Consider the following 72,089-nt stretch of genomic DNA (forward strand, 5'->3'; position numbering starts at 1 on the left):
AGTACTACACACACTGACCCTGGCTCTATACATATACACACTGACACTACAGTACTACACTCACTGACCCCGGCACTATACATATACACACTGACACTACAGTACTACACACACTGACCCTGGCACTATACATATACACACTGGCACTACAGCACTACGCACACTGACCCCGGCACTATACATACACACTGACACTACAGTACTACACACACTGACCCTGGCTCTATACATATACACACTGACTCTACAGTCCTACACACACTGACCCCTGCACTATACATACACACACTGACACTACAGTACTACACACACTGACCCCGGCACTATACATACACACACTGACACTACAGTACTACACACACTGACCCCGGCACTATACATATACACACTGACACTACAGTACTACACACACTGACCCCGGCACTATACATACACACACTGACACTACAGTACTACGCACACTGACCCCGGTACTATACATATACACACTGACCCCGGCACTATACATATACACACTGACACTACAGTACTACACACACTGACCCCGGCACTATACACATACACACTGACACTACAGTACTACACACACTGACTCCGGCTCTATACATATACACACTGACACTACAGTACTACATACATACACACACTGACTACAGTACTATACACACTGACCCCGGCACTATACATATACACACTGACACTACAGTACTACACACACTGACCCCGGCACTATACATACACACACTGACACTACAGTACTACACACACTGACTCCGGCTCTATACATACACACACTGACACTACAGTACTACACACATACACACACTGACCCCTGCACTATACATATACACACTGGCACTACAGTACTACACACACTGACCCTGGCTCTATACATATACACACTGACTCTACAGTCCTACACACACTGACCCCGGCACTATACATATACACACTGACACTACAGTACTACACACACTGACCCCGGCACTATACATACACACACTGACACTACAGTACTACACACACTGACCCTGGCTCTATACATATACACACTGACTCTACAGTCCTACACACACTGACCCCTGCACTATACATACACACACTGACACTACAGTACTACACACACTGACCCCGGCACTCTACATACACACACTGACACTACAGTACTACACACACTGACCCTGGCACTATACATACACACACTGACACTACAGTACTACACACACTGACACCGGCACTATATTTACACACACTAACACTACAGTACTACACACACTGACCCCGGCACTATAGATACACACACTGACACTACAGTACTACACACACTGACCCCGCCACTATACATACACACACTGACCATACAGCACTATACGTACACACACTGACCCCCAGCACTATACGTACACACACTGACCCCCAGCGCTATACGTACACACACCGACCCCCAGCGCTATACGTACACACACCGACCCCCAGCGCTATACGTACACACACCGACCCCCAGCGCTATACGTACACACACTGACCCCCAGCGCTATACGTACACACGCTGACCCCCAGCGCTATACGTACACACGCTGACCCCCAGCGCTATACGTACACACACTGACCCCCAGCGCTATACGTACACACACTGACCCCCAGCGCTATACGTACACACACTGACCCCCTGCGCTATACGTACACACGCTGACCCCCAGCGCTATAAGTACACACGCTGACCCCCAGCGCTATACGTACACACGCTGACCCCAGCGCTATACGTACACACGCTGACCCCCAGCGCTATATACACACACTGACCCCCAGCGCTATACGTACACACACTGACCCCCAGCGCTATACGTACACACGCTGACCCCAGCGCTATACGTACACACGCTGACCCCCAGCGCTATACGTACACACGCTGACCCCAGCGATATACGTACACACACTGACTCCCAGCGCTATACGTACACACACTGACCCCCAGCGCTATAAGTACACACGCTGACCCCCAGCGCTATACGTACACACGCTGACCCCCAGCGCTATACGTACACACGCTGACCCCCAGCGCTATACGTACACACGCTGACCCCCAGCGCTATACGCACACACACTGACCCCCAGCGCTATACGCACACACGCTGACCCCCAGCGCTATACGTACACACGCTGACCCCCAGCGCTATACGTACACACGCTGACCCCCAGCGCTATACGTACACACGCTGACCCCCAGCGCTATACGTACACACACTGACCACACGCTTACACTCCAGCATTACAAACACGCTGGCGCTCCGGTGCTATACGTACACACGCTGACACTCCAGCACTACACACACTCAAAATGACTCCCATTATGTTGCGTTACATTTATTTATAAAGCACCAGTAGATTCCGTAGCGTTGTTAAATAATTTAATGTTACAGATGTACTCTATAGTGTAATATACGCACTCGCATACACTACCCCTCACCTCGTGGAGAGCGGCCACGCCGCTACCTGCCTTCTGCTTCTTCACCCTCAGCTTTCCTGCGGCCGCACGGTGAGGAGAGTGCCGTGTATTACATGACCCCGCTGGCACCCGCAGGAAAGCATAGGGGGTCAGATTGATGATGGCTGCCCTGCAAGAGGCTGGGCGCCAGGAATGGGTTTGTCGAGCCCTGTTGTTATCTATCATTTATTGGTGGAGATCAGAGATATGCCGTCACGCGTCATGGTTGGGATGTCTGTGCTCATGGACACCCCTGCACCGTGTTAAGGTATTTATAATGCCGTTCTCTGTTCCTTCATACGTAGTGTGTACTTAATGATCGCTTTGACAGATGTATCTCAAACTTCTAAGTAGACTAGCTCATTCTTTTAATAGTCGGTTTTATTGAACAATAAAAATAATGGATGATGTCATGAAACCTTTTTTGTTTTATGCACCAATCATTAAGTGTAATCTGGACTCGTTCAACACAGATGCCGCTGCCAGCGAAGGAGTCCTGGCCATAAAAAGACAGGGTCCCCAGGCAGTCCAGGGGGGGCCGCCACGCAGAACGCACAAGGATCAGCCAAAAAAACAGGTATGAAAAGACCTCAATAGAATGTATGGAGCTTGATGCTCATCAGGATTCTTTACTTAAACTCATACTATTCTCAATTTTCAATGCCAAATAGTGTTCCTTGGGTCATGGATGATTATCTGGGTTATCGTATCGGCTGAGCTGTAGATTTCTTTTTAATTTAGCACTTTTGTTTAGAGAATATTTCATTTTCTGCAGCCACAGTATCTATGCCTCTTTATTTGAACTGTTTATTTGAGTTATTGTTTTAAGCATATATTTATTTATGTAGATAAACGAGACTATGAAATAATTGGTGTGATACTGATTTGGTTTTTTTCTTGGCCGCAGGACAGAAACCAACGTCTAGGACGAGCTGGACAGGAGGACCCGCCGACAAGACGCTGTGTTAGCCAACTCTTCTTCTACAGAGAACGAGGTCTGATCTCCTCGGACAGCTTAAAGAAAAAAAGCATGAAAATTTAAAACAATAAGAATAACGACCTGATGTAACCCAGGCGGCTCTGCACACAGTAGATACTGCTTCTGGATCGGACATTCTGTATGTTGGCGGAGAAGTCCCTGCCAAGCGAAGAGTGACTCTAACCTCTCTACCCCCCTAAAAATGAGAGAGGTGCTGCGGCATTGGGCTCTGTCACCCACCGTGTTTATTCCAATGACATTCGGATGGATAGAAGATCAACCGTGTTGTTTTGTAGATTAGCGTTCAGAGGGCTCCCAGGTTCCCTCCATCGAGTTTGAGGGTGTTTTGTTGTTATCAGTATATAATTACCTATTCATTAAAACCATTGATGGACGTATTAACGAATAAAAGAAACGTTGCAGAATTTGGTTAATAAATGCTGCGGCAAATTCAATTTCCAACCACGCATGGCTGCGGTGTCGTTATTGGCGTGGTGTCATTTGGGGGATCTCCTCCAGGAACGGGTAGTGGGGGGGCCATGCCAGCAGAAAAGCTTGGATGTTGGAATAGAGATTGGGGTGAGGCATTTGCCTGTTCCCCCCCCATCCTGCCACACATTTGCTGGTTATTGCGGGAATGAAAGGGTCTTGTATGGGCAATTTATGACTTCTTTTATGTTGATTGTCACGGACGAAAGTAAAAATGCACTACACATAGACTCATCGCCCACAATGTGCCCGCTTTATACCGCTGGCTCCCCCGGCTTCCCCGTTATCCCCAGCGGTCTGAGCGTTACTGGGTTTGCTGCTTCAGTGTCACTTTGCGCTGGTCTCAGATTTGGTTTGCTCTCCCATGTATTACGGTATGTATCTTGTGGTGGAGTTGAGTATTGATTCCTCTAATGTTACTTTGGTTATGTTACGGGGTTAAATAGAAACATAGAAAGTGACGGCAGATAAGAACCAGTAGGCCCATCCAGTCTGCCCAACCTCTGAGTGCTTTCCTTTAGTACTTGCCCTTATCCTATATCTAGCTTGGCCTTATGCCTATCCCATGCTTGCTTAAATGACTTCACTGTATTAACATCTACCACCTCTGCTGGGAGGCTATTCCATGCGTCCACCACCCTATTCCCTACAGTCCTATTGGAGGATGGCAATTCAGAAATGGGTCAAAGTGTTATATTCTATCACCCCTCCAGTGGATTTATCTCCTCCTTCCCAGCCAATCAACACGTCAACAGTGACTCTCCTTGTCCGAACTCGTAACTGCAACTCCCCCAAATAATTTTACTGTCCCTTGAAGATCCGAGAAAATCAACGTGTGTTTCTATAATAAAAACATCCTGTCTGTAAAAACTGCTGTGAATGAGTTTATTTTATGTGATCCAGATTGGAAGACTAGCCGAGCATCACCAAACCACCCAATGTTTCACTGAAAAGCTGCGGTTTATACAAGAAACTCAAAATAAACACAAAAGGAGTTTCATTTTGACGATAAAGTAAAGTTTTTATTTACATAGAATTATAAACGCATCATCTTTGAGATATTTCAGGCATCTAAACTCTTAGAAAAACACAAAGTGACAGAGGGATTCCCACTAGAAATGGGGCATTTTGGGAGACGTTCATCACTCAGGCACGATTCACATCCACAATGGGGAGATTCTCTTGGTTCCTTTCGCGCCGGTGGGCATTTTAGCAGAAGACCTCAGGGACTGTTGTGCGCTCTCAGCCGGTGAGCACCTGGGGGTCAGAGACAGAAGCATATTCAGAATTCATGATTTTGTTAAAAATACATAATTCTTTATTAGCGAGTTGTTCAAGTAGGTGTCTCTGCTGGGTTACAACGTGACTGATACATGAACTATGCCAACTGAGCACCGACAAATAAGGGAGAAGACAAATCCACCCCGCAGCCGCCGGCCGCAACCAATTAACCTTGTGGCGCGGTCCATAGGGAACGATGCCTCTAATGAGAGGTTTGTGGGTTCGATCCCGACCTCAGGCACTTAGGCTGCTCAACAAACTGGAAAATCTAATAATGAATCAATGAACCGCCCGCTCTTCTTACTGCCCCCCTGTCCACTTTATTAACGCAGTGAGAGACCGCTTAGACATTCCAAGGCTGGCACTTTAATCTGGTTTAAAATCCCCGTCCCAGCGGAATCCCCTTCCATCATTCAGAAGCAGCAGCGAGATGAGATCCTGCATTCCATCGTAACATGAAGGGCAGCTTGCCTGTAAATAAAGTGTTACTTATCAGTATAAAACATACAAAATACCCAATTTCTAACTAGAGAGCAACATATTCATTTGCTAATTTATTTGATCTAAACCTACACAGAACTATTATTACACAGATAACTTTTTTAAAGGCTATGAAGCTGTGTGAATGGCAGGGATCACCGAGTGCCGTCAGTATCAGGAATGGATGAAAATCGGCTTAAAAGACAAGTTTTATTTTTTTTTTGCCACGAACTCAAAATTAAAAGTGGCGCACCGTGTACAGAGCAGGACCAGCAACACCGAGGACCAGAGTTCGAATCCACCCAGAGGAAGATGACGGCCGACTAAATCAAGGTAAGAATCGAGTAATAAAACTTCTTTCCGGCAGCTCCTCCTCCAGGGAATGACGACATCAACGGAAACAGCCATCTGAAAAAATAAATAAATAAATAAAATTCATATTTATTCAAGCCGACAATCAATATTTGCATAATCACTTTGTACCGCCCAAATCGGGCACCTGTGTAAAAGGGGCGGGGACATGGTAATTAGTGGGTGGATCCGCACATGACATCATACTGTCTGTCAAATTCCATTGGTCAGATCAACATGTGACATCGTATCACCGCCCCTTTTTTGGGCGGTCTAGAACAATTTATGGGCGTTCCTTAATTTGAATGACAGGAGCTTTGAAATATGTCAATCACCAACTTTGACAGGCAGAGCGACCAATAAGAGAGCAGGAAAGTCAGTAGTTTTCTCTGTTCCAGCCACATCTACGCAAACATGTATTTTTACTCCGTATCTGCCGACTTTTTAGCATTTTTCTATTTATCCCCCCCCTCTATTAACAGCTAGAATCAGACTGTGAAGGAAGCGCGCGGACTGCGCTCACAAAACCGAATCAATGACTCAAAACAGAGCGAATCCTTACCTGATAACTCGAGCCCGGCGCGGAAGGCAGGAACCCAGTGGGCGGAGCAGGGAGAAAACACGACCTTTGGTGTGACGTAGCTGCTAAAGCGAACATTTGATTGGCTGAGGAAAGAAAAGGCAGACCGAGTTACCTGCACAGAGAACTTGGCTGTGGTAGAGAGCGGTTTGCGAAAGCAGAGCTCCCTGTCCGCTCCTGCAATGTTCCAGGGCACGAAGCCGACACCTACCCCGCCTGGGGCTCGCTGCATGCTCCTCAGCCGGCACCTACCCCGCCTGGGGCTCGCTGCATGCTCCTCAGCCGGCACCTACCCCGCCTGGGGCTCGCTGCATTCTCCTCAGCCGGCACCTACCCCGCCTGGGGCTCGCTGCATTCTCCTCAGCCGGCACCTACCCCGCCTGGGGCTCGCTGCGTGCTCCTCAGCCGGCACCTACCCCGCCTGGGGCTCGCTGCATTCTCCTCAGCCGGCACCTACCCCGCCTGGGGCTCGCTGCATGCTCCTCAGCCGGCACCTACCCCGCCTGGGGCTCGCTGCATGCTCCTCAGCCGGCACGAACTCGTGGGTATGCGCGCCAATTGCGAACGGCACTCGGGGGGTCCCTCAGGTTTGAGGGGGCGGCAGAAGACACGGATGGTTTTGAGGAAAAGGCTTCTACGGCTTCCATGGTATCCGGGACCAGCAGCCCTCACCAGCCCGCCACAGAGCCTGCAATGCAGAGACCGGGGATAAGAGGCTTCATCTGCGACCTGGAATACATCTTAAAATGCACACAAGTGGTAAGAGATTGGGGTACATGAGGGTTCGGTATCCGGTGATAAACGGGTTTGTGTTCTGAGTGCTCGTCCGCTCTAATGCTACAGAGGGGGGAAGAGTATCGGGTATAAAGGGGACCGTCCCGCCCTCCAGGTGCAGATGGTCCAGTCCGGGAAATAAACTTGGAACCAACTTATTTTTAAGGCAAAAAAGCGTGTAAAAAGCCAGTTCTTTTTCCCGGGGAGTTTCAATTTAACCCTGCCTGGGACCCGAATTACGGCGCAGGTGTCTGGTGGACCCACCCTGGGGTAATTGATTAATTGATCCGGTGGACCCCACCCTGCCGGGCGGTGGATTAATTGACCTGCGTGCTCCACCCGTTACTTTCCTTGGTTTTCATGAGAAGCGCAGACGCCGTGTGGGATTGTTAACCTGGTTTCACAGAACTTACCCGAGTTTACCCGCCGGGTCATTGCCTTAACGAGTTTGTCTTACCGGTTACCGAGTTGCGCTGTGACCTGGATGCTCGGGACCAGAGGGTTTGGTAAGGATGCTGGCCGGGAACCTGTGTAAAGAAACGCAGTGTCTGGTTTGGCGTTTATGCATCGGGTGAGTGTGCTGTATATATTCTGTGTGTATATATTATATTATATTCTATACATCCCGTCATACAGATATAAGCGTTATCTTACCTGGCTCCCGGGATCTCCCGCGCCGGTATCTGCGCCGTCGGCGGCCCCTGTAAGAGAAAAGCGATAACCCGTAAGCATGGATGTGATCCGGTATATATCGAGCTGCTGATCCGGGCGGAGAGTCGGTGCCGCTCGGGTTACCTGTGAGAAGCCGCTCTATCTGCCGGTCGGGATCTCTCCTCGGGAGGCCGCCGTGCGCTCCGGGTCCACGCGCTCTACTGACCGCCTAAAGGCCGGGTTGGGTTTCTGTAGCCCCTTAAATACGGCCCTGGAAGCCGAACCGCTCAGGTGCCGCTCGGGAGACAATAACGAGGAAATTAACCCCAAAAGTGCCGAGTTACCCGCTGGGATCATACAGCAGCCCACGGAGCCGGGTAACAAAGGGTTAACTCTGATTAAAGACATTTCTTAAACGATCAGTTTTGGGGTTTTCTCCATTTTTTAATAGGGATTTTTTTTCTATCAAACAGCGCCCATTGTGCATAAAGAAGGATTCCGGCGCAAACGGTTAAAGCGGATCAATCGGCAGGAACGTTCCATTGGTTGCTATGGGGATTGCTCCACTTCTGCCGCTGCACCGGAGTTATTCTTTATACACATTGCCCGCTGTGGGTAGAGAAATCAAACCCTGTTTAAACTGGGAGAAAACCAGTAGCCAGAAGTATAGAAAGTACTAAAACCAGATGTGGGGGCTTTCCCTTTAACAATGAGTAGTGTTTGTCATACAGGTGCAGGGGCCTCACCTTTTCACCCCTGCCATTTAGTGTGTAATATAGGAGACGGGGTATTTAATTACTGCTGCCCCCGGGGTTACGCAGTGGAGACCCCGTGGGGATTAAATGCCCCTGTAGGAGTGCATTGGAAGCGACAGAGGGGCTTTTGGATTTGGGATGATCCGGTCGGCTCGAGGTTAACCCCGGAATATGCATTCGGAGGCTCCTTACAGCCGATGCCCGGCTTCCTTCTCTTCTAAACTATGCGTTTATCCCGTTATTACAAACCGCTATAAAATACGCATTGTCAGGGGTTCCATGTTTCTTCCTCGTCTATGAGAGCCGTCAGGCCGTCCGCTCGATATTCCTTCTGTAAGCACTTGGTCGTTGGTCTCGTCTTCTATTCAGGAGCCGTATCCCCGTCCCCTGCATGTTTATATTCCCTCGCTCTATAACCTGTACCACTTCTGCTGGGAAGGTGTTCCACTTATCTACCACCCTATTTCTAAGTAGTTTATACAGTGAGGGAATGTAAATAAGTGGAACAGCCTCCCAGCAGAAGTGGTAGAGGTTATACAGTGAGGGGATGTAAACATGCAGGGGACGGGGATACGGCTCCTGAATATAAGACGAGACCAACGACCGACTGCTTACAGAAGGAATATCGATCAGACGGCTCTCATAGACGAGGAAGAAACTTCACATACACTGCCCTGTCATATGTATTAATAATAGCCTTTGTCTAAAATGAGAGGCTCAGAAGTAATGCAAGAAGTTCTACTTTACTGAGTGGGTGGTAGATAAGTGGAACTACCACCCAGCAGAAGTGGTAGCGGCAAAGAGAGAGAATGTAATACATTTCTGCTGGGAGGCTGTTCCACTTATCTACCACCCACTCAGTAAAGTAGAACTTCTTGCATTACTTCTGAGCCTCTCATTTTAGACAAAGGCTATTATTTATACATATGACAGGGCAGTGTATGCATTATGCTGGGGGTGGAAGATTTTCACTGATTTACTGATATTACTCTGGATTATGAAGGGCCGACTCCAGCGAGCTTCTCCTGCAGAGAGAGCCCCGCAGGCCCTGCATAATGCATAGTTTAATTTAGCAGCGTCTGCCTGGACTGTTAGTGTATATGGGCGTTTTATGCAGTGGGATATTACGTGGGTGTATATGGGCCTTTATGTAGTGTGATATAACGGGGGTGTATATGGGCGTTTTGTAACGTTAGGTATCGTGGGTGTATATGGGCGTTTATGTATCGTGGGTGTATGTGGGCGTTTTATGCGCTTTATGCGATGTGATGTAATGGGGGTGTATATGGGCATTTATGCGCGTTATGTAGTGTGATATAACATGGGTGTATATGCGCGTTATGTAACGTGGGTGTTTATGCGCGTTGTGTAGCGTGAGATAACGTGGGTGTATATGAGCGTTTATGCGCGCTTTGTGTAGCGTGATATAACGTTTGTGTGTGTATATGGGCGTTATGTAATGTGATATAACGTGGGTGTTTATGTAATGGGATATAACGGGGGTGTATATGGGCGTTTATGCAATGGGATATAACGGGGATGTATATGGGCGTTGTGTAGCGTGATATAACGGGGGTGTATATGCGCGTTTATGCAATGGGATATAACGGGGGTGTATGTGGGCGTTATGTAGTATGATATAACGTGGGTGTATATGCGTGTTATGTAGTGGGTGTATATGCGTGTTATGTAGCGTGATATAACGTGGGTGTATATGGGCGTTATGTAGTGTGATATAACGTGGGTGTATATGCGTGTTATGTAGTGTGATATAACGTGGGTGTATATGCGTGTTATGTAGTGTGTTATGTAGTGTGATATAACGTGGGTGTATATGCCTGTTATGTAGTGTTATGTAGTGTGATATAACGTGGGTGTATATGCGTGTTATGTAGTATGATATAACGTGGGTGTATATGCGTGTTATGTAGTATGATATAACGTGGGTGTATATGCGTGTTATGTAGTGTGATATAACGTGGGTGTATATGGGCGTTATGTAGTGTGATATAACGTGGGTGTATATGCGTGTTATGTAGTGTGATATAACGTGGGTGTATATGCGTGTTATGTAGTGTGATATAACGTGGGTGTATATGCGTGTTATGTAGCGTGATATAACGTGGGTGTATGTGGCACCCGCAGTAAAAGCATAGGGTGTCAGATTGATGACCCTTTCCTGTAAACCTCCGCTGTGTAAAATAACCCACGGCTTCTGCGGACAGATTGCTTGAGCGTTGCTGCTGATTTTACTATACATTGTGCAGGGCCCGCTCACAGGGGCGAGCGCTTCATAATACATCGGAACGTAAAGAAACGTCCAAAACCTTACTGGTGGGCTGTATTCACTAAACCTGGCGTCTGCTAACCCCTGATGTCACTCTGTATTCTGAAGGGCAGGCATCCGGGGGTTTAAAGTGTAAGCTCCTGTGCTCGCAAATACACCCCCATGTACAGAATTAAATGAGGACCCGCAGGGCTGTGACCCGCCGGGCGTCTGGGTGCTGGGAGGGTTTGGGGGCTGTGACCCGCCGGGCGTCTGGGTGCTGGGAGGGTGTGGATGATGCGCGACTGCGGCTCCCGGCGATGTCACAGATCTTGTTATCCAATGAAGTCTGTCCCTCAATGGACTTTCATGCGTCTGTCCCCGGCGGGGTTATTAAGACCGAGCCGTTCTATCGTTCAGCGCAGGCTGTATAAGGAGTCTGATCAAACGGCCGCCTGGAGACTCCGTAGAATCCGAGTCGTGGAGCTGTTGGGAATCTCGTTTAATGCGATTTAATGAAATGTGAGAATTTACCCCGTTCTGCAGAAAACGGAAAGAATGATTTCTCGTCTCTGCGCTTTTTCTGGGGATTTCCTCGTTAATACGGAATATTTTCGTGAGAAGCGGCGTATTTCCAGAATCGCTCGGCCCGTTAGTGTCTCGGCGGACGGACACACAGAAGGCCGCGTCTTCGCCCCGTTTAGAAGGTAAATGCCGTTTAAAAGCCATTAACCCTTTCATGCAGAGCCGTTTCCGCTCGGCAGCCGTACAGGGCGATACGCGGTAAGTACTCGAGACTTTACGGACGCTTGGAGGAAAGTCGGCAGGTACACAGAGAAGCCGATCTCCTTGGTGTCGCTTTATTCTAGTCCTGGCCCTCCCGGACGGTGCCGGCAGCCCCACGGGAGCCTTGAGCGCAGTTTAGGTAGCGGCCTCCTAACGGGTCTGGGATAAACGTCACTTCTGTCTCTTCGTCTGTCTGCAGAAGAACCTTATCTGCTGCCCCAGTTTATTAAACCCCGGGGGGGGCAGCAGTCGTATTTAACCCCTGGAAGAACCGCAGAGCCGGAACTCCTAAACCCAACTTCCTCGGCTTGGATCGTCGGGTCCGTCGGAAAGAAATGTTTCCAAAAACTAGAATCCGAAAACCACTAAAAACGAATAAATCCTAGAATATTGGACTCGAGCCGGAAGATAACTGCAGCCGCCGTCCGCCCCGTAAGCGGTTGTTTGCTGAGCGGATTACGGGACGGACGCCGTCTACAGTTATCTGCCACACGTTATATCTAATGCATATCATTTATATCCAGGGGTGTCTAACTCCAGCCCCCGAGGGCCACAAATAGACCAGGATTTTGATGTCGCTGAACACACACATGATGTAATATGTTCCGAACAACTGCATTGAGCTGCTAGTGCCCGTCCTGGATATCCAGAAAGCCTGGCCTGGTTGTGGCCCCCGGGGCCTGGAGTTGGACCCCCCTGTTTCTAGTAAATGCCAGTCTGATCTCCGCTGTCTCCTGTCTGCAGCTCCCGGCTCTTCTCTCCTCCGTCTGTATCGAGAGCATCATGGAGCGCTTCCCCGCGAGGGACTCTATTTCTCGGAGTTCTGATGGTGATGTTCGGCCTCCGCCTGCGCGCCAAGGTGCCGCACGTCAACTGGGACCCCGCGGTGAGTTCAATAAATCTCTCTGCACTCGGCTTTTACTGTAACGTGCTGTTTGGTGTAGGTTGGGTTAATGCAATAACTGATGTTTCCTATTCTGTGCAGCTCTGTAACCCAACATTTATTACGAGCCGTAATGTATGATTGGCGGCAGAAAATGCCCCGAGAAGGGAGCCGCTGCCTGATTCAGGGGCTCGTCGCTCACTTTGTCGACTGCGTGTGAAGCTGGAGCGCGCAAAACATTATCCTGCAGCCTCATGAGTAGAGAGGAAAGGGAACTTTTCGATGCTGTGCAGTGACTCGGCGCTGGCTTCGGTCCGACTGCCGACGGCTTCCTGCTCAACTCCGGCGACTGCTTGGGGCCCCTCGACAGAAGAGACCTGAACAGGTAAGAGACGCGTTCCTCTCTATTTCACGTTTAATAGAAATGAATACAAAGAATAACGCGATCTGAGGATGTGGCATTTATTACGACTAAAGATGGGGCTGGAGAGAATATTTGTTGGGTCGGAACCCCAAGAATCTCGAGCCGTTCCTGTCCGGCTACCTGCTTTACATACGGCTCCGAGCTCCTGATTCGCATTTTATCTGCTTGCTGCGTCTCTTGTTATATTTATTATTAGTATTATATTGGTGCTCCTCGTGAAAATGCATATTCCTGCATCTGTACACAAAATATACGGAAATATGCGCGTTATGTAAGGTTATTTTACGTGGGTGTATATGCGCGTCATGTAGTGTGGGTGTATATGCGCGTCATGTAGTGTGTGTGTATATGTGCGTCGTGTAATATAATTCCAAAATAAAGAAGCAGGAATCGGCACTTAAATGGTAAGGTGAGTTTATTGCACGCGGCCTGAATGAAATAAACTCGCCTTACCATTTGTGTGCGGATTCCTGCTTCTTTATTTTGGATTTATTGAAGGACTTGGTGGTATCCTGGCTCCTGCGCCATCTCACAACTGAGTGCTGTTCAATGTTGTCTAACATGGTGTATATGTGCGTTGTGATATTACGTGGGTGTATATGTGCGTTTTGTAATGTAGTGTGATATAACGTGGGTGTATATGGGCGTTATGTACTGTGATATTAGGTGGGTGTATATGCGCGTTATGTGATATAACGTGGGTGTGTATATATATATATATATATATATATATATATATATATATATATGTATATGTATATGTATATATATGGTGTTATGTAATGTGATATTACATGGGTGTATATGGGCGTTATGGAGTGTGATATTACGTGGGTGTACATGCATGTTACGTAGTGTGATATAACGTGGGTGTATATGCGCTTTATGTATAGTGATATTATGTGGGTTTATATGCGCGTTATGTAATGTGATATAACGGGGTGTATATGCGCGTTATGTAATGTGATATAACGGGGGTATATATGTAATGTGATATAACGGGGGTGTATATGCGCGTTATGTAATGTGATATAACGGGGGTATATATATATATATGTGTGTTATGTAATGTGATATAACGGGGGTGTATATGCACGTTATGTAATGTGATATAACGGGGGTGTATATGCGCGTTATGTAATGTGATATAACGGGGGTATATATATATATGTGTGTTATGTAATGTGATATAACGGGGGTGTATATGCGTGTTGTGACATAACGGGGCTGTATATATATATGTGTGTTATGTAATGTGATATAACAGGGGTGTATATATATATATATATAAATATGGGTGTTATGTTATGTAACGGAGATCGCATTTCTGGCTGAAACAATGACTGCTCTTCCCGCTGAGCCGATGCTTTGCTGTTTGCATCAGCAGCTTCGGGGTTAATGAAGGGGCAGAAGCTGTAATTTGCCTGTTTTGCTGCCATCTAGAAATCTGCCGACCGTGTCGGGTTTCCATCGTCAGGCGAGGAAATAAAACCCGCCGGCTGCGGCTCCGGGGTGGCTGTTGCTGAGCTGTTTATACAGATGTGGAACTCGTATTCTGCGGGGCCCTTGGAGGAATAGAATGGGTTTGCTTGCTGCTCCCTTATTGCCCGATGATGGTCTGTTAGGAGTTTGTGGCATACAAGGGGTTAATACTGTTATATGGTGTAACACGGTACATCCACACGCCCTCAGGATACGTTACCGGGAAGCTTTACCGTGCTGTCTGTCTCTGGCGCGGTGTCACACGCAGCGGATACCGGCTGGGGAGGAATTATAACGCGGGGTTCCTGTGTGTCCAGGCGGAGTTGAGGGGAGATTTCCTAAAACAAGAGAAATTCCAGTAAGATGGAGAACGATAAAGAATCCCCCCAAATAAAAAGCCGTCTGCGTTACCCAATAATGGGGTTATTTACTCCGGGGGTCCCAGCGGAGGGAGTGTGAAGCTGACGACCGGAGTAGGGGGTCCCATCTAGCATAAGTCCCGTTTTACAGGTGATTTCCTAATTCCTCCCCGTACGCCGTTCTGTATAAGTGATGATTCTGGTGGTAAAAGTGGAGTAATCACCATAGCAACCAATACGCCGTTCCTGCCAATTGCTCCTCTTCTACATTCTGCACCAGAATCGCTCCTTATACAGAAATCCCACAATCTCCAAATCCTTTCCTCCTATTTATTAAAATCTACTCTTCTCCCCCCAAACCTCCATAACCAGCCACAAAATAACGTTCATAGTGCTGGGAGTGATGGGATTGGGGGCTCGGCTTTCCTGTAAACCTCTGTTGTGTCAAATAACCCACGGCTTCCCGGGACGGATCGCTTGAGCGTTGCTGCTGATTTTACTATACATTGTGCAGGGCCCGCTCACAGGGGCGAGCGCTTCATAATACATCAGAACGTAAAGAAACGTCCAAAAACCTTACTGGTGGGCTGTATTCACTAAACCTGGCGTCTGTTAACCCCTGATGTCACTCTGTATTCTGAAGGCATCGGGGGATTGAAGCGTAAGCTCCTGTGCTCGCAGATACACCCCCATGTACAGAATGCAATGAGGACCCGCAGGAAGGCCCTAAACCTGTATAAATCATATCTGTGCATTAAGCACGGGACTGGAAGCTTTTATTGTATTCCGCCGGATTAACCGGCTGGGTGAGAGTCTCCTCTGTAGCTTGTCCTTCACCGGCGGGTGGTTAGTCGCCGTCCCCTCTATTCATGCGCGGGGCGGTAATAGGAGAGGGAGAGGAGAGCGTTAAGCAGAAGGCTGAGGTGAGTTTTCCTGCCCTGATTAGGTGCCCAAAACGGCCAATGACTGAACAGTCGCCCGTGATTCCTGCTGTAACCACTCTGAAATTAATCAATCAGATTCGGGCCCCGTATTCCCGTCCCCTGCGTGTTTTATATAACCTCTACTGAGAAATCAGGTAGTAGATAAGTGGAACAGCCTGCCAGTAGAAGTGTATTACATTCTCTCGCTGTATTTGCCGCTACCACTTCTTCTGTGAGGCAGTTCCGTTTATCAACCACCTTCTCGGTAAAGTGAAACTTCCTGATATTCCTTCTAAGCCTCTGACTCTCTGGTTTCAAATGACGGTCTCTTATTCTAATGTTTCTCCTCCTTTGTACTTTAACGCAGTTCCTCCCCGTACGCTCCGGGTTACATGAGGCCGTCGGGCGTTCTGTGTAAGTGATAATTCTGGTGGTAAAAGTGGAGTAATCACCATAGCAACTAATGCACCGTTCCTGCCAATTACTCCACTTCATTCTGCGCCAGAATCGCTCCTTATACAGAACGCCCGTTCCTTCCCTGCACGGAGATCTGCAGCTTCTACATTATTTACATTTCTATTCCCCCCCTCAAACCCCCACTAATGGTATAATCCACCCCCCAACTCCCCCAATACTTGGGTTTAATTCCCTCCATACCCAGGAAGCCTCTAATCACTGAAACAAGTGAATTCACCCAAAAAAAGTAAAAATATTTCCTGAGCATCCCTTTTCCAGCCTCCTTCTGATAGAGCTCATCAGAAACGGGGAATTAAAAAAAACACACTCGCTGGTTAAAGGGAACCAAGTGGAGTAATCCCCATAGCAACCGACGCACCGTCCCTGCCAATTGCTCCACTTCTGCTCCTTATACAGAACGTCTGTTACTTAAATCTGTCAGTATTAGTAGTTGGTGGCATTAGTAGTGTTGCTGGTATTAGTGGTGTTAGTAGTGTTAGTGTTGGTGATATTAGTTGTGTTGGTGGTATTAGTATTGTTTGTGGTATTATTAGTGGTGGACGGCAGCGATACTCTTGATAATTTCTTCTTTAGAAGTCTTAGCAACGATGTTCTCCTCCGTCTGTGACGGCCAAGACCTGACAGCTCTGCCCACCGAAGCAGAGGAGATTCCTGGTTTGGAAGCCGAGGTGGAGGCTTCTCGATGGCCGCTCCGTCTGATCAGAAAAACGAGAACCATCTTCTAGCGGCAAGGGGGTCTTATTTTGAAACTTCCATGACTGCCGGATCCACTTCAGGTGCATCACAAACCTGATTAAAGCCAGTGTTGGTGGTATTAGTGGTGTTAGTGGTTGGTGGTATTGTTAGCGTTGGTGGTATTAGTAGTGTTGGTGGTATTAGTAGTGTTAGTGGTTGGTGGTATTAGTAGTAGTGTTGGTGGTATTAGTAGTATTGGTATTAGTGTTAGTAGTATTACTGTCTGGCTGACACGGATCCTGCGGGGAAAGGGATTTATGGAGCTGGGAGATGCATCAGAGGGGAAAGCTCTTTGGTTTTTTCTGCACTATGCATGTTTATGAAGATGTCGCTCCAAAGTGTGACCCCCCCTTAGTGAGTGAGGTCAACCTGAAAGGCGGATGAACCTGTCCCGACGGGCCAGGTGTTTGTTTCCCTTTGATGGCTTTAATCAGGTTTGTGATGCACCTGAAGTGGATCCGGCAGTCATGGAAGCTTCAGAATAAGACCCCCTTGCCGCTAGAAGATGGTTCTTGTTTTTCTAATCAGATGGAGCGGCCATCGAGAAGCCTCCATCTCGGCTTTCAAACCAGGAATCTCCTCTGCTTTGGTGGGCAAAGCTGTCAGGTCTTGGCTGTCACAGACGGAGGATAACATCGTTGCTAAGACTTCTAAAGAAGAAATTATCAAGAGTATCGCTGCCATCAAATTTGCCGTGGACTTCTTGTGTGATCCTTCTATCAAATCCATGAGTATGTCGGCCAGCGCTTCTGCTTTCTGTTGCTGTCAGAAGAGCTGTATGGTTGAATAGGCTACTTAATATCCCTTTCAGGGGCAGATCCATGTTTGGGGAAGATCTTGAATCCCAGTTAGAAAGAACTACAGGTGATTTTCTTTGAGGTATTCACAGTGGTGAAAAGATTTCAGCTTTTCCGTCCGCACCTTCCTGGTCAGCACCAGGGATATGGCTCCAGCCACCCAAAGACTCACAGGGAGCGGGGACACAGAGGCCATTCCCTTGGCAAAAAAAGATTGTACGGATTCCTTTCCCAAACAGCCCCAGGATCCTAAGGGTTCGGCATAAGGGTGGGACGCCACCTGTATTCCAGTAGGAGGAAGGCTGGGGTTCTTCAGAAGGCTACCTGTTAGTATCAGACCAGACTGGCTTCTGATGTCTCCTTCCCCAAGATCAGACCAGACGTGCCTTTCTTCTATGCTCTATCAATCCGTTCCAAGACTTTCCGGCTATTATTATACCATCCCTGAGCTAGAAAATAATTTTGGAATCTACTCTCCGGTTTTCCTGGTGCCAACAGCGGTTTCAGTCATATTAGAGCTCCATTTTTTCAGATTAAGGATGGAGACTATAAAATCTGTTCTGGACACTTTATGCATCAACGACTTCTTGGTCTCCATAGACCTTAAAGATGCTTATCTTGTTCCTATCCTCTTGTCTCATCAAAAGGTTCTTGGTATAGCGATTCCTTGGGAGGCAGAGACTTATTTCTAGTTTCAGGCTCATCCATTTGGTCTTTGGCTGGCAAAATGGCTTCTGCAAGGTACGCAGTTCCCTGGGCTCTGGCCCACTTAAGAACGCTTTAGAATTATGTTTTGCATTGTTGGGACAGAAGCCTCGACTATCTCATTGTCTTATCCCAGACCTGGGATTTCCGGGGTTCTGCAAAATATCAAACAAATAAGCTTCAGTTATCCTCATAGCTCCTGACTGCCAAACAGGATCTTCTTCAGCAGATTTTGGATGCTGAAACTTTTTTTTGGGCTGAAGGGATTTCCGCTTCAGTTAGAGACCCTTCTTTTAAACCGCAAGCACATCGGCTCTCTGAGGTTACAATCTGGAAGAGGTTCCATTCTTGGTGCAGCTCTAAAGGTTTGTCCGCTACTCCATGTCTTCCTAACTTGATTTAAGCTTCTACCATTAAGGTCCGTATTTCAGCCATCGGCACTTTTTGGGATATGAACCGGTCTCCCTGTCCGCAGTCAGGTGTATTTTCTAAAGCTCTAGTCTGGATTAGACCTCGTCCTATTTCCAAGATGGTTCCTTGGGACCTTAATCTGGTGCTTTACAGTCTCGTGTTCCTCTTTAATCGTTGTCTCCATCTTCTGTCCCTGAAGTCAGCATTTCTGGAATCCCTCGCCTCCGCCAGATGCCTGAGTGAGCGACAGACTGTCCATTAGGAACCCTTTCTGTGATTATTCGTGGATAAAGCGGGGCTTTCGTTACGTCCTGGGTTGTCACCCAAAGTCCTTTCAGCTTTCCCCAAGAATCCGGACGTTGGTTGACCGACATTCTTTCCATCTCCTGTCTTCGTTTATGTAGAGCGAGCCCGGTCCTTCCGGAAGTCTCTGCGGCTGTCTCTGGAATTTCCGAACGCTCTATCGCCAATTGGATTAACAGCCTGGCATTTTGAGCCGCGGGGAAGTCTCCGCCATCCGGGTCACTCAACTTGTGCAGATTCTGCCTCATTTCCGGTAAATCTGCTGCCCGGGGTAATTACTCCTATTACCCCGCATCGTACGCTCGTTTCTGTATCCGTGGAAGACGTTTCTGGTTCCCGACCCTTCGATGGTTTGTATATTTATCTATCGGGTCGCCGGGGGATGCAGGTCGGTTCCTACCGACAGCTTCTTTTCCCTGCTGGTGGCTGGTGATGCTTCTTCCCTCCCTTCTTTCTAATATTTTTACATCAAATATCCTTGTTTTGGGTTATTTTGTTACTAACCGGGGTTGTTCTAGAGGTGAGGGCTTAGTAGATAGGACCAGACTCTAAACTATCCATCATGTGGATACCGCATCACTTTAAGAAACCAGAGACTTGTTACAATCTTTTCCAGCGTCTCGGCCGCAGATTATCGCTCTGGTCTTTGGGTCACATCGTGAATCGGCAACAAACTTCATTCCATGACTGATGTATCAGAGGGCTGGAGGACAGTCGGGGAACGTCTCCAGCAGATTGTCAGCTCTTGTGCCTTTACACACAGCATGGCCTTTGGCGGTAATGCTAAGAAAATGTATATAATAAAGTATAATATATATAAATGTACATTACAGGAGCAGGGATGGAAAGGAGTCTCGTGAAGCAGACATGCGCCAGAATCTCACGTGTCGTCTTCTTTTCTCGTAGGATTTGGTGAATTCGGGGTCAGCGCCCTGTTTTTCTTCATCGCTGCGGTAACTTTGGCCGCCATCAACCACAAGTCTGGGTCGGCAATCGCAGCAGCGGTAAGAGAATCTCTTTACTAACCTTTCCCAATCAAACCCAAACTGTACTTTTAACCCTTTTGTTGCTGCGGGCCGGGTTGGTGAACCGGAGTGTCTGTATTATGGTTAAATCTCGTAGCCACTAACATTCTGCTTGTAGCCCGAGAGCCACGTTACTCCAGCTGTGCAAAAAAGAAAATGGCGACTTCTGCAGCAGAATAATCTCTGTTTTATTAGACTAACGATCCCGAGAATCAACCTCCTTTATCAAATCAGAAGCAGCGATGACCACGGAGCGTGTGAGTGAGACGCGGGCGGCAGTGCGGGGGTTAAGAGGAATGATAGACGGGTAAGGTGCGGGTCACAGCGGTTTAGGGGGTCGGAGATTAGGGGGGTGGGGAGCGGGAGAGAGAACGGCATTCTTAGAAACCTCGTCTATATCTTTAGGCAGACAGTGAAGTCTGTTACATGCAGAGAATCCAGACATTAGAATCAAATCACGGAAACGTCATATGAAGCTGCGGTAACGCGACTCGAACCCGCTGCACATGTTTAGTCTGTGTCCTCAGTGCTGAAATGGTTAAACGTCTTTATTTCACACGGTTTTGTGGTTTGTGTGTTTTGTTTTTTTTATAGCTCCCCGTCAGTGCTTTTATTCTGAGATCCTGGGGGGCAGTTGTTGTTGTTCTCATGGTCCGTCTGGGTGACTTGGTGGCCGTCGGGGGGGCAGCTGTTGTTCTCATGGTCCGTCTGGGTGACTTGGTTGCCGTCGGGGTGCAGTTGTTGTTGTTCTCGTGCTCCGTCTGGGTTTCTGGCTGTCTGTCCGTTGATCGCACGGGATCGTATACACGCCATTTGCCGGTGTACCCGTGTGTGATGCGGTTCGGACCGGTCCTGGTTTACCGGTCGATAGTCTGTCCGGGATCGGTGGTTCGGATCTTATATTTTCCGGTTCCCTCTAGTGTAGCATTGACATCAATTAACCATTTCAGCACTGAGGACACGGACTAAACATGCGCACCGGATTCGTGCCGCGTTACCGGAGCATCGTATGAAGTTTCCGTGATCCATTCTGGATGTCGCAGAACTCGCTATTTTTACAAAAAATTCTACGTTTCTTGTGGGATTAAAGCCCCGGAGGACAACAGCCCCTAAAGCTGTAACAATCATAATGTCCTCAGCAGCACAAAAACCGCTGGTGTTACGAGACAAGGCGACCCGCTATTAGGGGTTAATGGGTTAATCCCTACAGAAGCAGCAGAAGTTTAACAAAATGCTTTAAATGGTAAAGTAAATGTGGGTTTGAGGATGTGACGTGTGCTGCTGCAGAACATTTTACATACATGTAGCATGTTTACACACGGTACTCACCTCTGGCACCCGATGTGTTAAACGAGCAGAACGAGTCACGGGATTTCCCCGAGGGCCACAACTAGACCAGGATTTTGATCTCGCTGAACACACACACATGATGTAATATGTTCAGAGCAACTGCATTGAGCTGCTAGTGCCCGTCCTGGATATCCAGAAAGCCTGGCCTGGTTGTGGCCCCCGGGGCCTGGAGTTGGACCCCCCCTGTTTCTAGTACATGCCAGTCTGATCTCCGCTGTCTCCTGTCTGCAGCTCCTAGCTCTTCTCTCCTCCGTCTGTATCGAGAGCATCATGGAGCGCTTCCCCCGCGGGGGACTCTATTTCTCGGAGTTCTGATGGTGATGTTCGGCCTCCGCCTGCGCGCCAAGGTGCCGCACGTCAACTGGGACCCCGCGGTGAGTTTCATAAATCTCTCTGCACTCTGCTTTTACTGTAACGTGCTGTTTGGTGTAGGTTGGGTTAATGCAATAACTGATGTCTCCTATTCTGTGCAGCTCCGTAATCCAACATTTTTTACGAGCCGTAATGTATGAACGGCGGCAGAAAATGCCCCGAGAAGGGAGCCGCTGCCTGATTCAGAGACTCGTCGCTCACTTTGCCGACTGTGTGTGAAGCTGGAGTGCGCAAAACATTATCCTGCAGCCTCATGAGTAGAGAAGAAAGGGAACTTTTCGAGGCTGTACAGTGACTTGGCGCTGGCTTCGGTCCGACTGCCGACGGCTTCCTGCTCAACTCCGGCAACTGCTTGGGGCCCCTCGACAGAAGAGACCTGAACAGGTAAGAGACGCGTTCCTCTCTATTTTACATCTAATAGAAATGAATACAAAGAATAATGCGATCTGAGGATGTGGCATTTATTACGACTAAAGATGGGGCTGGAGAGAATATTTGTTGGGTCGGAACCCCAGAAATCTCGAGCCGTTCCTGTCCGGCTACCTGCTTTACATACGGCTCCGAGCTCCTTATTCGCATTTTATCTGCTTGCTGCGTCTCTTGTTATATTTATTATATTAGTGCCCCTCATGAAAATGCATATTCCTGCATCTGTACACAAAAGAACCGGGGGCAGAATTCCAACAGATTACCCCCCAGGGCATTTTCCCAATTCCTACTCTGCAGACCCCATGTCGTTGAACCCCTGGAGCTTCCCAGACAAAATATCTTCCCAGCAGAAATGTGTCATGTGACCCAAACGCCGGCACTGACAGCTTCACCAAAGAAGACAAACATTAGGTGCTTGCTTGCGTTTTGTGTCGCTCTTGCGTTGCGGGTTTGACCCTGCTCTTGCGTTGCGGGTTTGACCCTGCTCTTGCGTTGCGGGTTTGACCCTGCTCTTGCGTTGCGGGTTTGACGCCGCTCTTGCGTTGCGGGTTTGACCCTGCTCTTGCGTTGCGGGTTTGACGCCGCTCTTGCGCAGCGGTTTGTGCCGTGCGGGTTTTTGCGGTTTGTTGCATTTTTAGTGGAAGGGTCATTACCTTCACATTCTAGAGAATAAAGTTTCTTCACATTCTCGCCTCCCGCGGACGCTTCGAATATCCAAACCGTTTTATTTATATTTACAAAATGTCATTTAAAACCAGAAACTGCAACTTTTGGCATCTTAATTACAATTTACAGATTTTTGGGCCGGATATTCAGTCCATAAAATGTGGTTCAGATTCTAAATCGTCGCTTATGTTTTGAAAGGGAAGGAATAAGTAAATAGAAAACGTCTTTGCTGTCAGGAGCTGCAGAGGCTCGACGTCTGATAGCTTTTAGTGGCCAGCATGTCCCAAACAGCATGTATATAATATATATGTATATTCGCTCGCTATATCTATATAAATTAAGATATATAGTGTATGCAATGTGATATCATGTGGGTGTACATGTGCGTTGTTATGTAATGTGACATAACATGGGTGTATATGGGCGTTATGTAAGGTGGAATAACGGGGGTGTATATGCGCGTTATGTAATGTGGAATAACGTGGGTGTATATGCGCGTGATGTGATATAGCGTGGGTGTATATGCGCGTTATGGGATATTACGTGGGTGTATATGCGCGTTAGGATATGTAATGTGGAATAACGTGGGTGTATATGCGCGTTAGGATATGTAATGTGGAATAACGTGGGTGTATATGGGCACTGTTATGTAATGGGGTATAACGTTGGTGTTTATGCGCATAATGTAATGTGATGTAGCGTGGGTATAGCGTCACTCACATTACCCTTCCAGGATAACTTCATCACAGTTACCCCCTGTACGCTCCGGGGCCGTCGGACGTTCTGTATAAGTGACAATTCTGGTGGTAAAATTGGAGCAATCACCATAGCAACCAATTCACCGTTCCTGCCAATTACTCCACTTCTACCTTCTGCGCCAGAATCGCTCCTTATACAGAACATCCGTTCCTTCTCTGCACGCAAATCTGCTGGTTTTACATTATTTACATTTCTATACCTGCCCCCCAATGACTCCTACCTTTGGTTGTTATGTAATGTGGTATAACGTGGGGGTATATGCGCTTTATGTAATGTGACGTAACGTGGGGGTATATGTGCGTTCTTCACGTTCTAGAGAATAACGTTGTGGTTTCTTTGCATTCTCGCCTCCCGCAGACGCTTCGAATATCCAAACCGGTTTGCTTATATTTACAAAATGTCATTTAAAACCAGAAACGGCAGCTTTTGGCATCTTAATAACATTTTAGAGACTTTTGGGCCGGATATTCAGTCCATAAAATGTCATTCAGATTGTAAAAGTCGTCGCTTCTGTTTTGAAACGGGACGGAATACAGTAAACAGCCGGAGAGGCTCGATGTCTCATACCTTTTAGTGACCAACATGCCCCAAACTGCGTGTATATTCTCTATATATTATATAATATGTATATTCGCTCGATCTCTCTAGAGATATATAGTTTGTGTGTATATGCGCGTTGTGTATTGTGATATAACGTTGGTGTACATGTGTGTTATGTAATATGATATAATGTGTGTGTGTGTATATGTGCATTATGTTGTGTGATATGCGTGTTAATATGTGATGTGATATAACATGGGTGTATATGCACGTTATGTAATTGGAGATAACGTGGGTGTATTTGTACGTTCGGATATGTAATGTGATATAACGTGTGTATTTGTGCGTTGTTGTGTAATAGGATATAACGTGGGTGTATATGCACATTATGCGATTGGAGATAATGTGGGTGATTATGCGCGTTATGTAGTGTGATATAACGTTGGTGTATATGCACGTTGATATGTAATGGGATATAACATGAGTGTATATGCGCGTTATGTAAATCTGAAGAAGGGACTTCTGAGGATTTGTGACTATGCTTCTCAGTCCCTTCGGGAGGAATCGAATGTGTTTGTTGGCTGCTCCCTTATTGCCTGATGATGGTTTGTGTGGAGTTTGTGGCATATGAGGGGTTAATACTGATAAATGGTGTAACACGGTACATGCATACGCCCTCGGGAAGCTTTACCGTCTGTGTAACGGGTTCACCAAGAGAGCTGTAGTAACTCCCAGAGATCACCCACATGTATCCTCCTGTTGTCCCCGGAATCACTTCCACCACCAGTCAGCATGCGCACCTTGGAACCCTGCTATGTGTACCCAATAAGTAGACACACAACTACCTTGAACTGAGTACAGCAGGAATGAACAGTTTATTGTAGTAAAACATAGACTGATATAGCCACAGAACTTCATTAACATAAATTAACAGATACATGTATTCCACCCAACCTTTAATCCCCAATCAGCAATCCTATTGATGGGATTAATTAAACAATGGAGTTCCTGCCTGTTTGGCAGCCAGGCTGGAGCCATCTCTGAGTACCTTGGGCCCCTGTATGACAGGTCATTCTGTCACATATCTCCCCTTTTAAAAATAAGACTGAACTGGGGCCAGACCCAAACCGGGTCTGCATCCAGTTCAGTCCGACAGCACAGCTCCGTCGCTCCTGGAGTTGTGGATGCAGGGGGCTGGCAAAAGGCAGGGAGACAGGGTCCATAATCTGCGGGTAGCAGGCTTGCTTTCAGTCCTCTCCAGGGGCCCCAGTGATGGACAGTTCCGTCACACACTCCATCACATATCTCCTTTTTCTGGGGGAGACTGACGTCTGATAAGACCCCACACTGTTTGACTCTGAAGTCAGTCTGTATATCTGGACCATCACTGCCAGCCACAAATTGGTACTCCCCAACACAATGTAACAAAACAGCAGTACTCACCCACCTGCCCTCTGCCTCTCCCGAAAAATATAACTGCCGCTGGAGAGAATTGCCAACTGCACCTTCTCTCTGGAGTCTTCTCAGCCGCTGGGGAGATGACAGGGTGGCGGGGGCCCCTTCAATCCAGGGTTGGAGATCCGAGCCAGCTGCCCAGCAATTCTGGGGACCACAGGTGGCAACCACAGTCTCATCCACCTGCATGGGATACGTGTCCCCAAGTGCTGGTTTCGTACCATCCTCTAGTGGAGGGACGTCTGATGTGGGAAGGCAGAGGTCAGCTGCACTCTGACCTGGAGAAATCTCTTTTATAGGGTTTGCGGGCACCTCCAGTGCTGGTAGAGAGGGGCCGTCCTGCCTCTCTCCTGTTGCCAGTATTTCGGCTGGGGTGGTCTGAGCGAGCACTGCGGGAGCGTCATGGTCAGACTCAGGAACAAGGGGGAGCGGTGGGCAGAGAACAGCAGCACTCTGCCCTGTTGCCAGCTCTTCTGCTGGGGAGCGGGGATCTGGGCCAACTGCCAAACATTCCGGGGACCCAGGTGTGGAAACCGCAGCCCCATCAACTACCACAGTCTCTGGGGCTGCCTGACTGGACCTTACAAGGTTGCTGTGGTCAGGCTCGGGAAACAGGGAAAGGAGCAGGCAGATGCCAGCGGTACTCTGCCCCGATGGCAGCTCTTCTGCTGGGTGGGTGCTTGTGGAGACCGCAGTGCCAGCTACTACACCCACAAAACCTTCTTCCTTTTGCTGGGAAGGGAAGCCAATTGCAAGCCCTCCCGGACCAATATCCTCAGATGTAAAATCAATTAAATCCACAATCTCTGGATCCGGTTGTGGTGTACAATCACATAGTTCCGCTATCGGATCTGGGTTAGCTGTCCAGTAACCCTGTGACTCAGTCCCATCCACCCCTTCTGGGTCAACATCCTCAGGTGACCACGCAGTAAAATCAATGAAATCCATGGTCACTGGGGCATACTGTTGCACATGGTCAAATAACTCTTGATATGCCTGTTCCAGTTCCCATTCTTGTGTGACCAAATAATCCAGGTCAGCCCACAGCTTAGGCACATATGGGATATCCTCCTCCCTTCGCTCCTGGATGTCTTCCTCCCGACACTCCGATGCACTACCGAAGTCGGGATCCTTTTCTATAATTTCCAATAATAATCCCGGGCCGCCGAAGCCATAGCCCTCTGTGGGACCTTTATCCTCCAGCCCCAGGCACATCTGTGCTGCGTACCACCGCAGAGCCCGATATCCATCGTCCAACCTCAGCTCTGTCTGGACCAGCACCTCCAGCTCAGCCACCCATTCCTCTTTGGGCTGCTTCCCCAAGAACGGCATCCGCAACTTCCGCTGGAGCCAAAACCTTTCCTCAAAGGTTGGGAGGCTTTTCCCCTTGTACTTAATTTCCCAGTGGAGAACCTCCCTCCAGAGCTTCAGGCGTTTACAATTCCTCTTGATCAGCTCTGCGTAGCTGACTTCCATTCTCTTTCCTGGAGATAGATCCCGGTGCAAAGGACGTGTCCCTCAGACTAGGAGGCAATCCCGCCGCTTGCCACCAATGTAACGGGTTCACCAAGAGAGCTGTAGTAACTCCCAGAGATCACCCAGATGTATCCTCCTGTTGTCCCCGGAATCACTTCCAGCACCAGTCAGCATGCGCACCTTGGAACCCTGCTATGTGTACCCAATAAGTAGACACAACTACCTTGAACTGAGTACAGCAGGAATGAACAGTTTATTGTAGTAAAACATAGACTGATATAGCCACAGAACTTCATTAACATAAATTAACAGATACATGTATTCCACCCAACCTTTAATCCCCAATCAGCAATCCTATTGATGGGATTAATTAAACAATGGAGTTCCTGCCTGTTTGGCAGCCAGGCTGGAGCCATCTCTGAGTACCTTGGGCCCCTGTATGACAGGTCATTCTGTCACAGTCTGTCTCTGGCGGTGTCACACGCAGCAGATACCGGCTGGGGAGGAATTTATAACGCGGGGTCCCTGTGTGTCCAGGCGGAGATTTTAGGGATTCTGGCCATCGGCTGGAAAACTCTGCTTCCTAAAACAAAAGAGAATTCGTTAAGATGGGGTAATTTTTCATCGTTCTCCAAGTAAAAACTCGCCCCGCGTTACCCAATAATGGGGCTTACTTACCCCGGGGGTCCCTGCGTAGGGAGTATGAAGCTGACACCCGGAATAGGAGGCCCCATTTAGCATAAGTCATCTGGTTTACAGGTGATTTTAATAATTCCTCCCCATATACTCCGGAAACCTCCGCGTCCCGACAGGAAAGATACTCCAGAAACCTCAGCGTCGCTCCGATGGGTGAGTTACTCCGGAAACCTCTCCCTCCCGACGGGTGAGTTACTCCGGAAACCTCTGCGTCGCCCGGATGGGTGAGTTACTCCGGAAACCTCTGCGTCCCGATGGGTGAGTTACTCCGGAAACCTCCGCGTCCCGATGGGTGAGTTACTCCGGAAACCTCCGCGTCCCGATGGGTGAGTTACTCCGGAAACCTCTGCGTCGCCCGGATGGGTGAGTTACTCCGGAAACCTCTGCGTCCCGATGGGTGAGTTACTCCGGAAACCTCCGCGTCCCGATGGGTGAGTTACTCCGGAAACCTCTGCGTCCCGATGGGTGAGTTACTCCGGAAACCTCCGCGTCCCGATGGGTGAGTTACTCCGGAAACCTCCGCGTCCCGATGGGTGAGTTACTCCGGAAGCCTCCGCGTCGCCCCGATGGGTGAGTTACTCCGGAAACCTCCGCGTCGCCCCGATGGGTGAGTTACTCCGGAAACCTCCGCGTCGCCCCGATGGGTGAGTTACTCCGGAAACCTCCGCGTCGCCCCGATGGGTGAGTTACTCCGGAAACCTCTGCGCCCCGATGGGTGAGTTACTCCGGAAACCTCCGCGTCCCGATGGGTGAGTTACTCCGGAAACCTCCGCGTCCCGATGGGTGAGTTACTCCGGAAGCCTCCGCGTCGCCCCGATGGGTGAGTTACTCCGGAAACCTCCGCGTCGCCCCGATGGGTGAGTTACTCCGGAAACCTCCACGTCGCCCCGATGGGTGAGTTACTCCGGAAACCTCCGCGTCGCCCCGATGGGTGAGTTACTCCGGAAACCTCAGCGCCGCCCCGATGGGTGAGTTACTCCGGAAACCTCTGCGTCCCGACGGGGGAGTTACTCCGGAAACCTCTGCGTCCCGACGGGGGAGTTACTCCGGAAACCTCTGCGTCCCGACGGGGGAGTTACTCCGGAAACCTCTGCGTCCCGACGGGGGAGTTACTCCGGAAACCTCCGCGGCGTCCCGACGGGGGAGTTACTCCGGAAACCTCCGCGTCGTCCCGACGGGGGAGTTACTCCGGAAACCTCTGCGTCCCGACGGGTGAGTTACTCCGGAAACCTCTGCGTCCCGACGGGTGAGTTACTCCGGAAACCTCCGCGTATCGATGGGTGAGTTACTCTGGAAACCTCCTCGTCCCGATGGGTGAGTTACTCCGGAAACCTCCGCGTCCCGACGGGTGAGTTACTCCGGAAACCTCTGCGTCCCGATGGGTGAGTTACTCCGGAAACCTCCGCGTCGCCCGGATGGGTGGGTTACCCCAGAAACCTCCGCGTCAACCCGATGGGTGAGTTACTCCGGGAAACCTCTCATGTGGCGTTAAACTCAGGAGCGGGTGGCTCGTCTGTCCCCCCAATTATTTGAAACACTCGCTTTGTCCATCTGTAGGCAAAAGGCATACAACGGGTTAATGTTTCATGGGAATAGCTTTTTATCGTTTGAACGATGACATCATATTATCTTATATCAGCAATTTCTGTATATTTATCATTTTATTCGCATCTTTTACAAAGTCATAAAATTCATTACTCCTCATGGATCTCAGTAAGCGAGAAACTACCTTATTAATTATTATTATTATTATTATTATTCTTTTACATTCCGTGGCTTTTATACGATTGGCTCTGCGCTCCTATATCCAGTATATCCGCCCATAAAACGTACTTAATATGCTCCATCATAACGGGTTATGAAACGGGGATGTATGTATATGGTGTACGTGGCATATGTATATAAGGATATATATGTTTGTATATGGTGTGGGTATATGATGCACGTGTGTGGTATATGCATGTATATGATGAATGTATAGGTGGATGTGCGTGATATGTGTATATGGGGATGTATATGTTTGTATATGGATTTGTGTGTATGGGCCTATGGATATACATGTATTCGTTTTTCTTGACGTAATAGTAATGAATATTTCTACATATATTATATTTATTACATATATCATATACTATGTAGTGATGTTTGGATATCTGATAATAAATGTGTGTTTTTGCTGCTGTAACAATGCTGTGTATGAAAGCTTTGTTTTTTCCCTTTTTTATTCACTTAACAAGTAATATTAATTGGTTCTCGATAAGGTAGAAGCGAGGCCTGTGATGTCTTTTTGTTATTGTCCGGGGTATTTTCTCTTCATATTGGATCCGGTTAATATATTCTTATTGTAAATTAATTATTTTCATGTACCGGAGACAATTCAATAACCGCAGATCAGTCCAGATTTGCATTTAATTTATAACTCATTTCTAATGTATTTTCTGCGGCTCCAAAGTTTATTGTGAGTTACTATAGTCTGAAATCGCCCCAAGTCCCTACGCATTACCGGCTACAGGGGGGTATTAAGCAGCAAGTGGAATAATCACCATAGCAACCAATACACCGTTCCTACCAATTGCTCCTCTACTACATACTGCGCCGGAATCTCTCCTTATACAGAACCCGGTTTTGCTTCTTTATATTCCACAAACAGCCCGACGTAAACGGCTGCTGGATTTATAGTTTGAGACCAGCTGGCTTTTTGGCCTCCTCTGCAGCTCTCTTTGGGGCCGCATCCGAGATCACTTGTTGTCATTATTGTTGTTATTATTCTGTATAATAAGCGGTTTGTTATATTATTAAGCTGTATATTTTCCCTGCAGTCTCTGGTGACTCTAGTAGATTGGCTCCTCTGTACCCTAGAAACCGCTCTAGAACCATTCTAGGTGGGGAGGACTCCTTGACCTGTTATATTTAGGACTCTCGGTTGAGCTTGGTTCCAGGGCTTAAGCTTCCTTGGTCGGGGGAACCCTCTGCGCCTTTTGCCTCTGTGTGGGTTGGTGCTCTTCTGACCTAGTGAGTTACCCCTGTGGGGGCTGAAAGTCTCTCTCCTGTCGCTCACGGTGGTGGTAATGGGGGGGGGGTCAGATGGGAGGTGAACCGGAGCATCGCGGCTCCCCGTCTGTTGTCTATCCCTCTGTCATGGCAGCAGTCCTGAGTAGCAGGAAGACGGGGCTGAGCCCTAAACGCCCTGTTAATGCGCGATCCGTACGTCTGGTTTGGGTTCGTTTTGGACGCATCATTTCACCGCTGTCGCGTTTTGACATGGATTTAATTGCTGGTCGGATAGGTTGTATTCTCTGCCTGTAATGCTTTTTCTGGGTGCTGCTACATCTTTGTATTATATCCGCTCCTGATATTCCCGAACTGCTCTTTGTGGAGGAGAAGCCTAAAAAAGCTCTTATGAAACCCAAACATGTGCAATTCTCAGGATGTCTCAAGTCCTAGGGGTTCCAGAAGGAAACTTTGCCCGGCCCGTGCGAAGTCTGTGGCTGACACGGATCCTGCGGGGAAAGGGATTTATGGAGCTGGGAGATGCATCAGAGGGGAAAGCTCTTTGCTTTTTCCTGTGCGATGCATGTTTATGAAGATGTCGCTCCAGAGTGTGTGAGTGAGGTCAACCTGAAAGGTGAATGAACCTGTCCCGACGGGCCGGGTGTTTGTTTCCCTTTGATGGCTTTAATCAGGTTTGTGATGCACCTGAAGTGGATACGGCAGTCATGGAAGTTTCACAATAAGACCCCCTTGCTGCTAGAAGATGGTTATCCTTTTTCTGATCAGATGGAGGAGAAGACAGAAGCGGCTACCGAGAAGCCTCCACCTCGGCTTTCAAACCAGGAATATCCTCTACAACGGTGGGCAGAGGTGTCAGACGAGGATAACATCGTTGCTAAGACTTCTGAAGAAGAAATTATCAAGAGTATCGCTGCCTTCAAATTCGCCGTGGACTTCTTGTGTGACGCTTCTATCAAATCCATGAGTATGTCGGCCAGCGCTTCTACTTTGTGTTGCTGCCAGAAGAGCTCTATAGTTGAATAGGCTACTTAATATCCCTTTCAGGGGCAGATCCATGTTTGGGGGAGATCTTGAATCCCAGTTAGAAAGACCTACAGGTGATTTTCTTTGAGGTATTCAGTGGTGAAACGATTTCAGCTTTTCCGTCCGCACCTTCCTGGTCAGCACCAGGGATATGGCTCCAGCCACCCAAAGACTCACAGGGAGCGGGGACACAGAGGCCATTCCCTTGGCAAAAAAAGATTGTATGGATTCCTTTCCCAAAGAGCCCCAGGATCCTAAGGGTTCGGCATAAGGGTGGGACGCCACCTGTATTCCAGTAGGGGGAAGGCCGGGGTTCTTCAGAAGGCTACCTGTTAGTTTCAGACCAGACTGGCTTCTGATGTCTCCTTCCCCAAGATCAGACCAGACGTGCCTTTCTTCTGTGCTCTATCAATCCGTTCCAAGACTTTCCGGCTATTATTGTACCCATCCCTGAGCTAGAAAAGAATTTTGGAATCTACTCACAAAAAAGTAGCCTCACATCAGCCCCCAAGGTTTTCACAAAGCTTTTGGCTGTGGTAGTGGCCCCCATGAGAGAATTTCTGTCATTCCCTACCTAGACGATTGGTTTATCGGGGCCCATTCAGCATTTAGTCGCTGGTGATTCAAGTGCTTTCCTCCCGAAAAACTTCCATAAGGAGTTGTATGTCTTTGGCTGGCAAAATGGCTTCTGGCCCACTTAAGAACAATCTAGAATTGTTTTGCATCGTTGGGACAGAAGCCGTTTTTCAACTATCTCATTGCCTTTCCTCCTCATGTCTGAGCCTCTTACCTGATGGGAACAGGGGGTCCATTCCGGACAAAGATTCTAACGACGCAAGTCTCAAGGTACGAGGAGCCATCTTGAAATAGGAGCTTGCGCAAGGCCACTGGTCTCCTCTCCAACCCCTTCTCTCCAACTGTCTAGAACTTCTGGCAGTAGAGTATGCCCATCGTCACTGGGGGACCAAGTTAACAGGCAAGAGCGTCTTTGTACACTCACACAATAGGTCTGTAGTAGACTAGATCAACAAGCAGAGTGGCACCAGAAGTCCGTTCCTGCTCAGGATTTCTTTCAGGCTGTTCCTTTGAGCAGAAGCTCATTCCTTCACATTGACCTCAGTCCATGACAAGGGTGCCTTGAGCACTCAAGCGGATTTCATGAGCCCAGCGCCAGTCTTTGCAGGAGAATGGTCTCTGAATCCGGAGATTTTCAGATTCATAGTCCAGAAATGGAGACTACGAGACGACTTAATGGCCTCCTGACCCAATGCTCTAGTCAAAACTTTATTCTCCCTCAATCTGGGAGATCAGCCTCTGGCGGTGGATGCCTTTTCCCAGACCCGGGATTTCCGGCTCCCCAGGGTTCTGCAAAATATCAAACAAGATCAGCTTCAGTTATCCTCATAGCTCCTGACTGGCCAAACAGGATCTGTATGCGGTTTTGATCTCCCTCCATTCCAGATCTCTGCATCTTCCGGTTCTAAGAAACCTTCTTCAGCAGGGCCCAATTTTACATCCAAAGCCAGAAATCTCCCATCTGACAGTTTGAATGTTGAGCGGAAGCTTTTTTTTGGGTTACCTCTCTGAGGTTAGAATCTGGAAGAGGTTTCCTTCTTGGTGGAGCTGCAAAGGTTTGTCCGCTACTCCTTGTCTTCCTAATTTGATTTTTGACTGTCTTTAAGAAGGTTTAGATTCCAGATTACAACCTTCTACCAAGGTCCATATTTCAGCCATCAGCACTCTTTGGGGGGGATATGACCCGGTCTCCCTGTCCGCAGTCAGATGTATTTTCTAAAGCTCTAGTCTGGATTAGACCTCGTCCTATTTCCAAGATGGCTCCTTGGGACCTTAATCTGGTGCTTTACAGTCTCCTGTTCCTCTTCACTCGTTGTCTCCATCTTCTTCCCTCAAGTCAGCATTTCTGGAATCCCTCGCCTCCGTCAGATACATCAGTGAGCGACAGACTGTCCATTAGGAACCCTTTCTGCGTTGGTTCGTGGATAAAGCGGGGCTTTCGTTACGTCCTGGGTTGTCACCCAAAGTCCTTTCAGCTTTCCCCAATAATCCGGACGTTGGTTGACCGACATTCTTTCCATCTCCTCAGGCGACGGGAGAGATTGCGCTGCATTCCCTGGGTTTGAAAAGGTGTCTTTGTTTATGTAGAGCGAGCCCGGTCCTTCCGGAAGTCTCTGCGGCTGTCTCTGGAATTTCCGAACGCTCTATCGCCAATTGGATTAACAGCCTGGCATTTTGAGCCGCGGGGAAGTCTCCGCCATCCGGGTCACTCAACTTGTGCAGATTCTGCCTCATTTCCGGTAAATCTGCTGCCCAGGGTAATTACTTCTATTCCCCGTGTCGTGTGCGCGTTCCTGTGTCCGTGAAAGTTTTTCTGGTTCCCGACCCTTCGATGGTTTGTATGTTTAGCTATCGGGTCGCCGGGGGCTGCAGGTCGGTTCCTTCAGAGAGCTTCTTTTCCCTGCTGGTCGCTGGTGACGCTTCTTCCCTCCCTTATTTCTAATATTTTTACATCTAATTTCCTTGTTTGGGGTATTTTGTTATTTATCTGGGGTTGTCCTAGAGGTGAGGGCTTGGTTTAGAGTCCGGTCCATCTAATAGTATCGCCAGGGACCAGCAGGGAAAAATACCCATCAAAGGCATAAACCCCCCCATATTTATAGAAATGCCCCCTTCCTGTGGTAAATAGTGACAGCTCGGGTAGGAAGCCGTGCCATGCGTTGGTGACTAAAGGGATACAAATATTGCAGCAGCAGAGATGCAGTTTCTCTGTAGAGCGTTTATCACGTGGTGGCCGTTTAGTAGGACATCAACTCTGTGTACCGCGCAGCGTATTATTCCTGCGGGTACCGCATCGCTGTAACCAAACGTCAGAAAACCCGAGACTTGGAAGAAGCTTATTCAGCGCAGATTATCGCGCCGGTCTTTGGGTCACATCGTGAATCAGCAACAAACCTCATTCCATGACTGAGGTATCAGAGGGCTTATGCTAAGAAAATGTATATAATAAAGTATAATATATGTAAATGTACATTAGAGGAGCGGGGATGGAAAGGAGTGTCATGAAGCAGACATGCGCTGTGCCAGAATCTCACGTGTCTTCTTCTTTTCTCGTAGGATTTGGTGAATTCGGGGTCAGCGCCCTGTTTTTCTTCATCGCCGCGGTAACTTTGGCCTCCATCAACCACAGGTCCGGGTCGGCGATCGCAGCAGCGGTAAGAGAATCTCTTTACTAATCTTTCCCAATCAAACCCAAACTGTACTTTTAACCCTTTTATTGCTGTGGGTCAGGTTGGTGAACCAGAGAGTCTCTGTATTACGGGTTAAATCTTGTAGCCCGAGAGCCGCGTTACTCCAACCGTGCAAAAAGAAAATGGCGAGTTCTGCGAGTTCAGAATAATCTCCTTTTATTGGACGAACGTTCCCGAGAATCGACCTCCTTTATCAAGTCAGAAACAGCGCTGACCACGGAGCGTGTGGGTGAGACGCGGGCAGCAGTGCGGGGGTTAAGGGGAATGATAGACGGATAAGGTGCGCGGGGGGTTAAGGGCAGTGATAGACTGATAGGGTGCGGGTCACAGCGGTTTAGGGGGTCTGAGATTAGGGGGGGTGGGGAGCGGGAGAGTGAACGGCATTCTTAGAAATCTCGTCTATATCTTTATGCGGACGAAGTGAAGTCTGTTACATGCGGAGAATCCTGACATTACAATCAAATCACGGAAACGTCATACGAAGCTCCGGTAACACTCCACAAATCCGGTGCACGTGTTTAGTGCGTGTCCTCGGTGCTGAAATGGTTAATCATCTTTATTTCACATGGTTTAATGGTTTGTGTGTTTTTATTCTGAGATCCCAATAGAGCAGCTTCTGGGGGCAGTTGTTGTTGTTGTTGTTGTTGTTGTTGTTGTTGTTCTCGTGCTCCGTCTGGGTTTCCGGCTGTCTGTCCGTTGATCACACGGGACAGTGTACACGCTATTTGCAGATGTCCCCGTGTGTGATACGGTTCGGATCGGTCTTGGCTTATATTTTCCGGTTCCCTCTAGTGTTGGGTTGTCATCGATTAACCATTTCAGCACTGAGGACACGGACTAAACATGTGCACCTGATTCATGACGCGTTACCGGAGCTTCGTATGACGTTTCCGTGATTTGATTCTAATGTCTGGATTCTCCGCATGTAACAGACTTCACTGTCTGCCTACAGATATAGACGAGATTTTTAAGAATGCCGTTCTCTCTCCCGCTGTGACCTCCCCCAATCTCAGACCCCCTAAACCGCTGTGACCCGCACCCTATCCGTCTATTACAGCCCTTAACCCCCCCCCGCATCTTATCTGTCTATCATTTCCCTTAACCCCCGCACTGCCGCCCGCGTCTCACCCACACGCTCTGTGGTTAGCGCTGCTTCTGACTTGATAAAGGAGATCGATTCTCGGGATCGTTAGTCCTATAAAAGGTGGTTATTTTTTTGCGCTATTTTCTTTCCAACATACAAAGAATTCTCAGTTTCTTGTGGGACAGAGGCCCCTAAAGCTGTAACAATCATGTCCTCTCAGCAGCACAAAATCCGCTGGTGTTACCGAGACAGAGACCCACCATTGGGGGTTAATCCTACAGAAGCAGCAGAAGTTTATAACGAAATGCTTTAAAGGGTAAAGTAAACGCGGGTTTGAGGGTGTGACGTGTGCTGATGTTGAACATTTTACATACATGTAGCGTGGTGGGTACTTGCCTCAGACACTCGGCATGTTAAATGAGTCGCGGGATTTCCTCGGGAACAGCTGGATTCTCTGGTGCTGCTCTGCTGCCTCCTGGTGGCCGATCAGTGCGTGCGCGCCCCTGTACAATACAGAAGAAACATTTGTAAGTGAATGCGGCCCGGCGTGGACGGCGATTGTCACTGGGGCCGCGGGGGCCCGCACAGAAGTGCCGATGTTCCTCGAGTGAAACCCGTTATTTATCTTACCCGGGAAATGGGCTCCAAATATTAAATCTGCTTGGTCTCTGAGAGGACACGATGATAGCTGAAGGGGTTAATAAAATCTGTCAGGATACATTAATGTTTGTAGTTGTATCTGATCTGGCTTCAGGTTGGGGGGGTAGGAATAACACTAACAGGGGGGGGCATCTGTATTTGTGCTACTGTTCCATATAACCTTTAATCATTGGGGGGGGGGCGTTATGTGGTCTCGCTTTTAGGGTTCTAATAAAGATCTGATCTCTGCTGTGCTTCTTTTCTTACCGTGTCCAATAAAATCACGCTCTGTCTCCGTGTCGTTTCTTCTTGCTTGGTTTTGATGCGACTTGTTTAGTGAATAAAGCCTTTTCTGGCGTTGTTTGGGTTGTAAATGTTCTTTTTCAGCGTAAAACCGGTAAGTACTTGGCTTCTTTGGTTAATCTGCCGGCAGTCGCCGAGCGCTTCGAGGCTCCCAGGAGTGTTGGCGTGTTACAGGTACGATACTTTACACACATGACTCTCACACACGTGTATTTACCAGCACAGATGTTCATGTAACCGAGCGCCAGTGTTTCTTATGCATTCTGTGGCCAGCTTGGCCTCTTAATGCAGGAGAAGCGTGTCGGGATTGCGTGTTCCACGCATGTTTCCTGTTGCAGTGTACATGATGCGCGACGTCAGAGTAGTTTATTGATTGGCTTCTTGTGTTCTCTGCCGACAGTGAGCCGGGAACGTGAGCGTGGGCCGGCACAGATCACCTGAACCCTGAGCCGTGTAACTATGCATAAAGCAGGGCCGTCTCAGTGCTGAGTACAGGAGAAGCCGGCTCGGGCTGGCCCTTCCTCATGCATGGTTAACATGGGTTTCCCAAAAGCCATCTCGCAGCTTTCACTATCCATGATGCAGGGGAAGCCGGCCAGGGTTGGCCCTGTGTCATGCATAGTAAAAACTGCTGAGATGGCTTTTGAGAGGCCCATGTTAACTATGCATGAGGAAGGGCTGACCGAGCCGGCTTCTTCTGCAAGAGGTGCTGAGAGAACCTTGCATCGTGTATAGTTAATTAATGTGGAGCATGATGTGGGGCCAACCCTGGCCGGCTTCCCCCGCATCATACATCCAAATGAGTTTATTCAGACTTCAGGGTTTTCCTGGCTAGTATTGGCTTCTCTGTACAAATACAGGCCAGAGCCCAGAAACCTGAATTATGAATATTAAGTATTAAAGCTGCAATTACCACGGCTGGTGTTAGGCCTGTAACATGCAGTTTTAATATGCGTTATTCAGCACAGCAAAAAAAAAGATCCCTGTAATTTTTTTATGCATTTTTCCCTTTACCAATTTTGGGTTCTGAAAAATGCATGCTGCAGGGCTCCTTTTTTCGCACCCCTAGAACAGCAAAAAAAGAACCCTGTAATTTTTTATGCATTTTTCCTGAAATCCAAATTTGGGTTCTGAAAAATGCATGCTGCAGGGCTCCTTTTTTGGCACCCCTAGAACAGCAAAAAAAAAAGAACCCTGTAATTTTTTATGCATTTTTCCTGAAATCCAATTTGGGGTTCTGAAAAATGCATGCTGCAGGGCTCCTTTTTTGGCACCCCTAGAACAACAAAAAAGAACCCTGTAATTTTTAATGCATTTTTCCGCTAAAATCCAATTTGGGGTTCTGAAAAATGCATGCTGCAGGGCTCCTTTTTTGGCACCCCTAGAACAGCAAAAAAAGAACCCTGTAATTTTTTATGCATTTTTCCGCTAAAATCCAATTTGGGGTTCTGAAAAATGCATGCTGCAGGGCTCCTTTTTTGGCACCCCTAGAACAGCAAAAAAAAAAGAACCCTGTAATTTTTTATGCATTTTTCCGCTAAAATCCAATTTGGGGTTCTGAAAAATGCATGCTGCAGGGCTCCTTTTTTGGCACCCCTAGAACAGCAAAAAAGAACCCTGTAATTTTTTATGCATTTTTCCTGAAATCCAATTTGGGGTTCTGAAAAATGCATGCTGCAGGGCTCCTTTTTTTCGCACCCCTAGAACAGCAAAAAAAGAACCCTGTAATTTTTTATGCATTTTTCCGCTAAAATCCAATTTGGGGTTCTGAAAAATGCATGCTGCAGGGCTCCTTTTTTCGCACCCCTAGAACAGCGAAAAAAAGAACCCTGTAATTTTTTATGCATTTTTCCGCTAAAATCCAATTTGGGGTTCTGAAAAATGCATGCTGCAGGGCTCCTTTTTTTGGCACCCCTAGAACAGCAAAAAAAGAACCCTGTAATTTTTTATGCATTTTTCCGCTAAAATCCAATTTGGGGTTCTGAAAAATGCATGCTGCAGGGCTCCTTTTTTCGCACCCCTAAAACAGCAAAAAAAGAACCCTGTAATTTTTTATGCATTTTTCCCTAAACCAATTTTGGGGTTCTGAAAAATGCATGCTGCAGGGCTCCTTTTTTGGCACCCCTAGAACAGCAAAAAAAAAGAACCCTGTAATTTTTTATGCATTTTTCCTGAAATCCAATTTGGGGTTCTGAAAAATGCATGCTGCAGGGCTCCTTTTTTGGCACCCCTAGAACAGCAAAAAAGAACCCTGTAATTTTTTATGCATTTTTCCGCTAAAATCCAATTTGGGGTTCTGAAAAATGCATGTTGCAGGGCTCCTTTTTTCGCACCCCTAGAACAGCAAAAAAAGAACCCTGTAAGTTTTTATGCATTTTTCCTGAAATCCAATTTGGGGTTCTGAAAAATGCATGCTGCAGGGCTCCTTTTTTGGCACCCCTAGAACAGCAAAAAAAGAACCCTGTAATTTTTTATGCATTTTTCCTGAAATCCAATTTGGGGTTCTGAAAAATGCATGCTGCAGGGCTCCTTTTTTCGCACCCCTAGAACAGCAAAAAAAGAACCCTGTAATTTTTTATGCATTTTTCCTGAAATCCAATTTTGGGTTCTGAAAAATGCATGCTGCAGGGCTCCTTTTTTGGCACCCCTAGAACAGCAAAAAAAGAACCCTGTAATTTTTTATGCATTTTTCCGCTAAAATCCAATTTGGGGTTCTGAAAAATGCATGCTGCAGGGCTCCTTTTTTTGGCACCCCTAGAACAGCAAAAAAAGAACCCTGTAATTTTTTATGCATTTTTCAGCTAAAATCCAATTTGGGGTTCTGAAAAATGCATGCTGCAGGGCTCCTTTTTTGGCACCCCTAGAACAGCAAAAAAAGAACCCTGTAATTTTTTATGCATTTTTCCCTAAACCAATTTTGGGGTTCTGAAAAATGCATGCTGCAGGGCTCCTTTTTTCGCACCCCTAGAACAGCAAAAAAAGAACCCTGTAATTTTTTATGCATTTTTCCTGAAATCCAATTTGGGGATCTGAAAAATGCATGCTGCAGGGCTCCTTTTTTGGCACCCCTAGAACAGCAAAAAAAAAGAACCCTGTAATTTTTTATGCATTTTTCCTGAAATCCAATTTGGGGTTCTGAAAAATGCATGCTGCAGGGCTCCTTTTTTGGCACCCCTAGAACAGCAAAAAAGAACCCTGTAATTTTTTATGCATTTTTCCGCTAAAATCCAATTTGGGGTTCTGAAAAATGCATGCTGCAGGGCTCCTTTTTTGGCACCCCTAGAACAGCAAAAAAAGAACCCTGTAATTTTTTATGCATTTTTCCGCTAAAATCCAATTTGGGGTTCTGAAAAATGCATGTTGCAGGGCTCCTTTTTTCGCACCCCTAGAACAGCAAAAAAAGAACCCTGTAATTTTTTATGCAGTTTTCCGCTAAAATCCAATTTGGGGTTCTGAAAAATGCATGCTGCAGGGCTCCTTTTTTCGCACCCCTAAAACAGCAAAAAAAGAACCCTGTAATTTTTTATGCATTTTTCCCTAAACCAATTTTGGGGTTCTGAAAAATGCATGCTGCAGGGCTCCTTTTTTCGCACCCCTAGAACAGCAAAAAAAGAACCCTGTAATTTTTTATGCATTTTTCCTGAAATCCAATTTGGGGATCTGAAAAATGCATGCTGCAGGGCTCCTTTTTTCGCACCCCTAGAACAGCAAAAAAAAACCCTGTAATTTTTTATGCATTTTTCCTGAAATCCAATTTTGGGTTCTGAAAAATGCATGCTGCAGGGCTCCTTTTTTCGCACCCCTAGAACAGCAAAAAAAGAACCCTGTAATTTTTTATGCATTTTTCCGCTAAAATCCAATTTGGGGTTCTGAAAAATGCATGCTGCAGGGCTCCTTTTTTCGCACCCCTAGAACAGCAAAAAAGAACCCTGTAATTTTTTATGCATTTTTCCTGAAATCCAATTTGGGGTTCTGAAAAATGCATGCTGCAGGGCTCCTTTTTTCGCACCCCTAGAACAGCAAAAAAGAACCCTGTAATTTTTTATGCATTTTTCCTAAAATCCAATTTGGGGTTCTGAAAAATGCCTGCTGCAGGGCTCCTTTTTTCGCACCCCTAGAACAGCGAAAAAAAGAACCCTGTAATTTTTTATGCATTTTTCCTGAAATCCAATTTGGGGTTCTGAAAAATGCCTGCTGCAGGGCTCCTTTTTTTGGCACCCCTAGAACAGCAAAAAAAGAACCCTGTAATTTTTTATGCATTTTTCCGCTAAAATCCAATTTGGGGTTCTGAAAAATGCATGCTGCAGGGCTCCTTTTTTTGGCACCCCTAGAACAGCAAAAAAAGAACCCTGTAATTTTTTATGCATTTTTCCGCTAAAATCCAATTTGGGGTTCTGAAAAATGCATGCTGCAGGGCTCCTTTTTTGGCACCCCTAGAACAGCAAAAAAAGAACCCTGTAATTTTTTATGCATTTTTCCGCTAAAATCCAATTTGGGGTTCTGAAAAATGCATGCTGCAGGGCTCCTTTTTTCGCACCCCTAGAACAGCGAAAAAAAGAACCCTGTAATTTTTTATGCATTTTTCCGCTAAAATCCAATTTGGGGTTCTGAAAAATGCATGCTGCAGGGCTCCTTTTTTTGGCACCCCTAGAACAGCAAAAAAGAACCCTGTAATTTTTTATGCATTTTTCCGCTAAAATCCAATTTGGGGTTCTGAAAAATGCATGCTGCAGGGCTCCTTTTTTGGCACCCCTAGAACAGCAAAAAAAGAACCCTGTAATTTTTTATGCATTTTTCCTGAAATCCAATTTGGGGTTCTGAAAAATGCATGCTGCAGGGCTCCTTTTTTCGCACCCCTAAAACAGCAAAAAAAGAACCCTGTAATTTTTTATGCATTTTTCCTGAAATCCAATTTGGGGTTCTGAAAAATGCATGCTGCAGGGCTCCTTTTTTCGCACCCCTAGAACAGCAAAAAAAGAACCCTGTAATTTTTTATGCATTTTTCCGCAAAAATCCAATTTTGGGGTTCTGAAAATGCATGCTGCAGGGCTCCTTTTTTTGGCACCCCTAGAACAGCAAAAAAAAAAGAACCCTGTAATTTTTTATGCATTTTTCCGCTAAAATCCAATTTGGGGTTCTGAAAAATGCATGCTGCAGGGCTCCTTTTTTGGCACCCCTAGAACAGCAAAAAAAGAACCCTGTAATTTTTTATGCATTTTTCCGCTAAAATCCAATTTGGGTTTCTGAAAAATGCATGTTGCAGGGCTCCTTTTTTCGCACCCCTAGAACAGCAAAAAAAGAACCCTGTAATTTTTTATGCATTTTTCCTGAAATCAAATTTGGGGTTCTGAAAAATGCATGCTGCAGGGCTCCTTTTTTCGCACACCTAGAACAGCAAAAAAAGAACCCTGTAATTTTTTTATGCATTTTTCCTGAAATCCAATTTGGGGTTCTGAAAAATGCATGCTGCAGGGCTCCTTTTTTTCGCACCCCTAGAACAGCAAAAAAGAACCCTGTAATTTTTTATGCATTTTTCCTGAAATCCAATTTTGGGTTCTGGAAAATGCATGCTGCAGGGCTCCTTTTTTGGCACCCCTAGAACAGCAAAAAAAGAACCCTGTAATTTTTTATGCATTTTTCCGCTAAAATCCAATTTGGGGTTCTGAAAAATGCATGCTGCAGGGCTCCTTTTTTGGCACCCCTAGAACAGCAAAAAAAAGAACCCTGTAATTTTTTATGCATTTTTCCGCTAAAATCCAATTTGGGGTTCTGAAAAATGCATGCTGCAGGGCTCCTTTTTTCGCACCCCTAGAACAGCAAAAAAGAACCCTGTAATTTTTTATGCATTTTTCCTGAAATCCAATTTGGGGTTCTGAAAAATGCATGCTGCAGGGCTCCTTTTTTCGCACCCCTAGAACAGCAAAAAAGAACCCTGTAATTTTTTATGCATTTTTCCTAAAATCCAATTTGGGGTTCTGAAAAATGCCTGCTGCAGGGCTCCTTTTTTCGCACCCCTAGAACAGCGAAAAAAAGAACCCTGTAATTTTTTATGCATTTTTCCTGAAATCCAATTTGGGGTTCTGAAAAATGCATGCTGCAGGGCTCCTTTTTTTGGCACCCCTAGAACAGCAAAAAAAGAACCCTGTAATTTTTTATGCATTTTTCCGCTAAAATCCAATTTGGGGTTCTGAAAAATGCATGCTGCAGGGCTCCTTTTTTCGCACCCCTAGAACAGCGAAAAAAAGAACCCTGTAATTTTTTATGCATTTTTCCGCTAAAATCCAATTTGGGGTTCTGAAAAATGCATGCTGCAGGGCTCCTTTTTTTGGCACCCCTAGAACAGCAAAAAAAGAACCCTGTAATTTTTTATGCATTTTTCCGCTAAAATCCAATTTGGGGTTCTGAAAAATGCATGCTGCAGGGCTCCTTTTTTGGCACCCCTAGAACAGCAAAAAAAGAACCCTGTAATTTTTTATGCATTTTTCCGCTAAAATCCAATTTGGGGTTCTGAAAAATGCATGCTGCAGGGCTCCTTTTTTCGCACCCCTAGAACAGCGAAAAAAAGAACCCTGTAATTTTTTATGCATTTTTCCGCTAAAATCCAATTTGGGGTTCTGAAAAATGCATGCTGCAGGGCTCCTTTTTTTGGCACCCCTAGAACAGCAAAAAAAGAACCCTGTAATTTTTTATGCATTTTTCCTGAAATCCAATTTGGGGTTCTGAAAAATGCATGCTGCAGGGCTCCTTTTTTCGCACCCCTAGAACAGCAAAAAAGAACCCTGTAATTTTTTATGCATTTTTCCTGAAATCCAATTTGGGGTTCTGAAAAATGCATGCTGCAGGGCTCCTTTTTTTCGCACCCCTAGAACAGCAAAAAAGAACCCTGTAATTTTTTATGCATTTTTCCTGAAATCCAATTTTGGGTTCTGAAAAATGCATGCTGCAGGGCTCCTTTTTTGGCACCCCTAGAACAGCAAAAAAAGAACCCTGTAATTTTTTATGCATTTTTCCGCTAAAATCCAATTTGGGGTTCTGAAAAATGCATGTTGCAGGGCTCCTTTTTTCGCACCCCTAGAACAGCAAAAAAAGAACCCTGTAATTTTTTATGCATTTTTCCTGAAATCCAATTTTGGGTTCTGAAAAATGCATGCTGCAGGGCTCCTTTTTTCGCACCCCTAGAACAGCAAAAAAAGAACCCTGTAATTTTTTATGCATTTTTCCGCTAAAATCCAATTTGGGGTTCTGAAAAATGCATGCTGCAGGGCTCCTTTTTTCGCACCCCTAAAACAGCAAAAAAAAGAACCCTGTAATTTTTTATGCATTTTTCCTGAAATCCAATTTGGGGTTCTGAAAAATGCATGCTGCAGGGCTCCTTTTTTCGCACCCCTAGAACAGCAAAAAAAGAACCCTGTAATTTTTTATGCATTTTTCCGCAAAAATCCAATTTTGGGGTTCTGAAAATGCATGCTGCAGGGCTCCTTTTTTTGGCACCCCTAGAACAGCAAAAAAAAAAGAACCCTGTAATTTTTTATGCATTTTTCCGCTAAAATCCAATTTGGGGTTCTGAAAAATGCATGCTGCAGGGCTCCTTTTTTGGCACCCCTAGAACAGCAAAAAAAGAACCCTGTAATTTTTTATGCATTTTTCCGCTAAAATCCAATTTGGGTTTCTGAAAAATGCATGTTGCAGGGCTCCTTTTTTCGCACCCCTAGAACAGCAAAAAAAGAACCCTGTAATTTTTTATGCATTTTTCCTGAAATCAAATTTGGGGTTCTGAAAAATGCATGCTGCAGGGCTCCTTTTTTCGCACACCTAGAACAGCAAAAAAAGAACCCTGTAATTTTTTTATGCATTTTTCCTGAAATCCAATTTGGGGTTCTGAAAAATGCATGCTGCAGGGCTCCTTTTTTTCGCACCCCTAGAACAGCAAAAAAGAACCCTGTAATTTTTTATGCATTTTTCCTGAAATCCAATTTTGGGTTCTGGAAAATGCATGCTGCAGGGCTCCTTTTTTGGCACCCCTAGAACAGCAAAAAAAGAACCCTGTAATTTTTTATGCATTTTTCCGCTAAAATCCAATTTGGGGTTCTGAAAAATGCATGCTGCAGGGCTCCTTTTTTGGCACCCCTAGAACAGCAAAAAAAAGAACCCTGTAATTTTTTATGCATTTTTCCGCTAAAATCCAATTTGGGGTTCTGAAAAATGCATGTTGCAGGGCTCCTTTTTTCGCACCCCTAAAACAGCAAAAAAAGAACCCTGTAATTTTTTATGCATTTTTCCCTAAACCAATTTTGGGGTTCTGAAAAATGCATGCTGCAGGGCTCCTTTTTTCGCACCCCTAGAACAGCAAAAAAAGAACCCTGTAATTTTTTATGCATTTTTCCTGAAATCCAATTTGGGGTTCTGAAAAATGCATGCTGCAGGGCTCCTTTTTTGGCACCCCTAGAACAGCAAAAAAAGAACCCTGTAATTTTTTATGCATTTTTCCTGAAATCCAATTTGGGGTTCTGAAAAATGCATGCTGCAGGGCTCCTTTTTTCGCACCCCTAGAACAGCAAAAAAAGAACCCTGTAATTTTTTATGCATTTTTCCGCAAAAATCCAATTTTGGGTTGTGAAAAATGCATGTTGCAGGGCTCCTTTTTTCGCACCCCTAAAACAGCAAAAAAAGAACCCTGTAATTTTTTATGCATTTTTCCCTAAACCAATTTTGGGGTTCTGAAAAATGCATGCTGCAGGGCTCCTTTTTTTTGGCACCCCTAGAGAAGCAAAAAAAAGAACCCTGTAATTTTTTATGCATGTCTTTGAAATCCAATTTCAGGAAGGGTTGGATGCAGGCAATGCTTTTAAGATGGAGACGGACGTTTTTAGAGACGGACTGAATGTGGGGGTTGAACGAGAGGTCGGAGTCAAGGGTGACACCAAGACAGCGGGGCCCGAGGGGACGGGATGATGACGGCACCGGTGACATTGAGGGAAACTGACGGGGAATCTTAGCGTTGGAGGATGAGAAGTTGGGTTTTGGAGAGATTTCTGGAAACGCGCAGACATCCAGGAAGAGACAGAGGCGAGACGGTTAGTTACGCCATCTAAGAAGGAGAGAGATCAGGGCAGGATAGATGGATCTGGGTGTCATCAGCGTACAGGTGCTAATGAAAGCCAAAGGATGCGATTAGTTTACCAAGCGAGGAAGTGAAGAGAGAACAGAAGGGGTCCTAGAACCGAGCCTTGGGGTCCCCAACTGAGAGGGGCAGGGGAGGTGTTACCGGAGACAGAGTTAGGTGGAGGCCACCATAGGGGAGAGCAGCGGGAGAGGCGGCGTTAGAAGGGGACAGCCAGGTTTCAGTTAGAGCGAGAAGGTGTAAGGAGCTAGAGGTTAAGTGGCCGTGTAGGGCTGTTAGTTTGTTAGACAGAACGTGCGTTCCAGAGTGCAACGGAAAATGGGGGGTAGGAGGAGCGGCGGGGAATGTGGACAAAATTACTGAAGCTTCTGTAGAATGGGAGAGGATGGGGAAGAGAGCACCACGGGAGGGCCAGGATTTGGGGAAATATCCCCAGCTGCTAAAAGAAGCAGAGAGTGAGAGGAGGTGGGAATAGGACTTGGGTGAGCGGAGAGGTTGCTGGGAGTGAGGGGAGATGGGGGGGGGGAGATGGGGGGGTGAAATTGTTAAGTGCTTGGGATGAGAGAGGGTAGAAGAAAGTAATGATGGTGCAATACAGACATGGTGTGGAGGTGCTGGTGGCTGTTCTACTAATAGAGGAAAGTGAGAAGAGGATTGTGAGCGTGGTAACTGGAGGGTGATGGGGATGGGATGGGGTGGTCATGGAGCAAACACAATAAGCAGTAGGCAGCGCTTGATGACCGTTCTGTGGAGAGTTGATTGCAGGGAGCCTCCAGGTTTCTCTTTGTCCTTCCTTGTTGTCCTCCTTGGTAAACTCCAAAACAGTGACTCTTAGGAAAATTGGCACTCGGATGGAAAGTGGCCGGTGCCTCGCAGAGTCTTGTGCCTCCAACGTCACTGATACAGGGATGGCTGCTTGTTAGGTGTTTACCAAATGATGAATTACCCCGCAATAATACGAAACGTTCTCACTTGATGCTGCGTTTACTAAACGGCTTTCGTTCTTCTTTCCTGCAGGTCTTTGGATTCTCGGCCACCGTCGCCTAAACGGTCAACACCTTCTTCTCGCTGCAGAGGCTATGGCGATGGCATTCCACTCGGCGGAGTATCTATACTGCTAACGGACGTCGCTATTTACTCATTTCAGAGGACGGTTTATTTCATGACGGGGTTTATCAGTTGGCGAGTATTGAGCGATACGGAGCCGTCTCCCGGGGCTTTACAGGGAAGAATTCTTTCTATAGCTTATAATGTTTCTCACCGCTCCGCTCGCGTGTCTTTCTGTAACTATCTGCGTCTGTCAATCAGAACGCAAACAAACTGATTGTGTCCAATGTTTGTCATTGTGGCCTTTGGTAATATTATTATATACTGCCCAAAACCCACATGGCTTATGCCAGCGTCTCCCCTCCCCCACCCTGTATAGAAAAGAATCCTTTGAATCTGCTGTATGATTTTTCTTACTTATTGTTTAAAGCCAGTCATCGATGTGTTATTGTGCTGTGGATGCGATAATAATGTTATTGTATACGTCACTCAGTAGCGATGAAAGCCGTCTGAGGCTTTTAATGAGCTCTTTGGACAGTTCTTGGCTTTCTTGGATTCATTCCGCAGGAGCTGATTCTTTAAACACTATTCTGTATTTTTTCTGAGTGTTATAGAAGCGGGGACGTTATATATGTCGGCTTCACATGCTGTAAACATGTAATAAAAGTAGTGCTTATGTGGCTGATACCAGCGCCTGTGTTTATTTATGGGAAAAAGGGGAAGCTCAGCCCTTCTTCATTTGGAAAACAAACAGTTTTGGTCAAAGTCATAAAGATGGAACCATAATTCTCCTTTCAGTGAATAATTCTCTGCAGCAAAAAATCCCAAGATCTGAAAAAATCTCCTTTATAGGGGGAGTCCCTCCCCACCACCCAAGGGGCCGGTTCTTACGAGTATCAAAGTGAAAACACCCCCCAGATTCACTACCGGCCCCCCTGATCCCCTTATCGCTCTTCTTCACGGCCTGAAGCCCTTCCTATGTCATTAAACACACTTTCTATCAGTCTGGGCTGGAGAAGGGGGTTTGGAGAGTAAGTGTCTTCTGTGTGTTCTATGAAGGTCTAATTACTTATACATTCTCCTCCTTGGCAGGAAAGGAACTTGGCGCTAAACAGCCTTTTAAACTTTAAATCTACTAACGATATATCAGGTCACTTTTCTCAGTGGAGATCTATATGTTTGTAGCCCTTGTAACCCACTGATAAGACCTGCAGGTTACATGGATGATCTCGGGCCTCCTCATGCATATTTAACATGGCTTTTCTGAATAATAAATCAATAAGTAGAAATGGTTAAATTTACCTGCACTCGGTGCTGCGGGGGGGGGTCACTCTTCCTACGTTTAGTCTTTACTCGGGGGTAACGGGTATTTCAGTATCTTCCGCATCCAACTCCAGATGGGATCAGTAAAGGATCAGTACCGTTCACGTTTCATCCGAGTCTGAATCAAATTCTTCCTCTGCAAGAGATTTTAAAAAAAAAAGTGTATCATATTTGGGTATAAAACGAACCGTAACAGGCAGGGGATTGCAGAGCCAAGGGATCCATTTACACGGACAGTCCAGTGAACGATGAACGCACCTCCTGCAGCTTCTCCGCTGTCACTGGCACCGACAGGCAGTAAGTATATCACGTGGCAGGAGACGCTGAACACATCCGCGGGGTATGTGTGATCAGGATGGATCGTTCAATGCATTGCTTCTAGCGGCCGTCTCTCTGCAGAGTTACAGGAACCCTCCAGACTTCGTATCCCCTGTAATGTGTGCTTCCCAATGTAATATCCGACAGAATCCCCCCGTCCCTTCCCGCAGGCTCCTGGATGGGGGTCTCTAATAACGGAACCACGGAGGGAGGATTGTGCTAAAGGATCTCCAAAAAGTAAGTGGCAGCATTTTATTAACAGCTTTATTTGTGTTAAAAGCAGTAGCAGATCTTCTCAGTGTGTCTTCAGAGGAGTTCTATTTAAAAGCTTTTATTCTTGTTCTATTATATGCAGTGTCCCGGCTCCCTGAGCCTCGCACTCCAACGTACCGTCTGATTTCTGCGCCTCCGTCTCTCCTGTGGACTCTTCTTTCTCGAGGAACTTGGTCAGGTCACTGAAGATCGGGTAGAAATCAAAGGAGATGAAGCCGAGGACCTGGAGAACAGAGAAAAAGGATGAGGTGAAACTCTTGAGCAGTTGTAGTCGTTGCGTTAGACTGTGCCGGTTCTCAGTGTTACCTTTTTCTATATGATGGCATCTCTGGTGTTATAATAGCCTCTTACCTGCTCTATCGTTTTGCTCCATATTTCTAGGTTTCAGGTATAGAGCGCGATCCCATCAGACCGCGAGGCAGCGAAGTCACTCCGTGGCACGAAGCAAGGAGGAATATCCATCCCACGCCACCTGCAATTCTATGCGTGAGACTGAAATAAATGACACGTGAATTGCGGGGTATGTATAGTGCTGTAGGGTTGTCTATTTCAGCAGGATCATGGTGTACATTAATTCCTTGAATTGGGGTAGTTGGCTTAAAATACAGCATAGAAGCTGCAGCTTCGACACATCCATGAAACGTATGCAATACTCAACACTGCCCGTTTCTTGGACCCAAGTAACTCTGTCCTTTATCTCGTATTTCATTCCTCATCAGATTTCTACAGTAACGATGTTGGTGAGATTGGATGTTCACACATTCACTCTGTTTACAAATATGTGTTTTAATAATAATTTGTTCTTCTTTATGACCTCCACTAACCTAACAATAGGTTCTCAAGTCTCCTAGAAACCTATTGATAAGCATGTAACTGGCGCTCCATGACTGAAATGCACGGCATCCATAGTGTAACGAGTAGATCAGAGATCTCGTAACCAGCGGCACACCAAAAGCCCCTGATGGCAAAAAAGGGCGATCTGCGTCTGGGTTTTGTGGCAGGGGGACAATTATAACTAAGGGGAGCCATAGTTTGTAATACATCTATCGGGTATTTTATATGAAGCCTATTAGGTATTTAATAATTAATGACATTAGTTTGTAATATATGTCTTTATTATTCCCTAAATTGTAAGGTCCAGCCAGGGTGGAAAGAGAAGCTCTGTCATTACCAGCCCAGCGGATTCTTCATCCCTTGGAAGATGTCCTAACACTCGTACCGAGATACAGCTCTATGGGGACCGGCCGAGACGTGCGCTGGTAGGTAAAGTGTGTGCTTTTTATTAGTTACTCGTTATGAAAAGTTACTTGAGAGCTGCAGTGAAGACCGTGCTCCGTGCGAGTGTGACTGTGTGACTGTTATTGTATGGCATTAAGATATATTCATGCATGGTAACGCCGTACACCAGTGTAGCATATGGACAATCTGGTGCCATACCTTAATCCCCACGTCCCATCTCGGTCTTCATTGCAGCTCTTCTCCTACATAAGGCAGCATCTTGTAAAGAGTTATACTGCAGTAACAAAAACACACAAGGGATGAGGAATCCACCGGGCTGTCAGGAGAGATTTTCTCTTTCCATAGTACATGATCCACCCCTGTTCCACCCTACAATTTAGGGATAGAAACTTTAATTCCCAGGGGCACCTTTCAATGTCTGCCACTAATTCCCTCATTCTCTTCTGATCTACCGGTCTCCTCGCCTACTTCCCAATTCTTTGATCAATTTGCCGCATGGCTCCTTTACTTCACCGTCCCTCCACTAATCCTGGGTGACTTCAATATATTGATTGACAATCCATCCTCACCTGCCGCCTACACTCTCCTCCTTCCTTGGTCTCCATCACGCACTGTGATGGCCATCAAAGTGACCTCAATATCTCAATTCTCCAACTCTCCCTTTTCTCTGTCTGACCTCAGTCTGCTAAAACCCAACCTTCAAATACCTCCTACACCTAAACCTCTGTGACATTAACACCCCACAGCCACTTCTCTCGTGCATCTCAACCTCCTCCTGTCCACAGCCCACAATATACAGTTCCGTCACGTTCCACTTTAAGTAGGAACATTGTCCCCTCGCTGTATCGGTCCTGTGTTTCAGCAGTGAAAGAGGAGCTTTCCAAGGCTGCTGGTCAGTCTGTTCATTTCACAACGGATTTGTGGAGTGCACCTAGTGGGCAGCCTTTCTTTCTTTGACAGCACACTGGTGGCAGCCCGGTGTGTCTAAGGAAGCTGCTGCAGCAGGCTACCGATCTTTCCTTCTCCATGCAGAAGTGATGGATGAAAAGCACACTTCCGAAAATATTCTGCATGCAATGAGGAAAATGTTTAGCCTTTGGGTGGGAGCAGAGGCGGGCACCAATGTTGAAGTTGGTTTTGTGGTAACTGACAGAGGTGCCAATATGGTGAAAGCGCTGCGAGATGGTCATATTGTTGGTGTGCGCTGTGCAGCCCACATCATCCATCCCACATCATCCATCTTGTAGTGAAGGCAGCAATGTCAGAAGGAACTAATGTGGCAACAGTAGTTCTGTCCCACTACAGAAAGATCGCTGGGCACTTTCACCATAGTGTTAAGGCTAGCCAACTTTTCAGGGAAGAGCAAGAGAGGTCAGGTCTTCCCGTACACTGCCTACGTCAAGATGTCAGTACACGGTGGAACTCCACGTTAGACATGCTAGAGAGGATTTTGGAGCAGCAGAGGACAATCCATAATCTTGCCTCAGAGCATAATATTGGGATTACATCTCCATTGGATAGGGAGGATTGGACAGTGATCGCCCAGCTAGTGGCAGTCCTTAAACCATTCAGGGATGCCACAGAATATTTAAGATCAAACACTGCCAGTCTGGCCCAGGTAATCCCAGTGTTCTCCCATCTAGGCAGCAAGATGGATGTGTTCCTTGGAAACCGTGAGGCTGTTCAAGGTGGCACTCTACATCCTGACGTAGCAGCCATAGTCAGCTGAAGGATCTGCTAAAAGTACACCTTCGCAAACGAATGGAAGAGAGTCCCGAAATGATGCTAGCGTGCCTTTGCGATCCAAGGAATAAGGGAAAGCTAGCAATGAAATTCAATGTTCTCAGTAGCTGCCGGGAGCAATTGGTTCAAAAGGTGCGTGACTGGCAGCGTAAAATGGGAATGCTGTCCGAGGAGGGAGAGGTGCAGGAGGAGGAAGAGATGATGTGGTCGGCTACTCCTAGCAGCAGCATCAGCAGCAGTGCCACAAGCAGTACAACACAGCTGAGTGGAGCAGCTGCGTTTTGGGAAGAGGCACTTGGGAGTATAGTTGGACCATCTGACAGAGCTAGCAGCAGAAAGGAGAGTAGTGCTGCTGAAATGGTCAAACTTTACCTCAGTGAAGGTCCTTCTGCGCCTAATGTTGATCCTCTTAGCTACTGGGATGAAAAGAAGAGTGTGTGGCCTGCACTCTCATGGGTTGCGCAGCAGCTTCTATCATGTCCGCCAACCACTGTTCAAAGTGAGCGCGTGTTTTCTATGACTGGAAACATACTGAGTCCACAGCGCTCACGCATGGCACCTCATCTGACGGAGCAGATTGCCTTTCTTAAATTCAATCAGCCCAAGTTGGGTTACCCAAGGAAAGTTAATGTTCAAGGTAGTTTCTCCCCCTGGCTGCGTCTGTTTGTGGTGTGGCAACGTCTGCTTCTTCCGCCGGTGTAGCCAATTTACGCTAGGGGCTAGCGTCTGAGCTCTGAAAGTCCGCTCCCAGACGTCTAGGACTGACAGTGTTTTGGATGCTTTGCTCTGGGGTGAAACAGGTGAGTGGGTCGCCAATTGCCCACTCATTTACCTTTTCCATTTTTTCAATCATCTACTTTATCTCAGCAAATCTTTAATTTCATTTTTTTCCGTCTGATACACAACCAACCAAACATAACACGCACAATAACACATAACACACACACGTACAATTCACAAATCACAAGGACCTTTCCTCCTGTTATTTGTCCTGGCCTTCACTTCTACACTCACTAGCATTAACGCTATAACTCACACTTCACCCTATAACATTTTTCCATCCACATACCTGCCAACAGACCCAACTTTTTCGGGACAGTCCTGCTTTTTTCCAGTCCTGTCCCATCAAATTTAGCTAAACTAGGTATGCAAATGCAGGTAGGCAACACTATAAACATAATAAAGTAAATAATAAATATAACTTTAAAAATATAATACATTTAATTAACCCCTTAATTTTTTTTTAACACCCATTAAAATTAAAATTATTATTTAGACAAAATACATCTTTAACCAAACCAGTGCACTGCTACTACTCTTAAACATAACCGTACATTAACCCTAAGCTATTTTTAGTTCCTGTCTCACATTTTTCCATTCGCATACCTGCTAACAGACCCAACTTTTTCGGGACAGTCCTGCCTTTTTCCAGTCCTGGTCAGTCTGTTCATTTCACAACAGATTTGTGGAGTGCACCTAGCGGTCAGCATGCCTTTCTTTCTTTGACAGCACACTGGTGGCAGCCAGGTGTGCCCAAGGAAGCTGCTGCAGCAGTAAAAGTTGGGTTGTTGGAAAGTATGCCATTGTAAATAGGTAGCAAACGTCAGGCATGTATTTAAAAGTGGTCTAAAATCAAATTAAATGGAAAATCCCTATTCTTTTATTAAACCTCTATGGATGTGTGTGTATGATAAATAAATAAATAAATAAGCCCCGTTTCTCCCAGGCCAAGACAAGACAACTGCTCGGAGCAACTTGGCCCTCAGTTTAGGGCAATGTGTATTGTGTACACCTCGGATTGCACCATGAAGGTACGTGTATGTGACTGTATTGGTTGTTTCGGCAGGGGGCTCGTCTGGCATCAAGGAATGAAGTGCATTCATGCAGTTCTGCAATTTATTCGTTGATGCCAGACGAGCCCCCTGCCGGCGACCAATAGATTCGCACACACGGCGCCGAAGCATCTGCTGCTGCTGCTCCGATGTGTTTCTTAACCCCGTAATAACCCCTTCTAGGAAATCGGGAGAAAACTTAGATAAAACGAGCAAGAAGAGAAGACGGGACCGTGCGAATATTCGCGGTATACCCCCCCCCCGGTGCCCAAGTCTAGAAGTTATATAGAAGAACTTATTTCTTGATTTTATGTTTAAAACATTTCCGGTGTTGTGTCTGTTGGGGCTGTAGAATATTCTAAGCATCTAGGAAGGAGGGAAATATATGATGTCCGATTAGGGAGACCTATTTACTTTGGGCAGCTACTTGCCAGCACCGGGCACCCCTCCAGAGACGGACAGTAATGTCCGCCGCTGGAGGAGCAGGCTCTGTTGGGGAGATCAAGGATCTCCCTTTGACCGGCTTAAAATCACTCAAGGGAGCCGGAGGTCTGTTAAAGACCTCCGATACCGCTCCCTTGAGATGCGCGCGTCAACTGCAGCTGAGCGCCGGGATGTTGTCAAATCCCGGCGCACAACACTGAAGCAGCACCCACCGCCGTCCGTGTCCTCTGAACCGGAAGGAGACAGAAGAAGAAGAGCGAAGAGGAGGAAAAGGAGCTGACTGCTGTAACGAGAAAAGTGACAGAGGATTAGTATGTGTGGATTGGTAAATGTGTGAGAGTGACGGGAGTTATGCTGCACCACTTCCAATGTCTTTTTCATTATATAATTATGCTCTACATCATAAGTACATGAAGTACATCATAACTCCAATCACTCTATACTGTTCCATACATTACATTATATGAATGTTAAAATCAATCATGAAAATTAAACACCAAGTAACAAATAGGGTGACCACAGGTCCCGGATTGCCTGGGACAGTCCCGCAATGAATTGTCCCGGATTTTTTATTTATTTATTTATTTTTTTGACGTGGAGGAGAGAGGGGCGCCAAGCGGTCACTCATGAATACTTTTTCAGCAACCGCTTGGCGCCCCTCACTCTCCTCCGCAAAGCATCTAGCTCTGTCGCGGTGCCGGCATTTCATGCTGAGCACCGGAATATGACGCCGTTGTGATGGTAGCCGTCTGAGACTTGTGGGCATACAAGGGTGTAACGGGTTCACCAAGAGAGCTGTAGTAACTCCCAGAGATCACCCATATGTATCCTCCTGTCGTCCCCGGAATCACTTCCAGCACCAGCCTGCATGCGCACCTTGGAACCCTGCTATGTGTACCCAATAAGTAGACAACTACCTTGAACTGAGTACAGCAGGAATGAACATTTTATTGTTGTAAAACATAGACTGATATAGCCACAGAACTTCATTAACATAAATTAACATTGATAAACAGGTAGACAACCCAACCTTTAATCCCCTTTAGCTACTGAATATCCCCCTGGTAGCAATCCTGTTAATGGGATTAGTTTAACAATGGAGTTCCTGCCTGTTTGGCAGCCGGGCTGGAGCCATCTCTGAGTACCTTGGGCCCCTGTATGACAGCTCATTCTGTCACATATCTCCCCTTTGAAAAAGAAGACTGAACTGGGGCCAGACCCCAACCGGGTCTGCATCCAGTTCAGTCGGGGAGCACAGCTCCGTCGCTCCTAGAGTTGTGGATGCAGGGGGCTGGCAAAAGGCACCTGTCCCACTAACCAGTCCTGGGGTGCAATTAGAGACTGGGGAGTTCGGGTCCCAGACGAGGACAACAGTCCCACTCGCCAGGGCAGGGAGACAGGGTCCATAATCTGCGGGTAGCAGGCTTGCTTTCAGTCCTCTCCAGGGGCCCCAGTGATGGACAGTTATGTCACACACTCCATAACATATCTCCTTTTTCTGGGGGAGACTGACGTCTGATAAGACCCCATACGGTTTGACTCCAAAGTCAGTCTGTATATCCGGACCACCACTTCCAGCCACAAATTGGTACTCCCCAAAACAATTTAACAAAGGACCAGTACTCACCCAGCCGCACTCTGCTTCTCCCAAATAGTGTAACTGCCGCTGGGGGGAAGGGCCAAGTGTGCCTTCTCCCTGGAGTCCTCTCAGCCGCTGGGGAGAAAACAGAGCGGCTGGGGTCCCTTCCATATGGGGTTCTGGGCTGACTGTTTGGCACCTCTGGGGACTGCAGGTGGCGACCGTAGTCCAATCCACATGCATGGTACAAATGTTTGTATGATCCTCGGCGAGGGGAGGAAAGCCACATGCATCCCCTCCTGTATACTCCATCTGCTGGGGAGAGATGTCGATCTGCCTCTCTCCCATTGCCAACACTTCTGCTGGGGATACAGCATCCATAGAAATCACTGCCTCTGGACAACATTGGGGGGCTAAAGCCAATGGAGCTGGGGTCACAGAGGGGAACGGGCAGAGGCCAGCGGCACTCTGCCCCGAAGGCAGCGCTTCAGCTGCATTTGTAAAGTCCGGGGGCACCAACTCTGTGGCTGCCTGACCGGACCCTCCTTGGTTACTGCGGTCAGGCTTGGGAACAAGTGGAAGGGGTGAGCAGAGGCCAGCAGCGCTCTGCCTCAAAGCCAGCAGTTCAGCTGTGGGATCTGGCTGGGACAGGCAGGGGGGGTCTTGCTCAGTTTCTGGGCCATATTGCGGGGAATAGGGCAAAGTGTCTGGGGTGAGGGAAGGGAGTGGGCAGAGGCCAGTTGCGCTCTGCTCGAATGTTTGTGCTTCTGGTGGGGGCATAATACTCACAGGATCACACTGGAGCACACTGCTGAGCACGGTCAAAGAGTTCTCGGTAGGCCTGCTCCAGGAACCATTCTTGGTAAACCAAATAATCAAAATCAGCCCACAAGTCAGGCAGGTAACAGGGCACATCTGCGAGAATCCCTTCCCTGAACTCCCGGATCTCCTCGCACCGATATTTCGATGGGCTCCCAAATTCTCGGTCCTCCTGTAGGCTTTCCATTATCAATCCCGGGCCACCAAAGTCATCGCCCTCTGGCATGTAGTCATCCTTCAGCTCTGGACACCACAGCACGGCCTGCCAATACAGGGCCCGGTATCCACAATCCACAGTCATTTCAAGTGGAAGCAACTTCTCCAACTGTGATTTATGCTTGTAATTTAGGGTTTTATCTATACCTTTAATGCTGAGTTTTTATGTGAATTCAAATTGATTTGTGTGTTATTCTGTTGATCCATATCTGTTATGCTATGTTTCCATACATTATTATTGTATACCTGCAAATACGGGATTTGTATGTCTGATTCTATGCCTCCAGTGCTGAGTTCACATGTGAACAATATTAATATATATATATATATATATATATATATATATATATATATGATTGCTAACAGCAATCACACTCCTATCATGCCAAGTCAGCCTACATATATATATATTAATATTGTTATTGAATTTTTTTGTCCTATTTTGGTGTGTTACTTTAAATAAAAGTGTGAGATTTTTTTTTTTTTATGGGGGGGTCATATTCGGTTTCGGACAGGTAAATGCTGGATTTTCGGTTTGTCCATAATTTTCGTTTCGGTGCATACCTAAGCCAGACAATGAAGTGGTAGGCCTACACCACATCAATGTTTGGCTTAGTATATAGTGATAGGCGTTATGCTGCACTATTGTCAATGTCTGGCTCAATGTATAGTGATAGGGATTACGCTGTACCCCTGTCAATGTCTGTGCCAGTATATAACGATAGAAGCTATGCAGTTTTAAAGTGTGTGTGTGTGTGGGGGGGGGTGCCCCATACAGGATCTGCCCCAGGTGCCAAATACTCTAGGTACGCCCCTGCATCTATGGGATATTTTATTTGAAGCTTATGCATTTCGGTGGCTGTTTGAAAATGCAATTTAATATACAAATAACGCAGGGGAGCATCTTTGAAAGCAATTCCGTCAGCTGTCTTGAGTATTTTGAGAGATTTGGTCCAAAAACAACTCAAGACTCAAAGAATAGCCTATGAGGTATTTATATACATGAAAATAATTAATGTATTTATTCTTATAAAGTTTCTATCTCTCTAGAGCATCCCAGTGGATTCTTCATCCTTTGGATGATGTCCTAATATTTGCTCCAAGATACAGTGTCCATTTTTTTTTGTTACTCGTTATAAGATGAGTTCCATACACGACGGCGGGTGGCATTAGAGCTGCAGTAAAGACAGTGCTCTGCGCAAGGTCACATGAGAGTGGGGGAGCTGTGTGTGTGTTACCATGTATGACTGTATGCTAACACCATATATTAGCACATGGACAATCTACTGCCATACAGTAAAACCCACATGGAGCACTCTGTGCGAGCTGCTGCCACTTAATGAGTAAGTAGTGTGTTGGACTACATTAAGTAATAAAAAAAAACACTGCCTACCAGAACATGTCTCGGCCGATCCCCACAGAGCTTCGGTAAATGGCACAAGTATTAGAACATCACACAAGGGAAGAAGAATCCACTGGGCTGGTTAGGGGAGATCTTCTCTTTCCATAATGGATGATCCACCCCTGTTCGACCCTACAATTTAGGGATAGAAAAGGTAGAAATCCATACATGAAAATAATTGGTGGCATTAGTTTTTAATCTATCTAAATGCCTAATCGGCTATTCTGTAAGTCTTCACTTGTAAGAGTAAAACTCTCAAGTTACTCAAGGGGGGGTGCTGGATATCAGATCTAGGTGCAAATATTGGTCATAGAGGTCTCTTTGGATTGGGATAATGTGGTACTCCTTACCAGGACCCATAGTCTGTAGGGAGGAGGCTGGCACTCAGTCCCCTCCAGGAGCCCATGGCACGGAGGGTACCGTGACAGTGTGCCTTTGAAGTTCACAAGGGCTATTTGCTCCCACACGTTTCAGAACTCGTGTACTTCGAATGTCTCATGGTTCCAGAACGGCAGGACACCCGGGGGTCGCATGTAACAAGAATCTCGTGTCTAGAACCTTTTGGTGGCCAGACTGGGCCAAGGACACTGTCTTGTTTGTCCGTTCCTGTACCAAGTGTGCAGCTAACAAATCTTCCAGGAGGCCTCCCGCCGGGCTGCTCCGTCCTTTGCTTCTTCTCTCTACGCCATGGACTCGCGTAGCTAGGGACTTTATTGTGGACTTACCTAACTCCAAAGGGCACACCGTGAGTCTCAGGATTGTAGATCCTTTCTCGAAGATGGCTCACATGATACTATTAAAGAGACTTCCTACTGCTTCTGCACTGGCAGACATCTTCATACACAAGGTCGTTCGTCTCCATGGATTACCTACCGAGATTGCACGCAATTCATAGCACGCTTCTGGCGTGTATTTTACCCATTGCGGAATTTGCCCGTAACAACTCCGTGCAGGAATCTACGGGAGTCTCCTCCTTCTACTGTTTATATGGTCTTCATCTGCAACCCTTTCCTGCAGCCTTTTCCGACTTCTTCTGGCGCTGGAGGAGAGACTAAACACCTGGGCTTCGGTATAAACGGTGTTAGAACAGGCCAGCAGACGTCAAGAACTCCAGGCCAACAAGAGACGCTCCTGTACTCCTGTTTAGTCTCCTGGGGACAAGGTGTGGTTTGTTTACCAGGTACCTTCCATGAAACTAGCTCCACACTTCATCGGTCCTTTTCCTTTCATTCGCCGGGTGAATCCTGTAGCCTATGAACTCTCGTTACCCAGAACTCTCCGTATTCCTTGAGTATTCCATGTCTCTCTACTAAAGCCACTAGTTTGCAATCGCTTTACCACCGCTAGGTCTCCTGTGACAGAGGCTTCTGTCAGAGATACTTCAAGACAAATTCCCCAAGTGATCCTGAACTCTCGTAGACAACAGGGGAGCTTACAGTATCTGGTCCATTGGAGACGACTAGGCCCAGAAGATCGTTCCTGATGCTCGCCTTAACTCCCCTCATTGGGTGCGTGCCTTCCTCGCCAGAAGACGAGTTTGTCCCTTTGAGCCTTAGCCGCTGCGAAGAAGGGGGAGACCCCCCACCTCTGCACAGCAGCCTCAGCCACCGCGAAGGAGACCTCTCCACGCAGGGGCCTCAGCTGCCGCAGGCAGGTTCTTCACCTTTGACGTGCTTCCAGTTTCTTCCCAGGCGGCCAGGGAGCACCTGAGGTCAGTGTCCTCATAAGCAGGAAGCAGATCAGGTCAGAGAGGGGTTTTTGGCGGTTTCTGGACCATTTTCCAGTGGTTTGCTAAGGTTTTTCTAGTTATTTGCACTGCTTTTATTTTGTAGTTTGCTTCTGATAGAGTCCTGCTATCCTGTGATTATTATTTTCTTCTCTGGTGTTTTTTCTGCCTCTTAGCCCAAGTAGGTTATAAGTCTATGAGAGTTTTTTGTCTGCTTCAGTTTTTACATTTTTTAACCATCTCCTGTCCTTTATTATTAGGATGTCGCTAGATAAGCCAGACCTCACCAGCCCCTAGGAAGGCTACATCTAAGAGAAAGCATTTCGCCTGTGGAAATTGCAAGGCTACTATGTCTGACGCCTCTAGGAAGTTTTGCTCATCCTGTCTTTAAGCCAGAGAGGAGTTCATTTCAGAATTTAAAGCCGCTAAAAAGGCTGTGTATAATCTGAAATGCAGACCTCACCAAAGTCCTAGAGAGTTTTTAACTGTTCTAAAGAACGCTTATTCTCTTACAGAACGTGAGCCCAGATATGACTCGAGAATTCCGAGATCTTTTCTTCTATGCAATGCCTTCTCCAATACGGACAAATCTTGCTAGAGATTATGATAGCGATTGCTCATTAGACTGGCTTGTTAATGAGTGCATGGCGCTCTATACGGTATTTCATGCAAATGATGACTTGTCAGAAATTTAATGGACAAGAGGTGGCAGAGACCCAAGTCCATCTGGGATTAGAATCCCAGAAAAAGAGAAGCTATGCTGAGGTGGTTAAATCCCCAAAACCTCAGAAACAGGAATCGGCTACAGCCTCACCTGTTGTCAGACCTAAAATTCTTAAATTGTAATTCAAGTATAAGAAAGAAAAAAAATCCCACTGCCAAAAAGAATCCACAGTGGAGGAAGGGTAATTCCCAGTGGAATAGAAACCCTCAGGCAAGGAGGACATTTTACAGGACTAATAGGGGACAGATCCAGCCAATCTGAGTCAGATAACTCCCAACAGCCTCAGCCATATAACTCCAAGCCTAGCAGACAGTATAGGAATGGAGAATAACAATTTACGTCATGTCAATCAAATGAGTGACCAAATTAAATTGTTAATGGAGCAAATGACTAAGTTAAGTCAAACTATGGCTACAGTGACCACCAATCCTTTTTTAGGGGTAGGTCTTGCTACGATGCCAGCTCCTCCACAATAGATCATAGCATAGTTAAAGCCTACGTGGCAGTACAGCGAAGGTTATCAGATCATAGAATTCCTAACCCTGTTTTACTTGCAGAGCCTCACCATCTATCAAATGATTGTCTTAATGATGATAAAACCTATGTGGTCCCTCCACTTCTGGCTAGGGGACGTGTCTGGAACTTTTTCTTCTATATTGCAGTCAGACCAAATGGGTCCTCAAGTTAACGAGTCTTTAAAAGCGCCTAGTTCCCAGGAACCGGCTCCGAAGGGGTTAACCGATGAGATGCCTACCGCTAGTAACAGCTTGAATGCTCGAGACGTTCATGAGAAGGAAGAACTAGTGGGTAAGAATGTTCATACATCAGTACAGGTTGGAACTACTGCTGTGACAGGTAACGTATGGAAGACAAGTGACATGCTGACACATTCTAAGTTCTTATGTGAACTAGAAGAACATGACGGAAGATATTATGTTTCTGAAAATATACAGGATTCATTACCACAACCCTTCATGGGATTAATTGACACTGGGTCACAGGCGACTATATTGTCAAATGTGTACTTTCAACAGGTAATGGAGTTAGCCGCAGAAAAGCCGAAGCTAAGAGACTTTCCAAATACTCTACTGAGCGTTGGAGGTAATTCCCTTCATGTCATTGGTTCTACCTGGTTAAAGTTTACTATAGGTAGTAAGACCTTGAGACACCCGGTAATAGTGGTAAATCTCCCCTATGACCGATTGATTCTGGGTATAGATTTACTCAGATGGTGTGAATGGGATTGTATGGTCACAAGCTAAAGTACCCATTCCATATGATATGCCCCATCAGCAATCCAGGCGTAATTGCCATGTGATTGAGGAAAGGCCGGACTCGATTGAAATTCATTTTAGGAATAGTCAGTCATCTGATGGTACCTTTCTACAGGTAAATGATTTTATGTCCCCTGCAGACAATCATTCCATAAAAGTTCAGCCGGATCCGAAATGTCTCTATGGAGGGCGATGTTTTAACCATTTCTCTTCACAGAGATTATGTGGAGTCTGTGGAGTCAGCAGGTCATGTGCAATTCCTTGATATAATTGAAAGGGTTGATAACAATTAATTTTTTTCTTTTCAAGTGAATGAACTTGGAGAGTGAAAACAGCTATATTAGCAAGAGTCTGTTAAAATCAGATCGCTAATCCTAAAGTGATCCGGTATCTTTCTCCCCAAGACAGGTGGATCCATAATCTGGACGGCGAATCGGATAGCCATAATATCATTGCAAAGTGTTTATTATCCATTTCTATCGGAAACAAGACAGCCAAACATCTGTTTCTGGTGTTAGACGAACCTCGTTACCAGGTTTATGTGGGCAATGATGTCATACATCGCTTTGCTATCCATCTGATTCATTTTAATCTTTGGACCAGGTTAAAAGCCGATCCTCGTGAATTTCAGGATGAAGCACTGAAATCGGCACAGTTATTGCCATATGCAGTCAGTATTCAAGTTCCTGGAGATGTTACCATTCCCCAAGGGAGTATTAACTGTCTTCTACCCATACAGGTTAAGAGAGGCCAGAGATTGAGACATCCCAATGCATTCATCTGCTTATCCAACTGGATGCAGCAGCTAGGTCTCATGGTAACACCCACACCAATGGTAAATATTCGTCAAAACCCTATTTGTGATGTTAGAAACAACATCACACCTCATAAGATTACCTTATCCAAAGGTACTGCTGTAGGTTTGGCATTGGATTCAGAATATTATACTTTTGGGTTCCAAAATCATGTTATAGGTCTCATTCCTGAAGAATACTTAACAGAAGAACAAATAGTGGAACAAACGTTTTATTCTATTCCGGAAGGTTTATTCACTATACAGTCTATCTATCCTTTCAGTATAGGTGCAGGTTTGAAGAATCCTCCGTTGTCTTTGACCACCTAATCGATGAACAGAAGTTACAAGAATATTATGACCAAAAGAAAATCAATCCACCTGGAGAGGATCTAACCTCTAAACTGGCGGAATCCTTTGAAATAGGTCAACCTGAAGTTTTTCCTGGATTTCAGGAAAGGGTGGAAGAACAGATATACATGGCTGATGCTTGCTCTAATGACAATGAACAGCTAAGGGAAATCCTAATGGAGTTCCAAGAGATCTTTGCCAAAGATTCTTATGATTGTGGTTTTACTAACCTCCATGTCGCTAGGATCCAGACTGATCCTGATCTACCACCCGTATGTATCAAGCAATGCAGACTTCATTTAGTGTCCTATGATGCGCTACAGGATATCATGTGGAATTTAAAGGACCGGGGCATTATCCGTTCGATGCACAGTTCGTATAATAACCCCATCCTAGGAATTCTGATTTAAGACAGTTAAATAAACGTGTATATGTCTGGCTGGCCTGTACCCTACATAGACCAATACTTGGTACAAACTTGGTACAAATGCAAGGATCCATTATATTCACTGGGATACCTTTACATTTGGAAAACTGCAGTATACTTGGACCCGGATGCCTTTTGGTTACATAAATTCTGGTCATGAATTTGCTGTATTCATGCATAAAGTTATGCCTGATGCATTTGAAAGGGGAACCTCGGCCTATGTGGATGATAATTTACTCAAAAGTACTTCTTTTTATAAACATATTCTGGAGATCTGACATGTTCTTAATCATTTAAGAGAGGCAGGAGTTCAACTTTCATTACAGAAAGCCCAATGGTGTCGCACCAAGGTCATCTTCCTCGGACACGAGATAACTTCTGAAGGGTTAACTCCACAGAAGAAGAAAGTTGAAGCCGTTCTAAATATTAAAACTCCTACCAATGTCAAGGAATTAGGATCGTTCCTAGGAATGATTAATTACTCCCTTAAGTTTATTGATAACTATGCAGAAATAACACCACCTCTTTTACAGCTGCTTAAGAAAGACGTGAGTTGGAAGTGGGGGGAGGCCCAGGACAAAGCCATAGCTGAGCCGAGGAGAAAACTCACTCAGGCACCCTGTTTGGCATATCCGGAGGGAAAACAGGATTTACTAAATTATGCATAAGTGCAGTTTTGTATCAAAAACAGGATAATCTGAACAAGGTAACCAAATGCTGAGAAGTAACAATAAACCTGTGAAGCATGGTAAGCTGTTTTGTAAGATTGATGGACTGGTACACAAACATGGTTTGACCATTTGCTGGAAGAAAACCAAAGGCCATTCTAAGATACAAAGTATCGATAAAGAAGGTAATGATTTGGCGGATTCATTAGCAAAACAGGCAGCCATCAATGGAGAACTTTTTAACATTGATGATCTTACTGGATCAATTTATATTGAAGCCATAACTAGACAGCAAGCTAGAAATGAAGTGGACCTTAATATTGCACAATGGAGTCAAGAATTTCCCAATGAGGATCTGATCACTAGTCAAAAGAACTACCCCGTTATTGGTCGGTTTTATGAGTATATAAAAGATCCTATTGCCAATCCTATCACTGACGATGATTGTAAAAATAATGAAGACTTGCGAATCTTAATGAGATATAAAGTCCAATTCAATTTGATGGATGGGTTGCTGATCCAAACATCCAAACATGGCATACAACGATGGGTAGTTCCTACCGATTTTAGAGGTTTAATGTTGCAACATGCGCATGATGCACCTACTTCTGGTCATCGTGGGGATAAGATCATCTACGAGATACTGCATGATTATGCCTACTGGCCACATATGCTAAGAGATATGCAAACTTATAGTCGAGGATGTTTGATTGCTCTACCTTGGTCCGACATACAAATCGATTTCATCGGACCTGTAACTAGATCCTCAAGAGGTAACAAGTATTGACAAGATTTCACCAGTAGCCTATAGGATCAAGATTCCTAAAGAGGGTGATTTTGTTGAAAAAATGGGTTCATATTAACCAATTGTGTGCTTGTCATCCTAGATCTCAGTTAAGAATTATAGATAATGATTCTGAGATAGAAGAATGAACATCTGTTTGGAATCAGAAGGTCTAAATCAACAATGTGGTATCGTATACAATCCAAAATGTGCTGTTATATCATGCGATCATGTGTATCCATGTCATTAACCATTTCCATACCATCCTGCAACTGCATTAATATTGATAGATATGTCAACTGATTAAAAGTATGTATACTTTTCTTTTTGAATTCTAAGATAAGGATGCCAAATTGTGTTCTGGATTTCTTTGCTGAAAGATGTCTAAGAAGGATGTGGCAATCCATCTGGATCGTACCGTTACTGTGTCACGAGATGCGGATGGAACCGATTGCAGAGCTTGGACCATCCTCTGGCATCACGGATCCAAGACTCCTTGATTTATTCTTGCAGAAAACGTGCTTAGACTCGAAAAAGAGCACAAAGACGCGTTCAAGAAATTTTGGAACAAGCCAGGAAGCCGTTTGTATCGAGCTCCATTACAATGAGTAATCGAGCTAAAAGATTCCTTGTTGCTTTCATTGTTGCCTTGGTATGTACAGCCAAAGCTGCCGTTGTTGCAACCGGTATGTCTGCTGCAAATTCTGTTTCTGTTCAGACTTTGGAGAATGAAATTCGAGGTTTAAAAGGAGAAATCAATGCTATTTATTGGGAAATGGAACGACAACGAGAGTATCTAGTAGATTTAATGGTTATGGTAAACCACGAACATGCTTTCTAAATTAATCTCTCACTCCATAAATCTGCACCAAAGATTTTTTTGTTTATGCATGATCATTTTTGGATGAAGTGCAATCTGGAATGACTGATTTGACCAGATGACACATTTCTTTATGTTTGGTGTCAGAGACATCGTTCGTAAAATGATTACTAAAGTGGATATCATAGAAACATAGAAAGTGACGGCAGATAAGAGCCAGAAGGCCCATCCAGTCTGCCCAACCTCTGAGTACTCTCCTTTAGTACTTGCCCTTATCCTATATCTAGCTTGGCATTATGCCTATCCCATGCTTGCTTAAATGACTTTACTGTATTAACATCTACCACTTCCACTGGGAGGCTATTCCATGCGTCCACTACCCTTTCCGTAAAGTAATATTTTCTGATGTTACCATTAAACCTTTGCCCCTCTAGTTTATGCTTGTGTCCTCTTGTTGCGGTTTTATTTCTTCTTTTAAATAAACTTTCTTCCTTTACTTTGTCGATTCCCTTTAAGTATTTCAATGTTTCTATCATATCCCCCCTGTCCCGTCTTTTTTCCAGGCTATATAGGTTAAGATCCTTTAACCTGTCCTGGTAAGGTTTATTTTGTAATCCATAAACCATTTTAGTAGCCCTTCTCTGCACTTCTCCAACATATCTATATCCTTCTGGAGATATGGTCTCCAGTACTGCACACAATACTCCAAGTGAGGTCTCACCAGTGATCTGTACAGCGGCATGAGCACTTCCCTCTTCCTACTGCTAATACCTCTCCCTATACAACCAAGCATTCTGCTAGCATTACCTGCTGCTCTACTGCATTGTCTACCTACCTTTAAATCCTCAAAAATAATTACCCCTAAATCCCTTTCCTCACACGTTGAGGTTAGGACAGTACCAAATAGTCTATACTCTGCCCTTGGGTTTTTATGCCCCAGGTGCATTACTTTGCATTTATCCACGTTAAATGCCAATTGCCACAGCTCTGACCATTTTTCCAGCTTACCTAGATCGTTTGCCATTTGGCTTCTTCCTCCAGGAACATCAACCCTGTTGCAAATTTTTGTGTCGTCGGCAAATAAACATACCTTTCCATCAACACCATCTGCAATATCACTAATGAAAATATTAAAGAGAATGGGTCCAAGTACAGATCCCTGAGGTATCCCACTGGTAACAAGACCTTGTTCTGAATATACGCCATTGACTACAACCCTCTGTTTTCTGTCACTCAGCCACTCCTTAATCCATAAAAGATAAAGAAAGTTTTCGTTAATGACTTCTATTATAGGAGCAACAGTGTTCCAATCCAAAAATGATACCCCTGCAAGTCCCATTTCAGACACAATGATTTGAAGTCCTTAATATGCCATCTGACGCTTGTTAAGATCATTCTAAAGCAAACTGAATTTTGCTTTGTCATAATCTAAAGGGGGGGTTATGTCAGATATTTTAGGCTGGAAAACAAGTATTTTATATATAAACACAAAATGGAGTCAGAACCATTTTGTTTCCTTAATCATATAATGATTTTTTTTTCTGCCCTTGTTCTCTCTATAACTGAGGACAAAGAATATTTTATGAATATAGCTGCTTCAGCAAATATTTCCTAATAGCTTATCTCTAGGAATGAATTAGCGAGGGACTGCCTGGGAGAGAGCGCCATTAAGGTGCTTTGCCCCCAGGTACAACAAAATTGGTGAATAGCCGGCCCAGCATGCAACCTGTCTCTACAAAGGGCAGCAGGCTGGGCCATTTCCAATGGCGGGAAAGGTTAGGGGCAGGGACAAAGGGGGACTAGCTAATGAGATAGGTATTTAACCTGGCCATTAGGACCAGGTCTGCATTACTTACTTTTTCTGCTTTGTTTGCCAGATCCTCTTCCAGGGCCCACGCTGTTCCCAGACACCTTTAAGACAAGGATGGAAGCTGAGGCCGGATACCTTCGTGACCAACCTGGATCAGGAGCTCACTTGGAGAAGGAGAAAAGGAAGATTAGACCTCCATGGAGATACCGTCAGGATCCCCTGACGGCTGGTGAGGCGGCCCTGGCCTGGACTCCAGGCCGCATCGGCGCCCACCCTGCCCTGCAACCTCTACCTCACCCCCCCTATCCCTTCCGCTGCCACTACTGTCCCTTAACCTTCCTTGCCCATCTGATCCGTCCACCTCCTCCCTCTCTGCCACCCGATCTCGCCCCTGCCCCACTACCCGGTGCGAGCGACGCACCACGGCTAGGCTGCAGAACGCCGATGCCAGTAACAATAATGGCGTCGGCGTGCATATTCCTTGGCCCTCTCAAGAAGCTGGAAACGAAGGTTCTGCTTCTTTTCCTCATATTAACCCCTTGTTTCCTAGCAACTGTCAGCTACAGGAAGGTAATATCCCCCCCCTTACCCCCATTTAAGCAATGCCTCGCCATTTAACCCTAATTTATCTTCAAACTCCAATCCCCCTATACCTGGGCACTCTACAATTGTCATCAATTACCCCTCCGGTCCTTCTACGCAGATCTCCGTCCCATCTTCCCAACCCCATCCCCTCGGGTTAAGCATGGGCAATCCCCCCGCCATTGGCCCAGTAAACTTGCAAAGTTACCCCGGTACGTTCAACCCTCATACAGCGTACTTCAACCCTTACCTTTCACAACCATTTAACTTGGCAGGCTACTCCGCCATGGGTTGGCCTTTACAATACCACCAACAAGCGATCGGTAATGCGGGTCACCAGTTCATTAACGTTTAACCTAACCCCCAACAGCCAGCCGCTCAAACGCCATGTCTTTTTACTAATGTACCTGCACAGACCACAATTAACGTTGTTCCTTTTCCTAACCAACATCAGCCAACAGCGGGACGGACAGATTTCCACCCCAGCGCAAGCAGAGGTGATTGCACTTCGACGGGCCAAGACAAAGACTGTCCAAGGGACAGCAATACAGAAGCAGTGGAAAGGTCACAGCCTCTTCAGACTGTTCCCGAGGATAGTATGAAAGCGCAAGCCGGAGACAGCCTGGGTGAGTCCGTGTGCACCACACAACTACACACCGCCAACTCGGCCTCTGACGATTCTGACACTTCAGAATCATACGACGGCGACTCGGTAGACACCCCCGTGATAAAATTCATGAAAAAATGTGTTAAATGAGCGTCCAATAGAAAGGGTAAAAGGAAGAGCAAAAGCAATGCGGCAGAAATAACAGGCGCAGAGGACACGTACGCGTGCGCTATAACACCAACGCATGCGCATATAAAGGAGAGAACGAGACAAAAAATCAGGGTGGGTAAACATGTTAATGTTTTTGACCTGACCAAGGAGTCAGTGCAAGCCAAGGAAGACGGAGAAGACAGCGGGGAGGTTAAAAGGGTTAGAAAGAACCCTAAGGACATATTCCAATGGATTAGGGGTTTCAATGTGTACGCTAGTGTTTATGTAGAGCACAAGTCCCAAGAGTGTCTAAACCTTATCAAATACGCCGGCTTGCTAGTGGAAATGTACACGTCTTACGGGGGAAGTATTTGGCATGAGTACGATAGGGAATTCAGAAAAAAGAAAGCAGGATCAAAATCCCTAAGGTTTGGCCAAAAGGACATAGATTTGTGGACAGGGTCGTGTCACTGAGGAAAACACCAGGCATAATCAACAACAGGCTGAGCCCGGAGGGTACCTCCTCAAAACCGGTTTGTTGGGCCTATAACGAAAGAAAATGTAATAAAGGTTTTACGTGCAAATATAAGCACAAATGCAGCACATGCGGAGGGGGTCACTCAGCATCGGAATGCGTACGAAAAACTCGAGCAAAGGGCTCCTTTCGGGCCCCACCTGCCGAAAGCCCGAACCCCAATAGCAATAGACAAACTCAGTGAGTGGTTGGTCGGCTGCCCGGACAGAAAGATGGCTGCTTTTTTGCTAAATGGTTTTGCGTGTGGTTTTAAAGTTCCAGTGGAGAATGTTGTAGTGCATGGTGCAGGCCTCAAAAACCTGAAGTCAGCTTATGAACACCAGGAGATAGTCCAGGAAAAGCTAAACAAAGAGCGGGCATTAGGCAGGATAGCCGGTCCTTTTGATAGTCCTCCTATTCCAGACCTCTGTATTTCGCCGCTAGGCGTAGTACCAAAAAAGGAGGCAGGAGAGTTCAGGCTAATCCAGCATTTATCCTACCCGGAGGGTGGTTCAGTCAATGATGCCTTGGATAAGGAGGTATGCATGGTGCACTACCAGTCATTTGACAATGCCCTAGAAACCGTCAGGGACATAAGACCAGGGGCGCTAATGGCCAAGGTCGACATTGAATCAGCGTTCAGATTGCTACCGTTGCACCCAGACAGTTTTAAATATACGGGTTGTTATCTTCAAGGGAAATATTATGTCGATAAGTGTCTACCCATGGGTTGTGCCATATCGTGCGCCTTTTTTGAGTCATTTAGCACTTTCCTGCATTGGGCTCTGCGGCATAAATCAGGCTTGTCATCTAATGCACATTACCTTGATGATTTTCTAGTTATCGGACCTCCAGGGGCACAAGACTGTGGTTTGCTTCTGTCCACTTAAATTGATTTGTTGGGCGATTTGGGCATTCCGGTATCAGGCAAAACCGTATTTCCCACCACCAATTTTTTGGGAACTGAAATAGACACGGCGCAAAAGGAATATAGGCTACCCGCAGACAAAGTGGAGAGGGCCAGGCTTCTAGTGGCCCGAGCATTGAATAATAGCAAAATCTCACTCTGCGAGCTTCAGTCCCTCCTGGGAGTGTTAAATGTCACCTGCAAGGTGATTCCTATGGGTAGGATTTTTAATTGGGAATTAGAGAGATCAACGGCAGAGATTGCAAAGAGCTTCTTTAAGATACGCTTAACTAAGCAGCTAAAACAAGACCTGGAAGTATGGGACCAGTTTCTGTCAGACTTTAAGGGAGTTAGATTGTGGCTGGATAAGGAAGATTCCAGTCCGGGTTTACAATTGTTTACAGATGCAGCGAGTTCAGCGGGCTTTGGAGCATTCCTGGCGGGCGAGTGGTGCGCCGAGACATGGCCAGCAGAGTAGCACCACCAGGGGCTTACAAAGAATTTGACATTCATTCCCTATTGTGGGCAAGCTTGACCAACAAGTCGGTGGTATTCTGGACGGATAACCGTTGTACACGCAATTAACAACCTATCATCAACATCTATACCAGTCATCAACATCTATACCAGTCATCAGGCACTTGGTCTTATTATGCATGAGGCACAATATTCGTTTTACAGCTAAGCACGTACCAGGTGACAACAACACTATTGCAGACGCCTTGTCCAGGGGTGATCTTAATAAATTCTTTAAAGCCACACCAAGGGCAAAACGCAGGGGTTTTACTTCTACAAAACTTTGGCAGTTGGCAACAGTCGATTAGACCAGCTCATCGAAGGCGCACTATCTAAAAAGTCCTGGCAGACCTACAGACGCGAATGGAGCAGGTGGGTAAACTGTGAGTGAGCCGCAGCGCAGGCGAATACCTTCACCTTAGAGAGATTGCTGCAATATATTGCCTTGAAAATGGGTTTTCAAGAGCCAGAGCCGAGTTAGCCTTAGCAGCTATATCATTCTTTAGCAAGCTAAAGGGCACTGCGGACTTTCATAGGCAAGAAAATTATGAAGGGTAAGGGGAGAGCGCAAAAAACACCAGACAAAACACAGCTGACTGATACGGAGCG

At 46.3% G+C, this 72,089-nt stretch overlaps 1 pseudogene; it reads left to right on the forward strand.

The window, feature by feature from the left end:
- The first annotated feature begins 6,827 nt into the window (after positions 1–6,827).
- Positions 6,828–35,460, forward strand: LOC128504315 (CKLF-like MARVEL transmembrane domain-containing protein 4; annotated as a pseudogene).
- The last annotated feature ends 36,629 nt before the right edge of the window (positions 35,461–72,089 follow it).

This window comes from Spea bombifrons, chromosome 9 (genome assembly GCF_027358695.1).
Source record: "Spea bombifrons isolate aSpeBom1 chromosome 9, aSpeBom1.2.pri, whole genome shotgun sequence".
NCBI classification, from domain to species: Eukaryota; Metazoa; Chordata; class Amphibia; order Anura; family Pelobatidae; genus Spea; species Spea bombifrons.